Below are 72,089 nucleotides of genomic sequence, written 5' to 3'. Positions count from 1 at the left end.
GTGTTGAAAATAGCATGAGGAGGTGTGAGGATAAAGCATCAAATTTTTACCCCTAAAAATCGTCGTTTGATTCCTCAAAATTCTCCTAGAATGTTTCAAATATCATTTTGCCAAACTAGGTCCCACCGACAAAAATAGTCCTATGAGGTGATTCTTCCACTTTTTTGACTCTAAATACATCAAGATGGATGAAAAACAATATAATGACCCAATATGAATCACACCTCCCAATTTTGGGAGGATTTTGGTCCTCAAAAGTGTTTACTGAATGAGGTGAGGAAGTTTTTTCTCCACCTCTATGGTGTACTATTTAGCTTTGCCTGGAAGCTGTCCTTTCAGCTGAATCTACCAAAGTCATGTTTCCCTTATCTTGTAGTTATAGACCTGTTCTGCAAAATTGTATCTTCTACCAACTCTTCCTCGGGATTTTTTGCCAAATCCTTCACATAAAGTAGGGCTTGTTCCTCCTCCTGATCTAGCATGGAAGGCTCATAGAGCTTTAAGTTCTCTAAATTCACAACCGAATAAATGCACATATATGGTGGTAATCTAAGTCAATGGACATTGTCACCCATATTTTCCAGTATCTGGAAGGGACCATACCTTAAAGCCTTGATCTTCTTACCAAACTCCTACAACCTCTCCTTGTTCAACTGTAGCCATATTTTGTCTCACATCTTGAACTATTTCTCTATTTTGTGTTGACCATGCCCCACCTTATACTTCTCCTGTAACTTCTGTAGTGTTTCATGTACCTATAGATGGATCTTCCTGATATTGTCTATAAATTTTTCAACCCTCAAAGAATCTCCTATAAGATCTCCCTTAACTCCTCCTTATTTCTCATATGTGATATCCAAAGGTGAAGGTAGAAAACATCCAAAACAAGTTTCAAATTGGGACTTTCCTCTAGAAGTGTCGACTGCTCTATTGTAAGAATGTTGTATATATACCATATTTCCTTCCTAGGTCATCGAGTGCTTCTAGTTGCATCCCCTCAAAAGTTGCACTAAAGTCCAGTTGAATACATATGTCTACTCATTTGTCTGTGTATGGAATGTTGTAGATCTCTTCAAATTTGTGTCCATCTTCTCCCATAATGTAGTCGAGAATGCACTAAGAAATATTGTGTCCCTATCTGAAATGATGCTCCTTGGTATCCCAAAATGCACCCAAACCTATCCAAAGAACAAGGTCATTGCTTCTTTTCCACTGATGGTCTTTTTACAAGGAATAAAAACACATGGCTTGCTAATCCTGTCAACTACCATAAACAGGTAGTCATTTCCTTTCTTTGTTTTTGGTAAACATTCCACAAAGTGCATGGAAATTCTTTCCCAAGGACGAATAGGTATAGGTAAGGGATGATATAGACCTTGTTTCTTGTTGTTAGGCTTGTTGGTAGAACAAATAATGCATCCTCTTATGAACCTAGCTACATGATCTTGCATCTTGGGCCAATACACATACCTATGCAAGTTAGCAACGATCTTCCCTAGACCAAAGTGCCCTGCAACCTTGGAGTTGTGAGCCTCTCTAATCAACTACAATTTCTCACCTTTAGGAACACATATCTTATCCAGCCTATAGAGTAACCCATCTTGGAGATGGTAGTCAATGGTTCTATCACCATCATGCACATGACTGTGACTCTGCAACTAATGATACACTTCCTTGATTTCCTCATCCTTGAATATGCCTCTCTGTATGCATCAAGGGTGAATGGCTCCATGTGCATAAGAGTCCCCAAACCTAAAATCTTTGATATGGGTGGCCTTGAAATCATGTCAGCGAACTTTCTTCTATTTCCCTTCTTATACTTAATCACCAAATTAAATTGTTATAAGAACCCCATCCACTTGTAATGTCTAGTCTGTTGTAGCTTACTTTGGGCCTGAAAGTACTGTAATGGATGTTCATTTGTGTGGATTACTCTCTCCTTTCCCATCAAATAGTGCTTCCACTTCTTCACATCTTGTACCATGGCATAAAGCTCGTTATCGTAGGCAGGGTGGTTGAGAACTTCCCCATGAAATACTTCAGAATGGTAGCAAATGAGCCTTCCTCCCTACATTAAGACAACTCGCATAGCATACCCACTTGATTGATCTTCTTCTTTAGGTCCTCGAAATCCTTTTGCTGACCTTTCCCCCACTAGAAACTCTTGCCACTTTTTGTTATGGCGTCGAGCGGTGTTGCTACCGCTAAAAATGAGGCTATGAATTTCCGTAGGTACTGTGTTGCCCCATGAAAATATTGACCTCAAAAATATTAGTAGGCACCGACCATTTCATGATGGCCTCCATCTTGGAAGGGTCTATCTTCAGTTCTCCTCCATTGCCTTGATTAGCAATATTAGTTTTTTTGTGCTAAGATCCTTCTCAGATTACAAACAAGATGTTATTCATGTGCTTAAGGATTCATGAGTTTATTGCAAGTGAAAATGAGTTTTTATGTTAATTTTATGAGAAATTTAACATAAATAAAAAATTGAACATCAACATATAAATACAGAACTTCACCAACAACACATCACAACAGGAACATGATGAAGGAGTTCAACCCTCCTAGGCTACATCTCCTTGGTCCAACTTCCAATGGTTTGGGCCTCTCTATTATGTTGAAATGTGTAAACATATGTGTTTACAATGCTTAAATGCTTCTGAGACCTTCTCCATTGAGTCCAGAATGTCCAAAAATGACCATCTAGCCTATTTTTGGTCCCAATTTAGTCAAAATCTGAAGAAGGTATGACCTCTCCTAGTTTCTCCACTATTCGCTCCACAAATTGCCCAGAATCCAGCACCCAACCCTCATTTTCACCCGAATTCCTGCTAACTGGCCACCAAATCTGCTGATGACTGGGCGGATTGGTTGGGTTGATAAATTGGCCATTGAGGCTAAAAATTTAGAGATTTAGGCTATATGGCGGGTCATGCGCCCAGGGGCTAGCTCTCGGTGCTAGCCCCTTTCCTCCAGCGGTCGCATAAATATTGGCGACTATACAATGATGTTGACATGGACGGCTACCGTGGCGGGCTTCCCCAAACTGTGTCACAACAAACCTTCAAATATAAACTAAGGTCTATGTATGTTAAGAAATACCGCCGCGGTTCAATGGTCAAGACCATGTATTAACATTGTGAGGTCATGGGTTGGACCCTTGTTGCCTCTGCCCAAACTATATCAAAACTTTTGGTGGCCTCACGGGCTGCCACGTGGCAGCCTCTGGCTTGGCCACGTCTCAGCCCATGGTTGGCCACTCCTTCAACCAATCAGAACCACAAAAATCCAACCAATGAAACGAAGCCACTTGTCACCTAGTGATTCACTGAGGAATTCGTTGACCAAGTCAACATCCACATACCCTACCCAGTCAGTGCCACGTAGTAGTACGGATTGTTGATTGGGCTATCCTTTTTTTGAAAATTCACCTGTTTGGGAAAGTGAACAGAACTCGTTATTGGAGTCATACGGAGCTTGTTTCATGCGAAATGAGTTGCGTCAGATTCAAGATGACAAGCACTATGAGATTGTCCAAGTTCCACACTATTTTGACAACTTTGAATTTTGTGCTATTCTTTTAGCACCTGATCATTCCTCCCCACTGAAAGCCTTTTGGACCCCAAAAGATCACTTTCAGTTGTCCAATAGGTGAGGTTATAGTTCCGTCACCTTTGCAATCTTGAGCCCCACTCGAAGGTAATCCACATTCCCTCATTTTGAAGACCTTTTTCTTCTATCAAGAATGGTGTCTTGATATAGTTCATCAATGAATTCAAGAGAAAAATACTCTATGGAATTAATTTGGACATTTTCTCCTTGATCTTCAATCAACACAGACTCATACATCCTTAAGTTCTCAACATTAACAACATCATAAATTTGCATATATGAAGGCAAATCCAACCTGAAGGCATTGTTACCAATCTTTTCCAAAATTTTGAATGGACCATATCTAATTGGTTTTAGTTTTTTTTCCTTCTCCTTGGAGCCTCTCTTTGCTAATGTGAAGCCAAAATTCATCACTTACTTGGAACTTGTGATCTACACGATGCTTGACATCACTTGATTTGTACTTTCCTTGGCTCTTTTCAAGTTGTTCTTGAACTCTTTGGTGTACCAATTGGATTTTTTCAATGAACCTTCTTTCTTTGTCTATGTCACCATGGCCATCAATACCAACATCTTTCCCCAAAATGAAATGAAAATGAGACTTAGGCAAGTATCCCAAACATGCCTCAAATGATAATGTTTGATTTAAAGAGTGGTTGGCCCAGTTGTAAGCATCCTGAATATAATGAAAATTTTCATCTGACAAGTTAGGATGCTTGCTGCAATACCCACGAAGAAGATGTATTATTGTCATGTTCACCACCTCTATTTCTGTTTGCGGATGAAACGTTGTACTCTTTTCCAATTTGGTGTCCATGAATCCCCACAAGCTTGACCAAAAATTCCCAACAAAGCAAGAATTTCGATCACTAACAATGGATGTGGGCAATCGAAACTACACCGATACATTTTGAAAGAATAACTAAGTATTTTGTTCAGTTGTAACTTTCTTTTGACATGTCATCAAAATACACATGTTGTTGAACCTATCCACAACTACATAAGAATAATCATACCTCTTTTTGACAGTGGAAGACCTCCTACAAAATCCATAGAAACACTCTCCCATGATCGTGAAGGAACCAAAAGTGGTCTGTAAAATCCTAGCTTCCTATTGCTAGGCTTACTGACTGCACATAATGAACATCCTTTAATAAAATGTGACACAATCTCAAGCATACAAGGCCAATAACAATACCTTTGTAGATATTCCATCATCTTACTTTAATTGAAATGACCAACAATAAGAGAAGTATGTGCCTCTCTTATGATGTTGACTCTTTCTCCCTGTCAAATACAAACCTTGCCAAGATGGTACAACAAGTTATCGTGCAAATGATAATCCAATTCCTCTACTTGGTTACCTTGACTCAAGCTTGCATAAACATCCTGAAAGACATTATCTAATGCTTATTTCTCGAAATAATTTTCATGCAAAACATAATTATGCTTGATTAAAGTAGTTGCAATAATAATAGGCCTAGAAAGCATATCATCAACTTTATTGTAGATACCTTTCTTATACCAGATTACCAAGTGGAATTTTTGAAGAAAACCCATCCATCGGAAGTTCCTTGATTGATGCAACTTTGACTGAGATTGCAAGTATTGCAATGGTTGATGATCAGTGTGAATGATTGTTTCCTTACCCATTAAGTAGTGTTTCCATTTTTTCACATTTTGCACCAACGCATACAATTCCTTGTCACATGTAGTATAATTAACCATTACACCATTGAAAATGTTCAAATGAAAACAGATAGACTTACCATGTTGCATGAGGATTGCACCCATGGCATAGTCCCTAGCATTAGTCTGAATCTCAAATGACCATCTCAAGTCTAGAAGTGCAAGTACTGGAGTTGAACTAATCTTTTCCTTCAATGCATCAAAGGCATTTTGTTGTTTTCCTCCCCACTGAAAAACCTTTTTCACACTTGTCAATGCATGCAAAGGAGCTTCTATAGAAGAAAAGTTAGCAATGAATTTCCTCCAATATTGGGTTTCTCCCAAGAAACTTCTTACCTCAGTAACTATCTTGTAACTTGGCCAATTAAAAATGACATCAACCTTTGAGGGATCTATTTTCAACTCACCTCCTCCAACAATATGACCCAAGTACACTAAAGAATTTTTTCCAAACTCACACTTTGACATCTTTACATACAATTGTTCTTTCTTTAAGACATCAAGTACTTTTCTCACATGTATGACATGTTCATCATAATATTTACTAAAAATTAATGTGTCATCTAAGTATACTATAACAAACTCATCAAGAAATTGCCTCAACACATCATCCATCACACACATGAATGTAGCAGGAGCATTACATAAACCAAAAGGCATAACTAGCCATTCAAACAAATCTTGTTCTGTTTTGAATGTTGTCTTCCAAATGTCTCCTTTGGCTATTTTAATTTGATGGTAGCCACTCAAGTCTAACTTAGTAAAATACTTTGCATCTTTCAATTGATCAATTAAATAATCTATTTTGGCTAGTGGGTAACAGTTTTTTACTGTAATCTTGTTCAATACACGGAAGTCCACACACATGCACCATGTTACATCCTTCTTTGGCACCAGAATAATAGGTGAACCACATGGAGAAGAATCTGGCATGATGATCCATTTATCCAACAACTCTTTGAATTTTCTTTTTATTTTCTACACTTTCCATCACTCACATCCTATACATGCCAATGTGAGGAAGAGGACAATGTTGCTACAATTGTATCTCATGTTGGATTCTCTTGGGAGGAAATCATTTTGGTTCCTAAAACATATCATCATATTGGTTGACTACATCAACCAATTCATATTTAAATTTTGAATCACAACCTTTAAAATCTTCATTATGAACATCATTCTTGGGTTTGATCGTTAGAAGCACAAAATTCTTGCTTGAATTCACTAGTCTTTTCATCTGCCCTGCATTAACAAGTAAAATATTTAGTTTCTTGTTATGATCTTTCACAATATATTCTACTCCATCTTTGAACAAATGGTATTTGTTTTCATGTCTATGGAAGATAGCTTTTCTGTCATAGAGGTATGGGCTACCCAAAACTATACCACATATGTTTAATGGCACAACATCAAGCTCCACTTCATCTATGAAATTTGCAGTAATAGAAAATTTCAGTTTACACTTTCTAATAACCTGCAATTGTGCATTTTCACACACCCATCCAAGTGGATATGGTTTATGATGTGGAATGGTTTACAAGTTTAAAATTTTGACAATGTTTTCATAGATACTGTTATGTGAAAAATATATCTCCTCTTCTTTTCATTTGGAGTTTCATTGTGTGAATTTGAATTACTAGTGCTAGCAATGGATTATTTTCCTTTCATACCCATGGCTGTAATTTTAGTTTCATCACCCGAATTGGATCCCAAATCTAGTTGAGTGGTTGTAGTTTTCTTTTGTTTTCCCTTGTTGTTGAATTTCTTTGGTTTCATTTCGGGGTGAAGCTTCCAACAATGAGCTTCATCATGACCCTCTTTGGAATAATTTTTGCATGTTAATTTCTCTCCTTCCTTCTTGATAGATGCATTTTTCTTTCCCTTCCCTTTGAAACCCTTTTCTTTTCCTTTACTTTTAAATGGCTTTTTACTACCCTCTTCTCGAGTGTTTTCCCTCTTGCCTCAAGATGAGTGGGTTGCACACACACATCATTTATATTATTGGGATTAAACATTAAGATAGTATGCCTAAGGTAATTGTGTAAACCCCCTATGTAATTCAACAACGTGTATTGTGATTGCAAATATACACCTAACATTAGAGACCATTTTATGAATTCTTGGGTGTAATCTTGCACATTTTGATCTTTAAGTTGTCTAAAGTTCTCCCAATTCATGATGGCTTTCTACATATAAGCTAGAGGGTATAATTGTATTTTAATTGCAGTAATGAAATCAGACCAAGAAATGCAGATCTTATAGTGTTTTTTTATCTCCTCTTGTGTCTTTGATTCCCACCATACTAGTGTTTCACCCTCCATTATTAAGGAAGCCAATTGAATCTTTATGTCATCCTCTTGAAGATTTTGAATTTTGCAATAGACCTCCAACTGACGAATCCAATTATCAAGATTCTCTGCATTCACTTCACCATTATACATGGGCAATTCAAATTTAACATCAAGTTTTAATAATGGTGATTTACCAATTCCTTTTGAGGTATGTTGATGAGTATGAGTAAGGGTTGTGTTAGTGGAAGAGGGTGAAGATGCTTGTGAAGAAAAAGATGAAGAATATGGTGGAGAGGGTGGACGTTTACCTCCTCCTGAAGAACCTTCTCCTTTGGGAGGTTTGTAGCTTTCACCGGGCAGTCTGGTATTCCTCTCTTCATAGAGGACTTTCACCATCTTTGTCATATCAAAGAAAGCCTTCCTGAAGTCCTTCTCATCCTCTATCATTGCAGGCTCTCCTTCATGAGGCATGCTCACTAGTGCCTCAACTGCAACTTGAGGAAGAACTCGTGGTGGAGATTGTGGCAACCTTGCCCTTATTCCCTTTGACCCAAATTTAGGGCTTTCAACTAGTTTCCCTTCTCCTCATTTGAGTTTTAACCTTGTAAGCATGGCATAAACTTGAAAACAATTAAATCCTTCTTGCACAAATAAAACCAAGAGCTTTGATACCAAAATGATATGATTAGGAATATTAGTTTTTTTGTGCTAAGATCCTCCTTCGATTATAAACAAGATGTTATTCATGTGCTTAAGGATTCATGAGTTTATTTCCAGTGAAAATGAGTTTTTATATTAATTTTATGAGAAATTTAACATAAATAAGAAACTAAACAACAACATATGAATGTACAGAACATCACGAAGAACACAACACAACAGGAACATGATGAAGGAGTTCACCCCTCTTGGGCGATGTGTCCTTGATCCAACTTCCAATGGCTTGGGCCTCTCTACTATGCTCAACTGTGTAAAAATATGTGTTTACGATGCTCAAATGCTTCTGAAACCTACTCCAATGAGTCGAGAATGTCCAAAAATGGCCATCTAGCCTCTTTTTGCTCCCAATTTGGTCAAAAACTAAAGAAGTTATGACCTCTGTTAGTTTCTCCACTATTCGCTCCACAAATTGCCCAAAATATGACATTGAACCCTCATTTTCACCCAAATTACTGCTAACTGGCCACCAAATCCACCAGAATCTAAGAATATTTGTCAAGCGAATAAATTGGTTGTCGAAACCTAAAAATTCAGAGATTAAGGCCATATGGAAGGTCATGCGCCCAGGGGCTAGCCCCTAGCACTGGCCCCTTTCCTTCGGTGGTCGCATAAATGTTGGCAGCTAGACAACGATGTTCACATGGGTGGCTACCATAGCAGTTTTCCCCGAACTGTGCACCAACAAACCTTTAAATATAAACGGACATTCATGTATGTTAAGAAATACCATCATTATGCAACTTTAAAGACTATGTATTAGCATTGGGAGGTTGTGGCTTCGACGGGCATTGGCTCTGCCTAGACTATAGTGAAACTTTTGGTGGTCTTCTGGGTTGCCATGTGGTAGCCTCTGATTGGGCCATGTCTCAACCAATGGTTGGCCACTCCTTCAACCAATCAAAACCACAAAAATTCAACCAATGAAATGAAGCCACTTGTCACTTGGCAATTCGCCAAGGAGCCCATTAACCAAGTCAACTTCCACATACCCTACCCAGTCGGTGCCATGTCAGTAATATGGACTACAAAATGAGTTGTCCTTTTTTTTTTGAGAATTCGCTTGTTTGGGAAAGTAAACAGAAGTCGTTTCTAGAGTTATACGGAGTTCGTGTCGTGCAAAACAAGTAGTGCCAGATTCAAGATGACAAGCACTACGCAGTCGTCCAGGTTCCACACCAATCTCACAACTTTGAATTTTGAACTATTTTTTTAGCACTTGATCATCCATGGATCACATACCCCAAATACACCAAGGAATGCTACGTAAACTCGCACTTCTTGAGATTTTCTAGAAAAAGATGCTTCTTCAATGGTTCCAACACTAGGTCAAATGTGAAATATGCTCCTCCTAATTATCACTATATACCAACATATCATCAAAATAGAAAATAAAAAATGAATCTATAAAAGGGCACAATACATCATTCATTAATCTCATAAATGTAGTTGGTGCATTACATAGGCCAAATGGAATAGCTAAGAACTCATACAAGCCTTTCTTGGTTTTGAAGGTAGTCTTCTATGTATCTTCTTCTTTGACTCGAACCTATTGATATCCAGACTTCCATTCTATCCTGGTGAAGTATTTTTCTTGCTACAATTGATCTAGCAGATCATCTATCCTAAGTAGGGGTATCTATTCTTGAGAGTGAATGTACTCAACACTCTATAATCTATACACATCTGCCAAGTCCCATCCTTCTTTCGCATAATGATGATGGGTGACACACATGGTAATGTACTCAGTCGAATTATACCCTATTACAGTATTTGTTGCAACTTTCTATTCACCTCACTTGCTTCTATAATAAATTGTCTGTACATCCCAATATTTGGAAATGGGGAGTCTAGCAATATCTAGATCTCGTGCTCCACTTCTCTCTTAGGTGGTAACCCTTTAGGCTCTTGAAACACATCCCTGTATGTCTGTAACAACTCCTCCAATTATTTTTTATGTTACTTAGTAGACCCTTCATGGATGCCTTGCCTCTTATTGAATCCTCTTCAAACTGGCTTTCTCTTAAAAACAATAAAACATACTTCTTACCGAAACTGATCAATTTCTCGGCTTGGTTGGCATTTACCAGTGAAATTGTTTACTTTCCCTTGTGCACATTTATGATGAACGATTTTCCATCCTTGATGATCTAGTACTGGTTAGATCTCCTCATGAATATTGCATCACACATGTACATGTATGGACTCCCGAAGATGACTCCATATACATCAAGGGGAACCACATCTAGATCACTTCATCTATAAAATCAACACTGATAGAAAATCTAATTTTACACTATTTTATTACCTTTAACTTCACATACTTATTTACCCATCCCAGTGGATATGGGTTTGAATGATCTCAAACATCTAGCCCCAATTTCTTGATCATCTCTGTTGCAATGAGATTCACATGCAATCTTGAGTCAAACATAGCATCGATCTTTCTCTTCTTGTTGTTGAAGGCTACTTAGATTCACCTCCTTTTGCACTAACGTACATACGATCTTCTCATCGATGTTTGACATGATTTCAACTTGGTTGTTTGAATACATGGCCATGAGATTCTTCTTCCTATTATATTTCTTCTTGTTCTTTAGGTTTAGCTCTAGATGCAACTTCCAACAATTCTCTTTTGTATGGCTATCAAGGTTGCACTAGTTGCAGTGGTTGCTAGGATATTTTCCCTTTTTTGTTGTGGTTGTCATATTTTTATATTTCCCCCCTTTTTGGTTCATCTTCCCCTTCTTAGAAAATTCTTGTTACTCCTGCATTGATCCACTTGACTTTTCTCTTTTTAGTTCTATGATCTGCATATATTATACCAATACACAAGCCTTGTCCACCAATTTTTGCTTGGAAAACATCACTTGCTCATGTAGATGGAAGTGAAGAGCCCCCAAATACTTGAGGAGTACATTTGGGTTCTTTGGAGAGATACCCAACATTATAGTCATCTTCCTGAATTTTGTGGTGTACTCCTACACGCTTTGGGCCAACCTTTTCCTGAAGTAATTCCCTTAGATCCACTAGTCCTCCAAAACTATGACTTAATGAGGGTATTAAAATATTCCCACTTAGTTACTATAGGTTCTCCATCCAACATCAGGGTTTCCATCTGTCTCTTCCACCATGTCATTGCATGGCCCTTTAATTTCAACCGTGTGAATGAGATCTTTTGTCGTTCCTTGATCTAATGGACATTGAAATAAACTTCCAATTGTTGAAACTAGCGGCTTAACTTTAGAGCGTCGATCTCATTGTGGTATGACTTGATATCGAATTTTTCTTCAATTTTAAATAGGGATTGATTCACGCCACTTGAATTGGGTTGATCTTTTCTAGATTCGTTCTTCAACTGGTTCTCTATTTCACCCTGATCTTCTAATCCTCGTTTAGATTTGTCCTTTTCATTTGAACCCTCGTCTTCTCCAAATATCGCTAGCTTGATATTCAAGGTTGCCATGAGGAGGTCTACATTTCGTTTGATATTTGCGACTTGTTGTTCCATCTTTGTAAACCTCACCTCTACAGGATCATGAGGTTCATTTACATATTCGTCGGCCATGATTAAGGTTTTAGGGTTTTTGGACCCGCCGATCTAGATCCCTACAATCTCACAAAATACCCAAAGAAACCCTCTCTCATACAAAATGATATGTCAAATCCCATGGATATTCCACTAGATGTTTTGGATTTGATAATAATATATTAAAATTCTAAATTTTCACACTATTATAGTTTTATTAAACTTCTACTTCTATAAATTTAACTGTAGTTAGTGCATGAAAGCAAATGGAAATTATGCATAAAAGTAGAGAATGAAAAAATAAGCTTATACACACACATAAGACACAAGATATTCTCTGAGAAACCCTTTCAAGAGAAAACCCAGTTGGAAGGTGAGGTCACTTCACTCTTTCTTTGTCTGGAAATATGGCTGCAGGTACAAAGAAGTAATTTTTGTGGCATGTGGGCTACTACAATGCAAAGATCCTATCTATGTGATCTACGTCATATATTTCATGTCCATCTTCGCTCAAATATGGAACAAAATTCACTTGAAAGCATGGAATGCCTCTTCCTCCTAGTGGCTCGATTATAACACAGCCCGATAACTTACTAGTGGTTATATTTGACTACATGAACTCTTAACTATAGTTCAATATAGAATCTTATAGAGTTTTTTATATCACAAACACATGGCTAGCCCTTTTCCATGAATAATGGGAGTTGATGCGATATCCTATCGAGCTATAGATGTGAAAACAGGAAGGTTAATTTATGATTGACATAAATTTTACATACATACTCCAATTGACACGCTTCTTGCACCTTTGGAAATATTTTGTGTTTATAATAGCATAATAAGGTGTGGTGCTAAATTTTTACCCCCAAAAAATATCGTTTAGTGCTTCAAAATGATCTGTGAAGGTTTCAAACCCCGTTTTGCAAAACTAGGCCCTGCTGGTAAAAGGCCCCATGAGTTGATTCCTCCACTCCTTTCCACTCCAAATGCATAGGGATGGATGAAAAAAAATATAATGATCCAATTTAGATCATTGGATCTTTGTATGCCTTCAAATTCTCTAGACCTTCCAATTGTCCCGCACCATATCTTTTTGGTTTTCAATACACCCTCAGGTTTGATGATGGGCTAGATCCAATGGTGTAGATCCCTAGGTTTGAGATCCATGGTGGATACAACACCTTACATTATGGAAGTAACTAACTCCCTATTGTTTTGTGTCATTCCACATCATTTTCCTTTCCGCTTGGCAAGATGGTTTGCTCTGCAATGCAAGAACCCATACCACTTCTAGGCTTACTCAGTTGGCGTTTTTTGACCGATAGAAGGTAAATTCTAGGTTCATGACCTCCTTGTTCTCAAGTTTCAGTGTTAGTTTACAATCCCATCTCTCATTTTCTCCTCCTCCATGTATAATGGAGAATTTTTTATAGATCATTACACTGAATGGTTTATGGCACTACATTTCGACTCTTGTTATCTGAAAAGAGATTACCATTGTGAGAGGAAGAAGTTTTCTTCTATGCATAGGAGAATGGATTCCCAAGTCCAAAGAGTGACAAGTAATTTGCTTCGTTAACTTCTATTTTAAGGGTTAATAACCTCAGTTGATAATGTAAATTTTCCATAAGAAATATTCTGAGTTTTGTGGCTGCATGTAGGATTAAAAAGGCAATGACCTCCTTTCTTAATCCTTACAGGTAATTAATGATAACCCCTGTCTCAATCATTTTTTCTTAAGAGTTATAGTCACGACCACAAGTCTTATAATGGAAATGTATAAGTGTGACCTTCCCCATTACTATGTACAAAGTTGGTTACGATGATGATGAATTCACCTGGTTTCCAAGTTTTATAAGACTTCCCTTGTATTATTGCTTTTCTACAGGTTCGCAAAGTTGCCACCAATGTAAGGATATGATTTACTTTCGGAAATTTGTATTTCTTTTCCAAAGATGGGTTAATTATAGTTTTATTTTGTTAATTAATATAAATTGTGGGTATCAGCCATGAGGACTTATAACCCTTGTTTGGGTGTTTAACTTAGTTAAATTTTTCTTACTCTTATCGAGTAGCCTTTTAATTATCACTATGTAATGTATAGACTAATTCTAGTTCTCTTTTTAACATTTGGTATTTATGACCTTCGACCTTTGGTTAATTCAAATGTAAGGACTTATCTCAGTTTCACACTGTGGTTATTATAATATTTATTTTCTCCCTTCTTTGTTTTCATAATAGTTACACCTGTTATGATATTGTTTGATGGTTCTTCCAAATCACTACTCTCTTAGATCTCTTTCTCTTGTTAACCCTAATTGCTTACGAAATATGAATTCAGTGTTTTCTATAATTTAGGTGTTCCTTGCGGCGAGGTATCAATTCAACACATATGGAAATTTTCTCTTTATTCATCGGGATGTTCTATTTTATTATTATTTTCCAGATCAAGGTCGTATGCAGCCATCCACTTGGCTACATTCTACTGTATCACACTTACCGATTCTTAATATCTACGTCTTTTGTTCTTGGTTAACCCTAATAGTTTTTAATTCTTAATTGAGACATATGACTGGATATGTTTCCCCCTAATTAATAATTAGTTATATTGTTTCTCTCTGTAACACTAGATAAATTATTTCTCATTGTCCTCATAAAAACGCTAAGTTTCCAATAGACATTGTTTGATTTATTTATAGAGAAACAAAATTATTTTATTAAATATGGAAATCCAATGGGAACTTCTCCTAGTACCTGTCATTTTCTTTCCAGATTAAATAACAATATTTAGGACTATTTTGGCCTAATGGGCCAATGTATTTTCAAGCCTGGAACTAGCCTAATTCAGTAGTCTTATATTTAATACACATTATCAAAAATTTAAACCCAAAACATATGAATATTGCACAACATCTTAGTAAAGAAATATATGTAAAAAGAAATACAAACATCCAAAAACATTTTTTCACTTATTTTCTTCTCAAGTAATCTATTTTTCCACAAAATTACAGTAGATAGAATGCTCCATCGAAACAATGAGAATCAAGATGCTCTCCTGGAACCCCCTCCCCCCCACCCCCCCGAGCGAGCTAGCTTCATATCCAGAACAATTTCCATGACATGACCATACCAGGTCCAACACTGAATAATTCTGATCCCAATAGGTCTAGTCTAGGGTTCTAATTGAGCACAAAGGTTCTAGATGGAATTCCACTAGCCAACCAGCTCAAGAAGCTTTTACTTGGCAGTGTCATGCCTCCTTCAAGAATGTCATATTTGAAGGTATCCAACGTCCAACTTCACGTCTCATCTCTTGGGCCCCTCCAACCAAATTCCAAAATCACAAGGTTACCTCTAAATCCCAATGATCTAAAGGTTTCCTCCAAGATAACTATTATTTCCAAGAGTTCAAATAAATCATACATATATAACACTTTTATTGTTCTTTTGCTCAAAATTTTTCAGACTAATCTCGTCAGCAATAAAGTAAGAATACAGGGGGATCTCTTTGATTAAAACTTATAAACCACTTCATTCTGGTAGTATTGCCATTTTTTAATCAATGGTGGTGATTATTTAATTTGACAATATATTAGTCATTTGAGAACTATCGTCAGTTCTATTTAGTGACCATCAACGTTGGAATTTGGATTCCCTTTTACTTGTCAAATATTTTTTTTTGACATTTTCCATCATAATACTTCCCATCAAGAAATGTTGTGTTCAAATTTTTTCCCTTCAAGAATGATGTTTTGATAAAGTTTTTCCCTGAGGAAGTGAGATTTAAAACTTAGATAAGAGTGAGGGGAGGTGACCTAGGATTTGGTTAAAAATGATATAGTTGTCCACTCATAAAAGCCTTTCAAAGAAAAGATCAGATAAAGTAAGTTTGTTGGATTTTAGTTTCTTCATTTAGGTTTCCATAATTATTCTACCTTTTAATAGAACACAATACAACTTATTTCGACACTTGAACTTGAGGACTCTAGATTAAGCTAAGTGTGAAGCATAGGAAAAGTACTTTTAATGACTCAACTATTTATTTTTCCCTAACAGAATGACGAGTTGTTGTTGGCATTATGATTCAAGTTTGGCGCTATGGCACAGGTGTTGTACTTGATGCCAACTCACTCAAGTGGCAAATCTCTGTTCAAGCTCTCAAAATGATAGAAAATAAGGGGTTCGCAGGTACTCCGTTCAAAAGGTGCGGACCCACAGGCACGCCATTCACAAAGTGCGGCCATGTCCGCAGGTTATCCGAACAGAAGGTGCGGACCCCAGTACACTCACTTTCATGCAGAGAAAAGCACTCGCACGTGGGAAATCCTATGGTGGTCCATGGTATTTAGTTCGACGTATATGATCATATGGTTTTGGTCCGTGGTATAGGATCTAAATTATTGAACCCCGGTTTTGGATCCCTTGTATTGGTTTTCGATGGTTTTGTTCCATGGTTTGAGTAAGGGCTTGCCCATAAAAAGGAAAGGAGATCATTTGGCTAGTCACTTGTGAAATTTGAATATCTTAAGATCTGAAATGTTGGGTGATCGGTTTGAACAGCTAGATCTAAATCAAGGTAAAATCTATAAATTGTAAGGCGGATCTATTAACAGGTCGTGATCTCTCTGGCGCATGATCAGATCTATGGATCTAACTGTCTGTGGCACATTGGAGGACTGTTAATTTGGCTGTACTTGGAGGTCTGCAGGCAATCCACAGCGTAGGTGCGGGGGTACGCAGCGCAGTAGAAGGTGCAGGTGCGGTGGTCCGCAGCCCAGCAAAAGGCGCAGTTGCGGGGGTCCGTAGTGCAGCAGAAGGCTCAGGTGCGGTGGTCCGCAGCCCAATAGAAGGCGTAGTTGCGGGGGTCAGCAGCGCAGTAGAAGGCGCAGGTGCGGAGGTACGCAGAGTAGCAGAAGGCACAGGTGCGGAGGTACGCTGTCGGGTAGACAGTGCAGGTGTGGAGCTGCGTAGTCCAGACACATAAAAGCTGTGGATATTCGCAAGTTTCTATTGGTGAAGTTGCAGACTTTTCTTAAAAGTTTTGTTGGCTGCTTTTTATCTATTGCTGCAGAGTTCTGGGTTTAGATTACTGGTATTACTTTTTTGCTTACTGCATTCTGAGAAGTTATTGGTTGATTCATTGGGTGATTGTAAAATGAGATTGCTTGATTCACATGCACTTGATGATTATTTGATGTTTATGGATCCAGTTTGAAAATTTATGAAAAGTGGTCCTTGGAAGAAAAGAAGTAGGTCAGCACCTACGTACTATTAGATCAGCCAGTACAAGAGCTAAGGGGGTTGTAGCTCCCTTCTAGGAGAGACTGGAAAATGAGAAAGGGTTGTAGCTCTCAGTAGGTTGCAGCCTGCGTACTGATAAAGGACTGCACCAGTACAAAATCATTGTAAAAGAAGTTTCTAATTGAAAGAAGATATAGACATATTGCGGCAGGTGGTTTTCACCCACATTGGGTTTCCACCTTATATCTGGTGTTCTTTGGTGTGACTATCTATTTTTCTTGTTCTTGCTCATTATTATATGGTACTGACATACAAATTAATGATCAATATTTGAAGAATAAATTAAAGTATAAATCTGGAAGATATATTGAAAAGAATTTGATAATACCAATTCACCCCCCCTCTTAGTATTATTTCCAACAATTGGTATTAGAGCAGGTCCTTCTGAAGAAGCTTGATCGCTTGAAGGAAGATCCATCATCATGAGCAACTACGAGAGAGAAGCATATATCAGGCCACCAATTTTTGATGGTACAAACTTTGTATATTGGAAGGTAAGAGTTACTGCATATCTTCAATCTCTTGGTACAGAAGTTTGGGATATCATAGATACAGGGTACACTTTTCCATCAGCAACTCCTACAAATCCAGCTGAGAAGAAGAAATATGAAACAAATGCAAAGGCTGTCAATACTCTATTAGGATGTCTATCTCAATCAGAATTCGTCAAGGTTATGCAGTATAAATCCGCGAAAGAAATATGGGACAAGATTGTTCTGAGCTATGAAGGAGATGACCAGGTAAAAATAGCAAAACTTCAAACCCTCAGAATTCAGTATGAAAATCTCAGAATGCACAATGATGAAAGTGTGGCTAACTATTTCCTTTGTGTAGATGAGATTGTTAATTGTATGAAAAATTTGGGTGAAGAAATAAAAGAGGCTATTTTGGTTGAAAAGGTTCTAAGATCTTTGTCCCCTAGGTTTGAATCTAAAGTTTCTGCAATAGAAGAGAAAGAGAATCTACGAAACCTTACCATGTCACAACTGCACAAAATTCTCACTGCTTATGAAATGAGGAAAGGAGGACCATCAAACAGGAGAGAAGCTGCCTTCAAGGCTTCAGGCAAAGGAGATTACTATGAGTCAGGACACGTGTCAGAAGAAGAAGAAGAATCGAATTTTGTCAAAAACCTTCAACGGGGTGCTGGATGATTCCGAGGTAAGTTACCTTTCAAATGCTTTGCTTGTGGAAGAGTCGGTCACTATGCTGCCAAATGTCCTCATAAGGATAAGATTGACAAGGGGAAGGAACCTAGTAGATGGAACAAGAAACAGAATGCAAATAAGAAAAGCTATTACACTCATGAAGATAGTGATGGACTTTCAAATAGTGACGAAGATGAACGAGGTAATAATTATAAACTTTTAATGGCTTTTGAAGATGATGATTACATGGATGCTATGGATGAAGAAGCTCTTTATGAAGAGATTTCTAAACTCAAAATTTGTTTAGAAGAGAAAAATGTGATTATTGATTCTTTGCAATATCAACTGGCTGAAAGGGAAAAACATCATGAAAAATTGGAATGTGAAATTGTTGGTCTTAGAAAAGAGATTGAGAAAACAAAAGCTCTTAATCTTAAATTTGTTAAAGGATCTAAAACTCTGGATGAGATTATCAATGTGCAGCGTTCTCCACTAATCAAGATAGGTCTAGGATATAGTGGAAAAGAATCTCAAGCATCCACCTCCAAAAGTTATCTTGATGCAGCAAGGAGGAGCGAGAAAAGGCCTAATAGAAATAATCAGGTAAATCAAGGACAGGTTACCTCAAGAATGAACAAAGACTATCAAGAAAATCGGGGGCAATCTACCTTAAGGACAAATAGAAGCCTCAACCAGCCACAAGTAAAATCTTCCCAATTTACCTCAAGAATGGGTCTCAGTAGAAACTACAATCGGTTGGTTGATAGATTTGATAATCGCAGGAGTTTCTTCAAAGGCCAATGTTTCACTTTCCATGACTTTGGTCACAAAGCAGCTCAATGTGTTGCCTATAAGACAATCATGACTAGAGAAGCTCAAAAACAAAGAAGTATGATTGGAATCACGAAAAGGACCTATAACAATTTTTCCGCCCTTGAAAGTGAAATTGAATGTTCTATTTGTAATAAATTTGGTCATGAAGATTCTGAATGTAGGAGCAAGTTTCGGAAGACAACTCAGAAGGAACAAACCTCAAATGCCAGAACATGGAGAATGAAGGAACCGCAACCAGAAAGATGTGGGATAGCTTTATATGCTGAAGGACAGGAAAATCAATGGTACATCGACAGTGGATGTTCGAAACATATGATAGGTGATAAAGAAAAACTTCAATCATATAGTGCTTTAGAAAAAGCAAAGAAAGTTTCTTTTGGAAATGATACCCCTGTAGTCATAAAAGGAAAAGGCATTGTTCAGTTGAAAGAAAAAGTCAAGGCTGGAAATGTTTTGTATGTTGATGGCTTGAAGCATAATCTACTAAGTGTCAGTTAGATGTGCGATCAAGGAACTGAGGTAATATTTCGATCAAATGGATGTAGTGTTCGTGATCTTGATATAGGAAAAACAGTGATCAAAGGCATAAGAACTCCAAATAACTTATACATATTTGAAGAAGGACAACAACAATGTTATTTGAGCAAGAATGATGAAAATTGGTTATGGCACCAAAGGTTGGGGCATCTAAGCTTTTCACAGATAAGGAAAGCATGCAAATACCAGGCAGTTCGTGGTCTTCTAGACATCAGAATTCCAGACAATACAAAATGCAAATCATGTCAGTTTGGTAAGCAAACCAGAACTAACTTCCCTGCGAAGGAAGGATCAGCTAGTAGGCCTCTTGAACTAGTCCATACTGATGTATGTGGCCCATATAGGAAAAGGTCACCTCGAGGAGAAGAATACTTTATATTATTCATTGACAACTTCTCCAGGATGGTTTGGATAGGACTTATGAAGCACAAAGACGAAGCCTTCGAAAAATTCAAATCTTTCAAGGCCTTGGTTGAAAATGAATCAGATCACAAAATTAAGTGCCTCAGGTCTGATAGAGGTGGGGAGTTTACCTCAAATGAATTTTTCGATTTTAGTGAAGAACATGGAATAAGAAGGGAATTCTCTACAGCTAGGACTCCTTAGCAAAATGGAGTAGTGGAAAGGATGAACAAAATGGTTCAACAAACGGCTCGTGCTATGCTTGATGAGTCTGGAACTCCCGCAACCTTCTGGGGTGAAGCTACATTTGCTGCAGTTGTTATTCTCAACAAAACAAATGTCCGGGTGAACAGCACTCAAACTCCTCATGAGCTCTAGTATGGTGAGACTCCTTCGGTAAAACATTTCAAAATCTTTGGAAGCAAATGCTATATTAAGAATAATCATGAACATCTTGGCAAGTTTGAACCTAGAGCAGATGAAGGCATTCTCCTTGGTTATTCTCCTCGGAGAAAAGCATGTAAGTGTTACAACAAAATACTTGGAAGAATAGTTGACAGCATTAATGTAGTGGTTGATGAAGAAGGAAACATTCCTAGGCAAGTAAATTATGAAAATATTGAAGAGAATGAATACCATCCTTCAAATCAGAGTGATGATGAAGAAGAACCTCAAGAGGCACCAGAGGAACAGATAAGGATAGAAGAGAAGACTCCATCTAGGTATGTTCAAAAGAATCATCCAGAATCTCAAATTTTGGGGCAAAAGGAGGCAGGCGTACAAACAAGAAGAACAATTGTAGAAGCTTCAAGCTATTTGGCATTACTCTCCTCCATTGAACCACAAAATGTAAGAGAGGCATGCAAAGATGAATGCTGGGTCAAGGCAATGGATGAAGAACTTGAGCAGATCGAAAAGAACAACACTTGGGAGTTGGTTCCTAGACCAAAAGATAAGAATGTCATAGGGACAAAATGGATCTTCAAAAATAAGTTGAATGAAAATGGGGAAGTGATTAGAAACAAGGCCAGACTTGTTTGTAAAGGGTATGCTCAACAAGAAGGAATAGACCTTGAAGAAACCTTTGTTGCAGTTGCTAGACTTGAGGCCATCCAAATGTTCCTTGCTCTCTCAAGCTGTCAGAAGTTCAAATTATTTCAAATGGATGTAAAATCAGCCTTTCTGAATGGAGACTTAGAAGAAGAAGTGTACATTGAGCAACCAGATGGTTTCATTCTTGGGAATGATCCAAATCTTGTATGCAGACTAAAGAAGGCTCTCTATGGTCTTAAACAAGCTCCAAGGGCTTGGTACTACCGTTTGGACAAATATCTTCATCAACAAGGTTTTTCAAAAGGATCAGAAGATAGCAATCTTTATATAAAAATTGAAAATGACAAATTGCTAATACTTGTTGTGTATGTAGATGATATTATCTTTAGCAGCAATGAAGAAGCTATGAGTCAAAGCTTTGTCTTGGTGATGCAGAAAGAATTTGAAATGTCTTTGCTTGGAGAACTAAAATATTTTCTTGGATTGCAAATCCAACAGAATGAAGGGGGTATCTTTTTGTCTCAAACCAAGTACCTCAAGCAGATTTTGAAGAAGTATGGCATGGAAGATTCAAAACCAGTATGTACCCCTATGGTTACAGGATGCAGCCTCAGTGCAAATGATGAATCAGCAGCAGTGCATCAACCAACCTATAGATCCATGATTGGAAGTCTTCTTTATTTGACAGGTACCCGACCAAAAATCATGCATGCAGTGGAAATAGTTGGAAGATTTCAAGCAAATCCTAAGGAAACTCATCTTCAGGTAGTTTAAGAGAATCTTCAAGTACCTTCAAGGAACTCAAATCTATGGCTTGTGGTATCCTAGAGATACAGATCTCACACTTCATGCTTATACAGATGCAGATTGGGCCGGAAGCATGGATGACAGGAAAAGCACTAGTGGGGGTGCATTCTTCATGGGTTGCAGATTGGTATCTTGGTTCAGCAAGAAACAGAGTTCAATTGCTTTATCTATAGCTGAAGCAGAGTATGTGGCTGTTGCATCTTGTTGCACACAACTTCTTTGGATGATGCAAACCTTGAAAGACTTTCAAATCACTTGTACTCCACCTATCTCCATCCTATGTGATAATACAAGTGCTATCATCATTTCAAAGAACCCAGTCATGCATTCAAAGACCAAGCATATACCTATCAGATATCATTTTCTTTGGGAGCAAGTGCTTGAACAAAAAGTCAAGTTGGAGTATGTTCCTTCTAAGGAACAAGTTGCTGATATACTCAACAAACCACTGCCCAGGGAGACCTTTCAATACCTCAGGCAAAAGCTGGGGGTAGTTGATGCATCATCTTGTTGTTGAATCTTATCTGTTTCAGAGATTATTGGTTGTACGCGCGTTTCATATAGGGTATACACGTACATTCGCTAGTTTATGGATTGGTCAAAGACCATCTGGAATAGGTTCAGGGGGAGCATTTATTCTTCTAAAAATACATTGTTGGCATTATTATAGAAGATCTTGGAGGAGAAGGTTCAGAAGGATGCTGATCTGAATATTGCTGCTAATGTTTTGTCTCTATGTCTTATATCTCTTTTGTCAAGGTCATTTATGGTGTATGGTGGATTGTGGTTCTTCTTGAAGAAATTTTCTTTTACAGATCTAGCCTATAGTCAAGGGGAGCATGATCAGCTCAGCAGAGTAGAGTTTTCAGCATATTCTCAGGGGGGAGCATAACCCTTTGCCCTTAATGACAAAGGGGGAGAATGACTTTGAGGATCTTGGGGTTGCCATCAAGTCCAAAGGGGGAGATTGTTGGAATTATGATTCATGTTTGGCGCTATGGCACAGGTGTTGTACTTGATGGCAATTCACTCAAGTGGCACATCTCTGTTCAGGCTCTCAAAATGATAGAAAATAAGGGGTTCGCAGGTACTCCGTTCAAAAGGTGCGGACCCGCAGGCACGCCATTCACAAAGTGCAGCCATGTCCGCAGGTTATCCGAACAGAAGGTGCGGACCCCAGTACACGCACTTTCATGTAGAGAAAAGCGCTCGCACGTGGGAAATCCTATGGTGGTCCATGGTATTTAGTCCGACGTATATGATCATATGCTTTTGGTTCGTGGTATAGGATCTAAATTATTGAACCCTGGTTTTGGATCCCTTGTATTGGTTTTCGATGGTTTTGTTCGATGGTTTGAGTAAGGGCTTGCCTATAAAAAGGAAAGCAGATCATTTGGCTAGTCACTTGTGAAATTTGAATATCTTAAGATCTGAAATGTTGGGTGATCGGTTTGAAAAGCTAGATCTAAATCAAGGTAAAATCTATAAATTGTAAGGCGGATCTATTGACAAGTCGTGATCTCTCTGGCGCATGATCAGATCTGTGGATCTGACTCTCTGTGGCACATTGGAGGACTGTTAATTTGGCTCTATTTGGGGGTCTGCAGGTGATCCACGGCGTAGGTGCAGGGGTGCACAACACAGCAGAAGGCGCAGGTGCGGGGGTCCACAGCCCAGCAGAAGGCATAGTTGCGGGGCTCCGCAGCGCAGTAGAAGGCGCAGGTGCAGAGGTGCGCAGAGCAGCAGAAGGCGCAGGTGTGGAGGTACTCTGTCGGGTAGACAGTGCAGGTGTGGAGCTGTGTAGTCCAGCCACAGAAAAGCTGCGGATATTCGCAGGTTTCTATTAGTGAAGTTGCGGACTTTTCTTAAAAGTTTTTTTGGCTGCCTTTTATCTATTCTGTAGAGTTCTGGGTTTAGATTACTGGTATTGCTTTTCTGGTTACTGCTTTCTGAGAAGTTATTGGTTGATTCATTGGGTGATTGTAAAAGGAGATTGCTTGATTCACATGTACTTGATGATTATCTGATGTTTATGGATCCAGTTTGAAAATTTATGAAATGTGGTCCTTGGAAGAAAAGAAGTAGGTCAGCACCTACGTACTAGTAGATCAGCTAGTACAAGAGCTAAGGGGGTTGTAGCTCTCTTCCAGGAGAGACTGGAAAACAAGAGAGGGTTGTAGCTCTCAGCAGGTTGCAGCCTGCGTACTGGTAAAGGACTGCACCAGTACAAAATCATTGTAAAAGAAGTTTCTAATTGAAAGAAGATAGATACATATTGCAGCAGGTGGTTTTCACCCACATTGGGTTTCCACCTTATATCTGGTGTTCTTTGGTGTGACTATCTGTTTTTCTTGTTCTTGCTCATTATTATATGGTACTGACATACAAATTAATGATCAATATCTGAAGAATAAATTAAAGTATAAATCTGGAAGATATATTGAAAAGAATTTGATAATACCGATTCACCCCCCTCTCAGTATTATTTCCAATAGTTTTTGCACAATCTTTCTATACCTACATATGCATAAGAAATTATTAAACAAATGAACTGAAATAAACATTTAAATGTAATTATTTATTAAAACAAAACCCAAAAGCAACAATGCATACCTCTTTTACCCACTGCACATAATGTGGAATGTACATCAACCATCACTATAGGGTTTAATCAATGAAACTATCACATCCTCTCCCATAGGATACCAAATGTAAACAACAAAAAATCTTAAAAAAAACACCAATCTCAAAGCCAAACTAAAAACCGAAATTCCACAAAAATATACAAGCAAGAACAAAAATGGAGAAATAACCATTGGCATAGAAAAAACATCAATAGAAGAAAGAATCATAATAAGAAAAGGAAAGACAAATCAATAGTGTACAATGGAATTGAACTCAACTCAACAATCAATGACCCTCTACACCTTACTTTGTAGTAACATTCCTTTCTTCTCTACTCAGTTTGAATGGAGAAGGGATTAGTGGTATACAAAATGGAAGAAGATAACAAAATGTGAATTTTCATAAACGAATATAATCATTACATATAACGAACAGAGGTAATCAATATATATACCTATGATTAAAAAAGGGTATTTACAGAAATGAAATCCAATAGCCTCTTCTCTAGAACTCCCATCTTGTGTCCCCCATCTCTTGAGGAATTGAACCACTATGTCCTCCTCTCTTGCTATCACCAAACTTCTTCTCTAACATTTATTGAAAAACACATGTCGTTGCTTGCTCTAGATAAGAAGGTCAATGATGGTTCCTCTGGCTACTCTTCAAATGATTGTTTCTCTCTCTACAGTTCTCCCCACACATATTCAAAGTTTTTCAATCCCATTTCACATTTGGTGGCACCCATGAGGGTCATAAGATTAATGGGTCAAATTACCTAGTGCCTTTTTAATGTCAAGGGTTCAAATTTCCCTTGCACTGTGCACACACCTTCTATTAGTTGAGGCATTGAGGACTCCTACACAATGTTTATTCAGTTGTTCTTGAAAAATATTATTGTCCTATTGCACTTCATGGTTGGGACCACCAGGTTTAGCTCTACAATAACAAATGGAGAATTACCATCATGTCTTCAATATCCTAGAGGAAATTAATTAGCATCCCCATGCTCCCACTCCCACAGAACAAGTGATGGTGTCCCATAACATAGGGTTTACAAAAATTTCCATGGGCTTGTACTTCACCTCTTGGAAAACATCTTCATCAACATTTTGTACCTTCATAATCAACAACTCCAGGATCTTCACTTTTGGAAACTATGGTGCGCATGGGTTAAGCCCCATCTCTTAGTCTATTGTGCACCAATAAGCCATTCTCCGGCTCAACTTAGTTTTTGTGCATCACAAAGGTATAAATTAGGAAGTAATTTCAAAATAAATCTAGAAATTTTAACGTTTGGCTATTAATATCTACATCATATTGCTAATTTGATCCTAACTTTTGTTTTAGTAATCTGCATTTTTTTTTGATATGATGATAGTCACTTTGAATTAACACTATGATACATACATCCATTTTAACTTAAAGTTGATGTAATAATAGATCTGCATTGGTTATAAACCAATTTTGAACAATTAATAAACCCTGAAAAAATAACATATATCTAAAATTATTATGGGCCAGATTGGATAACAATAAAACATGGAATAATAAAATTAGATTTTTTAAATTATAAACCAACTTTGAAATTTTTAATCATAAAATAAACTTTAAAAAGAAATATATGTCACGAGTTAATTATTAACCAAATTGGATAAAGCATAAACTTTGGTTATTAACAAAATTGGATAAAGGACAAACTTTGAATTTTCTGTAAGTAAACTCTAAAGAATATCATATATTTCAGGTTGATTATTAGTAAAAATAAATAAAGCCCGATCATAAGATATTTTAAAGTTTTTTTTTCCAAAATTGAAAATAAACCCTTACATCACATGGCACAACATGTTAATATAAGATATTAATAAAGTTTTATTAAAAAACAAACCTTCAAAATATTGTTTTGTAAATTTTAACGTCCATCACAAAAAATGGTAGAGGTAAATTTTGAAACGTTAAATACAGGCAAAATGGCCCGTGACGGCCATTTTTCCCGTCAAATTCCACCACTGACCACTATTATGTGTTTTTTATTGAATTTGTTGAGAACTTTAATAATACTTTTTGGAAAAAGTCGGGAAAAGATGAATTTATAACATAAATGAGTTAAAATTAATAACTATCCTCGGTTCTGACTAGTGACTACTATTATGTGCTATGTATTGAATTTGTTGAGAATTTTAATAATTCGTTGATGAGAAACGTGAAAAAACAAATTATAATATAAATGCGTTTAAAATTTATTTTGATCTAGGATTTATAATTTTTATATAAAAAACTAAAGAATGTATTCTTTTTTAAGAAGATAACGTTGTGAAAATAAAAAAGAAGATAACGTTGTGAAAATAAAAAATGGTCGCTTGGTTAATTTTTTTTTTAAATAGAATAAAAGAATTTGCTAACTTTGTAATATTGAGAAGAAAAACATTTTATTTTAAATTGTTTTTGGTTTCCTCTATTTTAATTAATTTAATTATAAAGAAATTATATGTATATAAATATATATAAATATATATATATATATATTAATTAGAAATAATAATAAATGTAATTAAAAAATAATATTAGGAAAAAATATAAAATAAAGTTTAAAATAATAAAAAATAAAACGAGATTAAAATGGTGTATTTGTGAATCAGGGGCATAGAGTATATAATGATAAGGTGTTTTGTTAAGACACTTGGTGAAATGGTCACCAATTTAAAAGTCCGTGGGAAAAAATTCAACCATGTTACTTATGTTAGTAATTTCTATATACACATAATTAGCACTCACATAACTAGCATAGAAAAAAAAGAAGGAGAAATTGGACACTAGACCTGAGGATGAACCACATTAGTTGGTTCGAAACGTCGATCAAATCCTAACAATGTGATTAATCCAAATTTCTTCTACATTATGGATCACAAAAGTCTTAGATCTAACAATGCAAAATAACTCAAAAACATTATTATACTTTCCAAGGCACAATATATTGTAATCAGTTTGGGTCAAAATGTTTTTACACTTAATTAATTTTCAAACTTTTAAAAACTATTTGAAAATTTAACTAAAGTTTTGATAAGATTAAATATTAAATTTATCTTTTAGAAATCGAAAATTATGTTTTGAATTTTTTAGTTTTGATTAGTAGATGACTAATTTTATGTGGTTTAAAATCAATTTGTTAGAATTAAAAATTGTTAAAAAAAAATAATCTAATCTCCAAGTGTCCTCCAAAATTAATTATCTTCAAAATCTTCAAAAATTTAAAGATAAGGATTTCATTATTAATATTTTATTTCCATTCGCTATCATACTTATTTTTAAGAACAAATATTTATTAGCCTATAATCATTCCTTACTTGCTTTCTATTAGCTGTTGTATTCTTTCCATTAACAATGTTTTTTTCAAATAACAATCTAATCACCCTACTAAATCAATTATCCAAAAAACATTTAATATATGCATTTTTCTATTATTAATATTTTCTTTCTATTCGTTAAAATACTTATTTTTAAGAATAAATATTTATTAACCTATAATCATTTCTTGGTTTCTTTCTATTAATTGTTGTATTCTTTCTAACAAGAACATTTTTTCACCTTTTTCTATTAATATATTTTATTAATCATAATATTCTTTTGATGTTTTAATTGTTGTTGATCTTTTTTCATAAAACTATGTTATCATGTATCAATAGATTATTAGCAATTTCATTCCCTGTTGCCCCAAGGTTGTGTTCTTAAATCATGCACTTAATATATGTTATATGATCACATTCACCCCACAATGATTCTCTACTTTTTGCATAATAAGCAACTAGAAAGCAACAACACTCCATCTTACAGTTAAATATTAATATAGATAAATGAGGTATCAAAAATTAATGTAAAATATATAAATTAAAAATAAATAAAAGGACTAAATTCAACACATAGTTTGATAGTTTGTTACAAAATGTAACAAAAATCTTTAATTGCATCGAAATACATTCCCTTTTAGAAGAACTTCCCTCCCATACCACTGTGTACCATTGTGCATCATTGGATTAACTGTTAGACGATGGAATAACGTTCAGTCGTTGGATCATCTGTAATATATCACTAGAAGGTAGTTATTGTTTGAACCTCTTTCAACGTTATCTTCTTCATCTCAAATCTACAAACCCTCGAAACCTGACTGAGCTACCTCCTCCTTGAATGGATGAAAGCTTCTTGGATACTTGTGGCTACCATGGCATGTGTTTCAAAATATCGTCGTCCTATGTCTTTGCTTGACGAAAACCTGAGGAAGCATTAGAAGCTAACATCGTCGTGGGACATACCCCTTCTTAGATTCAAGTTGGTTTTTATTCTCAGAATTCATCACAACCCTTTTTCTCATAGATGTAAGTTATAGCAGGGATTCCTTCTGTGCTGTAGATTGTTGTGAGATTTTTTCATTTTTCTTGTACATATAGATTTATGGGTTCATAAAAGTAAACATAGCTAGAGGGTTTTGTATAAATGAATGATTGTGTGTAGTCTCAATATTTGCAAGTATTGGTAATGGGAATAAAAATGGAGAAGTGGAAGTCAAATTTGCTTTGTCAGCAAGGGAAGAAACTTCCATTTCATCCTCAAATCATGGCCGACCTTCATCTTCAACTATGAAATTTAAAGTAGGGAGCTTCCACAATACCTCCCCACCATGGCATAGAGATGACAATGATGGCCATTACATGTTTGAACTTGGAGAGAATTTGATGCCAAAATTTAATAACATATATTTCACCTCAGTGTTATTTATTTAATTTCCGATGGGTTTTTCCTATATGTTATTCTAGGATCTCAACAATCATTTTTAGGTGTATTGTTTGATACCACAACCTAGTTTACAAATAATCCTTTTCCTCGTGTATTTTGCTCATATGTCTTATGCTCTACGCTATGTAGATAAAATACTCAACAAAATGGGGCACGGTAAAGATTTAGGAGAACTTCTTCGTTTTCTTCCTGCACAGCATTTCAGTTGTTTGGAGATAGTTTGACTAAATTTCACCAAGTATTTTATGTCATTCAATGGTTTTTGGAACCAATCAAGACTTTTACACTAACAGAGAAAAGCTGAACAAGGTAAAGAAAGATTCACATAGCTCTAAGATTTAGAGTCCTTGAAATACCTTTTTCTCTCATTAACTTGAAGCCATAGGGTTTTTGTAAGATCCCAAACAACAAAAGTATTAACTGATCTAGCATACTTTTGTGTTCTAGTTAAAATTGCTTGCAATCAAAACACTGAACACAATGAGATTTGGAAATGCATTCTTATTTTTATTATTAACTAAATAAAATAGTACATGTCCATACCATAATATCGGAGCCCTTGCAATGGCATGCACGACTACCCATCAAAAGAGAAAGCAAAAGAAATTGAAGCACAATCGTGGACCATGGGAAGATTTGCTGTATAGATTACACTCATGGTGTTTTCGTCCCTAGGAGCAAGCTAGACCTGACCACGGTAAGTTCTCATGAAAAATGAAATAAGATAGATAAAATTAGAATGATCCAAATGCCTAGCGCATATCCCCTTAAATAGGCTTGATGAAATTTCGATAAACCTTATTTTATTATTTTTCCCTAGAAAAACAAAGGCAAATACTATGGGCAGATCCCATGGGAAAATACCATGGGTAGATTCCGTCTATTTTAACCACATCAAGAAAAGGGAATATTACAAATCCTCTTGCCCAAAGGTTACTTTCCCTCAAACAATCCACTTCTATACACAACAAAAGCATTTGTCTATTGATACCTAGATCCTATATAAACCAATGTGTTATTCCATGCCTCCATGCTAGATGATCATGGATGGATCCTTCGATACCTGGATCCTAAACAATCCTTCGGCCAATCCTACCCTCAATAGATTCACCTAGATCCTAATGCTACCTAAGTCATGGGACCTTTAGGTTATGATACCATTCCAGCCCTCCATCATTGCCCGTACCGAAGGGCCTAAGCTGTAGTACGTCCTTGGCTAAGGGTATCCTCCAAGGAATCATCCCATCGATAGAGTTCCATCTCATAATCTCTCGCCAATCCATCCCGTGGGAAGTGTCTGATGTAGGAATGCCTAAACATGGAATAAGTTTACTATGTTGATGTTGCCTTGTGCTCAACTCATGCTGATCCACTTGGTCACCTACCATGATCCATTTGGAGAACTTTGCCCTACTCTCCCCAATGTATAAATGTGGGTTGGTAGTGCGGCAAGCATTATCTATGTACTCCTAGAGAGGGCTGCTCTAGAACTCCCAACTATACTCCTCTCCCTGCTTTGCGAGGGAATTGAGTCATTCCTCAAGACTATACAACTTGCCCATTGATTTGACACTTTCCCCCATGAGCTCCTCAATTTTCCTATTCTTTTGTAAGAAAGTCTCAGACTTTCCAAACTCTCTGCTTCAACATCATAAGATTTGTCTTGAAATGCATGATCTTTTCACGAAAGTCCTCTACTAGAAATTCTGGTGCTCTTCTAAATTTCTTTGTATTTGTCTGCATCAGATGCTCATCTATCATAGCTCCATCTTGAAACCTTGACTAACTCTCCAAAAATCGCTGATCCAGCATGCTATATTTGTCATGTTGCCCTCATGATCATGATGATCATGTCAGTTTATTACTATTGGCTCCTCACTTGATTCTCCTTAAACGCCTTCTTCCTGACCTTTTCCATGTGTGGGGACAATCTGTTGTTCACCTTCTCTTTTTGTCAAACATTAATGTACTGGTGGACTTTTAATTACACCTGATTTATCATACTCTTCATGGATGCCCCCCTCGATATGTATGGACTCAACTGTATGAGAGTCTACCACATAGTTAGGAGGAATTACCTCCTTCCTTGCCCCATGTACTTTGTCAAGCTGACTGATTATCATTAGCTTGTCTTTCAAGTCCCTCTAAAAAACATTGTGATATTGCTCACCATGTGTACTTAACTACTCAGATCCTTATGGATGCTTTCTTGAAAATCGGTGAACCCAACTATGGATGAATCCCCATGATTTGAAAGATTATTTAACTGTTCTTCCCTTGTTTCCTCCTCATCACTTGGACATGAATGGTCAAGTGCCCAAGGTCCCTTGTAGATAAAACATAGTCCTCTCCTTCTTAGTTCATTCTTGTTGCAGGTTTTACTACCTTTGTTCTTGCTTCCTCCATCAATCATTTTAAGCTCATTCTTAGTCAACACTCTTCTTAGAAAATATATGTTTTGCATGACCAACTTCTCCACTAGATCATAGGAAGTTGGTGATACAATTATTCACTTTCTCCACATGGTCAACCACTTGATTCTTATTATCTTGCAGATGTCAACATCTCCTTCTAAAAATAAGGACACAATATTTTTCATGCTTATTTTGATAATGCATGTATGAGATGATGTAATGTTGGTGTAAAATTTATGGAACACATGAAAGATCAATTCCTCACATTCCAGATTCAACATGAATGTGCCAAAGTTAAACTCTGTCATGAGTTCTAAGATTCTGCGTTGCTTTTGAAAGGTAGGAAGCATGATGTTGTTCAACCCCTGAAGGGCTTCTACTACCAGCTATAATATCTCTCTCATGATATAATTATTATAAGGAAGTAGTGGCGATGTTAAAGCTATGATCATGCTGAGACAAGAAGCAACTATGAGCCTGACCTCTTCATAAGTATGCTCCCATAGTTTGGGTTGTATTAATGCAAGCATGGATGGCTTGAGAGCTGAACTGAGTTTCTTCCATTCTGGTTGTCCCACCTTGGATAGACATGTGTCTAATTCCTCCAACTTAAGAAGTGCATCTCTTGACCTCATACGCTGCAACTCGAATCCAAGTGAAAAGAGACACTTTCTTTTGACATCTTCCTTGAAGATATCCTTTGACTATGGAGGGATAACATGGATCTTCTCAGAGAAAATCCTGTCATTCTGCTCTTGCTTCTAATCTGTAATTTGCTTCCATTTTTGATCCACTGAAGTATTGTAGCTGAGAAGACTCCCTGATGTATTACTATTACTATGTTGATTCCTAAAGTGTTTCCAAAAATAAAATGATGACATTATGGCTTAGTCTTCCATCTCTCCCTAAATTTTTCTTCTTCCTCTTTTTTTTTATTATTCTCTTTATTATTATTATTAGTTGTTGTTCTAATGCAAAAAAATTGGAATTTAATTAAGAAAAATCTTGTCAAAGGTATTTTTTCCACTAAAATACAATAAATATCAATCACAGTCACTCAATAACCATAAATGATTCATAAGCCTTTGTTGATAACTGTCAAAATTGATGGTGTAATATTTTCAACGGCTAACAATGTATAGGCTGGAATTCTGAAAGCTCAACCTCACCCTCTTCTAGCACTTTGCTTGCCTTTCTGCGCATCCTTTCGCCCCAGAGCAAGCTTGACAGGAAAAATATAGAGGATGAATTGACTGACAAACCATTGAATATCCAGCGATGGCAGCAGCAGTACCTTCATCCCAATATCCCCCTTCCAACTATCCAGGCAAAAGAAATGGTGTAGTTTCGCAGAGTGTGTTTCACGTGAGGTCATGGAGGAAATAGAGTTATCAATACAGTTTGCAACAATCACCAATGCTATCCCTTCTTTTTGTGTATACCCCTTTGCAACCAACCTAGCTTTCAGTTTTTCTATAGTTCCATCTGCATTAATTTTCGGTTTATATAACCATTTGCAACCTCTGACCTGTTTTCCTCTAGGAAGTTCTACCAATTCCAAAGTGTTGTTTCTGATTATTAAATCATATTCTTGTTCCATGGCTATTTTCCATTCATTAATTTCATTTGTTTCTTTATAACTAGACGGTTCAACAACATTCATCATACTAGTTAGAAATGCATTTTCCCTATATCTTGCAGGCATTTGAGCTTTTCTACCTGATCTCCTGAGTGGTGGGGTGGTGGTTTAAAACCTTATTTCTTCCTGCTGCCGTTGCTGTTGCTGTTGTTGTTGCTATTGTTGTTGTTCATCCTCTGCCTTTGTTTGTTGCTGACCTTGATTGTTCTCTGCTTCTTCTTCCTCAAAGTGCAGGATGTCCCATCCATAAAAGTGCTCATCAGTTTCTTCACTATCCTGCTCATGGAATTTAACATCTCTACTAACAAGATCTTGTGAGTATAGGGATTAAATAATCTATATGCTTTATATGATGAGCAATACCCTATAAAAGTGCATTTGATGGATTTTGAGTCTAATTTCTTTCTATCTTCCTTGGGTATGTGGGAAAATGTTTTACATCCAAATATTCTTAAGTGTTTTACTGCAAGCTTATATCCATACAAAGCTTCAAAAGGAGTTTTAAACTCAAGACTTCTTGTAGGACTCCTATTTTTTAAATAAACCGTAGTACTCACTGCTTCAGCCCAAAAACCATTTGAAAGATTCTTACCTTTCAGCATACTTCTCGCACATTCCACCAGAGTTCTGTTCTTCCTTTTTGTTACTCCATTCTGCTGTGGAGTATGGGGTACTATAAACTGCTGCAAAATTCCATGATCTTTACAATATCTGATCAGCTCATCTTTCCTGTATTCTCCCCCTTGATCAGAACGAAGAATTTTTATTTGTTTCCCTATTTGTCTTTCAATCATATTTTTAAACTACTTAAAGTATTCGAATGTATGACTCTTCTTACTTAAGAAATACAACCAATAAAACTTCGTATAGTCATCAATAAACAGTAGGAAATACACTGCACCTCCTAATGATTTTGTCTGCATGGGACCACAAAGGTCTGTGTGCACTAACTCCAGTATATCCCTCTATTTCTTTTCTACTCTAATAGGAAATTCTTCTCTATGCATTTTGCCTAAAGTACAAGCATCGCAATCATTATGTACTTGCATTAGCATAGGAAGATCTCTTACCATTTCTTTCCTCTGTAGTAACAACAAGTCATTGTAATTGATGTGGCCGAATCTCTTGTGCCAAAGCTCTTCTGTAGTCAGGCTCACTGCTTTCAATGCTCGAACCGGTACAAGTCTCACATCCAACTTGTACAGTCCTCTTGTTTAGATTCTTGTAGCAATTGTCTTCATTTCATCTAGCAGATCCTTAATGTAACAGTTAAATTTAAAGAATTCAACTTTCAAATCTTGATCTGTAATCATTGATACAGAAATCAAGTTCTTTGTTATGCCAGGCACATACATTACATTATAAATTTGTTTGATATTACCATCAAGTAGAATAACATAAACTTTCCCACATCCTTTGATTTGACGGCTTCTGTCATCTCCTAGGTAAATCTATGCGCCTTCATTGATCTATTTAAAATCCTCTAGCCAATGCTCGTTCCCTATCATGTGTGTTGACGCTCCTGAATCTACATACCAAATGTCTACATCAACATTCTCTTCACGATCTGCCATGAACAATCTCAAATTCTGCACCTGATCACTGTTCGCGAGATGACCTGCATGTCTCTTTGACTTTTGTTGTTCTTCATGATACTTCTTTTTCCTACATTCCCTGGCAATATGACCCAATTTTCTGCAATAAAAACATTTTGTTTCAGAGTAGTTTTTATTCGGGTGCATACCTTGAGTCAGATTTGGCCGTTTATGTGAACTTGCTCTGTTTTGCTGTTGTGGACCTCCTTTCCCTTTGTAGAAGTTCTTCCTCGCCACCAATGCAAGATCGGCACTCTGGGGCTTCAGAGTCGATCTCCTCTCTTCTTCCTACATCAGTATACCTGTCAGCTCTTCAAAATGCAGGACCTTTTCTCTGGCATTGATCCCAGTGATGAACATCTGATAATCATCAATGACACCATTCATTGTAATGGTCACAAGATCTGTATCGTCCATTGTATGACCAATATCTGATAATTTGGTTTTCAGATCCTTGATCCTTGCTACAAATGAAGCAATCATTTCATTCTCCTCCATCTTCATGGACAAAATCTTACTCTTGAGGAACAAAAGACGATTTGAATTTCTGATCTCGTACAATTCCTTCAGAATTCCCTAGATCTCGTTAGCTGACTTACCTTCTCTGATGTGCAGTATAATACAATCTTTCACTGACATCTTTAACATTGTCCTTTCTCTGCTTTCTCATTTCTCCCAATTTGGGACCGATGTTGATCCAGCCGCGGGCCTCGGCTCATTCCCATTCACAATCGTCTAAGCACTCTGCACTTCTAGCAGAGTCTGCATCTTAAACTTCCTATTTGCATAATTGGAACCATCGAGCTTGTTGTGTTCGTTCATGCATGTTTCAAATATGTTGTCCTTCATCTTGGCGATTTAGAAAAAAAATTTCGACACGTAAAAGATGTTAAATTTACCCCAGATCTATGACAGAGACAGATCACTATTGTTCGATCTCGCAACACACGTGCAGATCACTGTGGCTTTCTTCTCAGCCTCTAAACAACCTCCTGTTGTCAGCTACAGCCTTGTTTTTGGCTTCCCCACTCAGCTTCTCCAACAGTTGCAACCTTGTTCTTGGCTCCCTTTGCACTTTCTTTGATTTACATGATTGTTGTTGATATTTGCCCAATATCTGAGACTAGTCGCTGAAATACACCAATTTTCCGAGACTAGGCACAACTGTCGCTGATATTTTGCCCAATATTCGAGACTAGTCGCTGAAATACGCCCAATTTAAGAGTGATTGTCGCGGGTATACACTCAAAACCTATGACAATTTAATAGTGATCGTCACAGCTGTCCACTCAAAACCTGCGATGATTTGGTTCAAAGAACCACCCTCCAGCCAGCGTACAAGTTCCTCAGCCTTGATAAAAATGGCAATGTTTGTATTAAAAAATAAAACCCATTGGTTAACTTTATGAAAGAGACTCTGAACCAGAAGAGTTTGGCTCTGCAGAACGCTCTACATTGTTCATCAACATTACACATTAAATAGAATACATGGTTTTAGGGAAGTTAGAACAACATCCTAAGAAATAGAAACTAATTCCTATCGTGAGGCTAAGTGAACCAACTCTACCTATTCTAAGATATTTTCTATTATCTTCAACAGAGATCTATTCCGAGTTTGATCTTGGCCCCAAATATTATATATGAAACGACCCTCGATTGATGCCTGGTTTTCCAAGACGTAGAAACTTGGGATGATGCGGTCCTCAAGGATGGCTCATAGCTTCTCCATATGGCTCCCTTGTCGACGCAATTGTTATATGACCACCGGACTGATGGAATGAACCTTTACAAATACTCTAGGTCTATGACTTTGGTCTACAGATCAGTATGAATATTATAGATCTATGAATTCACTGTTATTTGAAACATGGAAAATTATCATAAGACGAGGGTGGTGGGTTTAAATCAGAAATGATCGGATTCTGACCAATCTTTATCACTGAGCAAGATATATGTAGCCAAAATATTTGGGATTGACTTCTTTACTCCGGAATGTAATGGGTCAATGCACTGCCTAAAATGAGATATTTCCTCGGTCCTGTCCTGACCCAGATAGAATCGCTCTACAGTACGAGGATCTTTGTACTGTAGATCTTCTGAAAGGGGCAATACATATCAACCCTTCACTTGATAGATCTACCCCGTAAACCAGCAGAAATGTTAACTTGTTTGATAGATATCGCAATCTTTCTGTAAATATCAACTAGGGTGGATGTGAATAAGCCACCAAAATTGATAGATAGATAACCAGCTAGGTTGATTATTGCAGATCACACTTTAATGTTTTAGTTAAAATTGCTTGCAATCAAAACATTGAATACAATGAGATTTCGAAATGCGCCTTTACTTATATTATTAACTGAACAAAATAGAGCATTCTCATACAATAATATCAGAGCCATTGCCATGACATGCACTGCTTCTGACCAAAAGAGAAAGCAAAAGAAACTAAAGCACAATCCTAGACTCTCGGTGGACCCATCACACAAATTACAGCCACGCTATTAAACTATTAGAACTGGCCATGTCAAGTTCTCAAGAAAAACACAATAAGATAGATAAACTCAGGATAATCCAAATGCTTAACTACTATCCCCTTAAATAAGGTTGACGGACTTTCTAGAACCCTTATTTTATTCCTTATTTTATTATTTTTCCTTAAAAAAATACTAGGTCCCAATAAAAAATATCATGGATAGATTCAATCCATTTTCACCCCGTCAAAAGCGAATATTACAATTTTGTACTTTGTTCGGCTAATTTGTTCGAATATTACATAAGTATCACTCCATTAATTGAGAAAAGTGTTCGAAATCATGCATCATATGCCATTGTTTAATTTCAAATTTTGCATTATTGTGGCTGTAAACATCGGTGATATTTGTTTGATTCAATGATTTTTTTTAATTGCAAACATTGATATTTCTATAAGTTTAACTGCAAGATAACTTTGTTGCCAAGGTTTTTCTATTATTAGTCAATAGATTAATATATGGTAGAATGCTTGAAACACATTTTTTATATTATTTTGAAGCCAGCGATGTGGTATGGTTGTTTTCCTAATGTCTTCATCCTTTTTGAATGGACAAGAGTATTGATCATTCTGGACATGAAGAGAGAGTTTTATATGTTGTAAAAATAATGTGTTAAACTTAATTTAATTTTGTCATGGATTAAGTGGTGCAATGTGCTACAGTTCGCCTGAGTTTATCTCGATTGTTGATTCTCTGAATTTTTGGCAATGGGAGGGACATAGGCTTGGTCAAAAATTTCACCTCGCCCATGTCCGTCTGGTTGCCACATATGGGGAGAATCGAGATAAAGATGTCGTCCAATTCTGCTAAAAACTGTGTTAAAACATATTTAATTTGATCTAGATTAGTTATAAGTGGTATATTCTGGTAATGGTGTTTGGGATGTACGGTTGCCATCTGTGATTTCCTTTGTCTTGCTAAGGTGTAATTCTTCCTAACGAATTTCAATGTATGTAAGATAAAAGAATCTTTTGCTTAATTTAATTTGTGTCTGAGTCATGACATGGGACTCCTGAAAGGTGTCTTTGTGGGGCTAATGGGAAAATTTTCTTTTTAAATTTATGAGAAATGCTCTTCACTTGCATGTAATCACTTATAGCAACAAAAAATGCATGGCAATACCTTAACTCCATTTCGATTAAAAGATGGGTTGTTTGGTAAACCAAGGTTGGAGAGGCTTGTCTCTAGATTGCAGTTTTGATGCTTTTGGGTTTTTTCTGGGATTTAATTTTGTTAACACAACAGTGGAAACACACCATCAGTAACAACATTATGAATTGAAAACATAATTTTTTTTTAATTTTTTTTTATTTTTTTTGGGGCAAATAAGACATCCTTTGTGGTTGTCGTGATGGATTCTGTTTAAATTTATGTCATAAATTTTATCATGCAAGTTGCCTGAAATTTTGCTCTTTCATGTATTACTGGGACTAGATTCCACTGGATTGAATGTTTAAGGTGCATTTGATGGCTTCAGTTGTCATTGAAGCATTATGTTTGAGGTTTTCCATGAAATCTCAGCGCGCCTGCAAATTGAATGGATTGATGAATTCTTCTTTTATATTCTCCAGGGACTGTTTTCCTAAATTGAAAACCTTAATCACCATAAAACTCATGTTAAATTCTTTTAAGCATAATCGGATTTGTGATTATATGGTATAATTTGTGCTAATGGTATGAGCCTTTTGAATCTTGTGATGGTTTTTGGTATGCACAGAAGATAATAAAATGGTGTCGTCTATGTTTTCTGCCAAGGTTTCATTTCATCATTTCATTACATATTCAATAATTTTTCTGCAAATGCTGCAAAATTAAATTAGTTGTGTTTTTTGCGTTAATTGTCACAAATGATTTGTTTCCATGTTGCCTTTTGGTGGTGATGCTTTTGTTATAATAATTGACTAAAAAACCACACAGATATGCCATCTTGAATGTTGTATATTTTCCATGTCTGATGCTCAGACATGTTTGAATTGGTGACTGATACTTCTGACATACATGTGATGTTGTCGCGGGCAAGACCGAGAAAAAGTAGTGGACATTCTAGTGAAATATCTGAAGGTATTTTCATATTTCAATGAATATCTATTCAAATAAATTACGCAACGTCTTACTTTAGACAATTGAGGCTTGTGTGTGAAATTATCAGTCAAGCTTGGTACTGCTGCAAGTAAGCTCATCAATTGTGGTTTGTGTGTGAAATTATCAATTAATCTTGGCACTGCTACAAGTAAGCTCGTGTTTCATATATATATACTCCTTTTTTTTCTTTTTTTCTCAAGGAATCTAAGGCTATAACATTATTAGTAATGTTACACATATTTTCATGGTACATTTTTGTTCCTGTCAGAACTCGGGGGATTTCCCTAATTGGTGACATCCTTGCCATCTGGTTGTGGTCTCTTTCATAGAAATGTTATTTTTTTCCTTTTATTTTTTATTTATTTATTAGTTTGTCTTTCTCTTATGTTTGGTTGAACACGGGGAAAATGAGTATCTTTCCAAATATGGATATATCAAGCAGTGATCAAATTTGAAGGGCAGGTCTTAATTTCATTTAGAAGGGCACACATCTAGGTCGCACTTCTATAATGAAAAGCATAAAAAAAAAAGCAATTCAATTGACAATAGTAAATTATTTTCAAATTTCTTTTTATTTTTTCACAAACAAAAAGATACCACTACGTCAAAGGTTGCATTAGTAAATGAATTACTCTTACACATGTGATTGAGAAATGTAACCACATAAGATCATATTGCGCAGGCCTTGAACTCAGCCACAATTGAACCAACTATAGGGACAAAATCATAGTTGGGAAACTGCATATGAGTACAAAAAATAAACATATAGGCATAATTATATCTTAATGAAATTGAAATAAAAATAAAAATACGAAGAAACAAAAATACTTATATTAAAAGTATATGGAAGGTCTCATTTATAAAATTAAAAATAAATTCTAGCTTATAGAGGAAGTATCAGTGTAATTCTAGCTTATAAACTTCAAATTTGACCAACTCACTATTCTATTGTCTATTAAAACTCTTTTGGAAAGCTGAGACTTCCAATATTTGCACATCTCAAATTATTGGAACTACAGTCCCTATACTTGGTTGCAAAATTGATACTCCTCATTATTCTCCCTTCTACATGCAGCAAAAGGAGACCTGTCTACGTAGCAAGAAGAGGATCATTATACGCTGGGAAGAGGAGGCCTTAACCAGCCCTAGACACAGTCAAAGAGGAGTCTATATAAGCTGCCCTAGCCGCAGTCCTCAAGGTTGATGTAATCCGCAATTAAGGGTGACACTTACACTCTATCAAAGGAGCCCTATCGAAGCCTACTAATCTATTGTTTGATGATGCCCTAATCCGCAGTTATGATGAAGCCCTATTCGCAACGAAGGAGAGTTGATCAGTAGTGAACCCATACACTGTAATAAGGACCCTAAATATGCAGTTTAGAAGGGCTTCTATTTGTTGTCATCTAGCCACAGCAAAGTAGCCATCATACAGAATGAAACTGGAATAAGTTAAGGGACGGTTTGAGCCTCCCTCTTGCAACTTTGTGAGGATGGTTCCTTCTTGTAAGGACGCCGAGTTAAAAGAAGCAGTGGATCAACCTGTTGGGATATCATTGGAAGATCAAGAGTAATGTTTATGCTGCTATAGGAAAACTACGTGTTAGGCTATAGGCCATAACACCACACTCAAATATTTCTTATGGGTATTTGAGGGTTCAGATCATTAGCTTAATCTAACAAGGTGTTGTGTATAATGCTGTTGAGATCTAAGGCTAATTTTGATGACTATATGATGTTGCCTAGAGAAAATGGACTAATTGCTAGATGCGGGGTAATAAAAACCACTGGTATTTCACATCTCATGTTTGTGGATGACTCGTTGTTTTCTAGAAAAATAAGTTAAGCAAACTACAAGCATTCTGTAACATACTTTCCAGATTTGGGGTGGCATCTAGAATTATTATGGACAATGATAACTCTGTTCTCTGATTACTAGTATCTTGCCTCCAAGTCACTAGCACATTTACTAACACTGATACAAGTAACTCATTCAGAAATTGGGAATATGAAAACATACCAGGAATTGGGAATCCACAAACAAATAAAATCCAGTAAGTTAGGAAGCCTGTGGAATGCGCTCCTCTCCAAGCATAAATTGTGCTTAAACCTTGCTTGATAGGTGTTTGCTGAATCATGAATCTATGCTTCTCTCCAGCTTAAATCGTTGTCAAACCTTGCTTTGGGTAGCCTTCAGGCACAACCCAATAAAATTACAGACCCAATACATGACCCATATTGACATCTAGTGGCTCTCAATTGAAACTACCAAATGAAATGGTATCAAAGGGTAATTGTGAAATAATAATTAATAAAAACTTGGATCATATGCACAATTAGAAAAAACAACTCAAAAAGAAACTGTTGTTTTTTAAATGAGAGCAACTTAGAAACTGCCAAATGTAATGGTATAAAAATGTAGTTTTGACATAATAAGTAATAAGAACTTGCATCATATGCACAAATAGAAAAAACAACGCAAAAAGAAATTGTTGTTTTTGAAATGGGAGTTTCTCAAATGGAATTTAAGTTTTAACATGAAAGGAAATTCACAAATTCAACATTCTTAAAATTTTAATTTCAGAAAAAATGAAATTTAAAAAAATGTTGAAAATTTAACAGCCCTTCTTACAAAATTTTAAGATATTATTCCAATTTTTTTTTTAAATGACAAAAATCATATTTTAAATTTCTTTTGACGTGTAAAAAATTCTCCTTACTTCTCTGACGTGCCAGAGGCCCTTTGAAGGGCTCTGACGTGTTCAATTTTGAACGCTAATACCAAGTAGCAAGGAATATCATGTTAGTTGAGCTTAAAAAGCTTATTGAGGCCAATCCTCCGTTTTGAGACCAGCTGTAGTTTCATTCTCTGAAAACTTTTCGCTCGTGAACACTTATCAATCAAAGGTTTATATACATTTGCTTTTGATTTTACTTGTTAGAAAATTGTTCAAATTTGAGTATTTTATGCCTGCTATCTCGCTTGTGAACACTTATCAATCGAAGGTCTATATACATTTGCTTTTGATTTTACTTGTTAGAAAATTGTTCAAATTTGAGTATTTTATGCCTGCGATAGTTCTCGTTATTAGTTTAGATGACCAATACCAATAGTAGAGTATTCTATGGTCTCTGCACTAGGTGCAAATTACTTAATTCATATTCCCAGTATTCGTGTTTGAAATTTATGCAATTTGATTCGGTAGCATCAACTTTGTAAAAATCGAAGGCCCTACTTAGACATAAAAAAATTGATTGTTTTGTTTAGATTAATTCATTTGTTTAGGAATGCATATTTTATCTTTAGAAGGCATGAATTCTATTATTTTTTTTCATATTTCTCGAAGTAAAAAAATTATGGTGCTAATAGGTATTCATTGTTATTGTGGTTCAGTCGATATACATGTGGGTGAAATTGGTGTATGCGAAGTAGGATCACACGAAAGATTAGCTCACAAAATTTTTAATGTTTGGGATCTTGGATCTTGGAATATTTGAAATTCATTTCGGAAGAAATCACATTAGTAGATTAAGGTCGACGTGTTTCAAACCAACCAGTGTGGTTCATCATCATCACGAAAGATTAGCTCACAAAATTTTCAATGTTTGGGATCTTGGATCTTGGAATATTTGAAATTCATTTCGGAAGAAATCACATTAGTAGATTAAGGTCGACGTGTTTCAAACCAACCAGTGTGGTTCATCATGATGATGAACCACACTGGTTCGCTCGAAACACGTCGACCTTAATCCACCAATTTGATTTCTTCCGAAATGAGTTTCAAATATGGATCACAGAAGCTTGAATTTGAATATCTTGGATCTTGTTCAAATTCCATGTAGGTAAAATATATGAGCTTTATACTTTTATAGTAGTCACAAAAGAAAATTTTATTTGTTTTTGGACTTAAACTATTGTACATTATAAACCTTTATTTTCTTTCCCTTTATGTATACTATGTGGATTTAAGTTGTGGACTTAACTAGTCTTTAGTTGTACAATTGGCTATTGTTGGTCATTTTTGGAAATATTTCATTAGTATAACTTGTATATTTCTTATCTATTCTTTGTAATGAGTTTTCTGAGTAATATGATTGCCCCATTTGTACATTATAAACCTTTATTTTCTTTCCCTTTATGTATACTATGTGGATTTAAGTTGTGGACTTAACTAGTCTTTAGTTGTACAATTGGCTATTGTTGGTCATTTTTGGAAATATTTCATTAGTATAACTTGTATATTTCTTATCTATTCTTTGTAATGAGTTTTCTGAGTAATATGATTGCCCCATTTTCTAGACAACAGGTAATAATTCTTAAGGATCCTCTTGTATCGGTCAATCGTGTTGTGTGAAGTCCATATAGTTCTTTATGTTTGTTGATTTGTTGTTTATTTAAGTAAATATGTGTTTTTTTTTTGTGCATGTTGCATCAATTTAATGATCATAATGGATAAGATGAACTAAGAAATGGGTTTATAACTTGTCCCTCTATTCCTGTTCTTGAAATTTTGAGCACATACTGAAAACTGTATTTTCTGGAGAGACAAAAGATACCAAGTAATTAACAATACATTGTAGTTGTGTAAGGTCTTCTTCATTTTGTACACAATTTCCAACCAACCAATGTCCAAATCTCTTATTATTTCAATTTTTTATTAGCTATTGCGATGGTTCATGTTTATCAATTTGGAGATTTATCTCACTAAATTATGGAAATTTTCGAAATTTGTTGCTTAGGTAACATATTCTCGGTATCCACCATAGTGATTGTGAACTCATGTGGATTGTATTTCATTAAATGATGAATGGTTGATGTGGCTTAATTATTTTCATATATTTCGTATATTTTGACTTATTATGTCTTTTTCATATTAGTATATTTTGCCCAGCTAACCTTTTCTAACTAGGTGTCACCATGCAGACTTGTAATATATGGCTGGCTGGAATTGTCTAGGGAAAGTTGGAATCATTCATGGTTTATAGCTCCAACCTTCCTGGGGATATTTTTTTCCATTTCTGATTGAGCAAGCATTCTCCACTAATTTGCATGGTCCTTATTGTTGTAGTTGACTAAACCTAATATTTATATATTTAACTGGGATCATTTAATCTTATAGCAAATTGTTCTCTTGAAATAGCCATATAGAAAGTCAGAATTATTATTTATTTAAAACTTGATTGAATTTTCTATAATCTTATTAGATTTTTGCTTGAAAAGAGGATTATTTCTCAACAAAATTAATTTACACCTATTTGAATCCTTGTATAGCATTTCATCAAAAGATCCATGATTGATGTCTCTTAATTTTTTTAGTATATATCATATATTTTCATCTCTTGTTAATTTACACCTATTTGAATCCTTGTATAACATTTCATCAAAATATCCATGATTGATGTCTCTTAATTCTTTTTAATATATATCATATATTTTCATCTCTTGTTAGTCCCTGCCATCTGGCAACCGGCAGGGACTATAGTAATCGATCAGTTTTGAGTTAGCATTAGTTCGCTGTTTTAGTCGGGTGTTATTCGGTGCTTATTATAAAGTTTTCCAAAAGCGCTATGCGGGGATGTCCCAAGATAACCAAACTCTTCAGCTTTGCCATCTTATTTGGCCTCTTCCCGAGGCGGGAGAGGCCGGAGCATAGACTATCTTCCTTTGCCGTCTTTATTATTCTGACCGTCAGGCGATTTCATAGATTAATGTTAACATTACTTAACATTAGTTTGGCAGTGTACTTAACATTAGTTTGGCAGTGTGAATTATTTGCAGTTTCAGTTTTGGCATATTGGCAGGTGTTCTGCTGTCCGTGCTCTTCGTGCATGGCAGGTGTTCTGCTGTCCGTGCTCTTCGTGCATGGCAGAGTGCCAGGAGGCGCCTTCAATTGAATTTGCTTTGTCGATGTCTGCACGCTGCTGTAACTGCCTGTAATCCATTTGCTTTGTCGATGTCTGCACGCTGCACGCTGCTGTAACTGCCTGTAATCCATTCTATTTTTTCCATTGGGTAAGTCTATTATACACCGCTTTGCATTCTTGTTCGTAGGGTTGCACGCTGCTGTAACTGCCTCTAAGTCTATTATACACTGCTTTGCATTCTTGTTCGTAGGGTTTAACATTCTTTGGTTGCAGGGTGTAAGCTTTAATGGCAGCTATGGCAGCTAGGTAGATTGAGATTTGAGCGATGAAGAGTTACCTGGATCATGCTCTGGCCATGAGCCCTCTGTTGCACTTCCCGGAAGAGCTGGAGCGGATCAAAATTCCGTCCGAGTGGTTATATGACCATCACCATGAGGAGAACAAGGGCGTGGAACCTGCAGCGGTGGACATCAAAGAAACGCCCAAGGAGTATGTGTTCTACGCCGACGTTCCGGGCCTTACCAAGTCCGACATTCAGGTAAGTGGCGAAAATTAAATCCAGTGAACAGGATGATTCAGGGCATTTCGCTGGCCTCGCTTCGTTCAGGAGCCGAATTAACTGAGACCGGAGCCGAATTAAGAGATGCTGGTCTCAAGCAGGGTTGGGCTGGCTCCTCATCACGCTAGTGTTGGGCTTGCTCCTCGTAAGGCTGGTGAAGCGCTTGAAATCCGACTATCTGTTGATGCGAGCTAAATTAATGCTTTGTTCAAGTAACAGATCTGGTTGCCCTGGTCCCATAGCCCGCTACTTCCCTTTGTACGGCTCCAGATTCACCACCATCACTTACAGCATATCCAGGCGCAGATAGAGATCACAGATTGACCCTTTATCGATTGATTCGGGATATGGGAGAGATCACATCCAGCGTTCTAACTGCAGTTCTTGCCTCTTGAGGTACGTTCATCTCAGTTTTCAAACTGTTTATAAATAGCTATCAAATGTCAATACAATCGATTTATCGCAGCACAGACCTAAGCTTATAACTCCCTCCTGCAGCGCAGGGTTTACTGGGCTGGTGAGACGTGGTGAGACATGAGACACGGTCAGGGCTACTCCCAGTCCATCCTTTGTGAAAAGCTGTGTGTTTGGCAGCTGAGTTTCTGTGAAGGCACTTGTTCTTTCGTTACACCTCTGGTGGTGAAGCAGTAGGACACGCGTAGCACATGCAAATTCTATATATTACTGTTAACCATCATTTTATTTGTATGTAACCATTGTCGACATAACATAGAAATCATCCTACACAAAAAGCTATGTGGGACCTACCATGAGCGCCATGTCTCTCATCATTCCATTTATCAAAACTTTGCCCTCCTTAACCTCCGCTTGGTTCATACCTACTTTTGCCCTCCTTAACCTCGGCTTGGTTCATTCCGACATTTGGCAGTGGATTCCATGTCTCTGCAACTTATTCATATATTGTAGACCTGCCAGGTAATTTACTCTGTAATAATGTAGAAAATATTTTTAGTTTCTTATTTATTAGTTTCTGGACGGTTTGAACTCAAGGCACTGAATGTCGGGCCTACCAACCTTGATGAGCAGAATGATGAGCAGAATGGCCAGTGCTGGGGAGGGTAGCTCATAGCTGCGTTTACAGAGGCAGTCTGAGGTTTGGGAAACTGATTGCTGTGAAAAAGATGACCTTTTCCAGTTGTGGCTCTAAGGGATTGTTCTTCGGAGTGGTTCTTTCTATTAACCTTTTCACATAATCATTAATTTGTTGAATTGGCAACTGTCTTCAATAGTCTTCATTCTTTCGTGTCTTTTTGGCTGTGTATTCTTTTCACCTCTAGTTGTCGCTGTGCATTGAACACACATCTATGGAATTTAAAGAATTTAGATCTCTAGATTGGCTCTGAGCTACATGGTATGGTTGCATCTTCCAGCATTCTTTTTGCAAGATGAGGATACGGATGGGCTGGACTGCTCCGTAAGTATGTTGTAGAACCTGCACACATGTGGTGGCCAAGCACACTGGTCCAGGTGACCCTGTTCCGGTATAATAAAAATGTCAATATTTCTTGGGAATGTTTTAAGTAAATCATAGTGGTGTTAATGGATCTACTACTTGATAAGTGGTTAAATTTAATAATTTTTCGTTGTGAAATTCAGAAAAATAGTTCTTACGAAATTCTGAAAACAAATTTAGCCAGTCCACTTATTGAGTTACTTTTCATTTAATTATACTGTGAGAATTGGTAATGGAGAAGGTTCTGTGTTTGACATGCAGGGTACTGCATGAGAAAGACCATGGAAAGGGGATGTCTCGTAACACCTTCTTCTTCATTGCCATGACCTGCAGCTTTTGCTACTATGTATTCCCTGGTTATCTATTCTCAACCCTGACCAGTGTATCGTGGGTGTGCTGGATTTGGCCTCACTCTGTCACAGCACAGCAGATTGGCTCCGGCATGAATGGCCTCGGACTAGGTGCCTTTGGTTTCGATTGGAGCACCATCGCAGCCTTCTTGTTCAGTCCTCTTATTTCTCCATTCTTTGCCATTATGAATGTCATGGTTGGTTATGTCTTCGTAGTATACTTTGCAGTCCCTCTTGCTTATTGGGGCACTAACATGTACAATGCAAAGGCTTTTCCTATTTTCAGCTCCGATTTGTTCACAGCCCAAGGTCAAAACTATAATATTTCACAGATTGTGAACAATAAATTTGAGCTGGATCTCGCTGCTTACAATCAGAATGGTCAAATACATATGAGCTTGTTTTTTGCTCTGACTTATGGGTTTGGATTTGCAACCATTGCTTCTACAATTACCCATGTCGCTCTATTCTATGGGAAGTAAGTTCTGATTTTTGTATTGACTTGACTTCCATTACTGCTTTCTTGCAAGATCATCAATTATGGATGTTAGTTTAAATGACATGCGTTGTTATGGTGCAGGGAAATATGGCAGCGTGCTGTAGCAGCATCCAAAAACAATCGGCCTGATATCCATACTAAATTGATGCGCAAATACCCTGACATCCCACAATGGTGGTTCTACACTCTCTTGTTTGGGACTCTTGCTGTTGCCTTTGCACTCTGCGAGGTTTACAAGAAAGAGGTACAATTACCATGGTGGGGGTTACTTTTTGCCTGTGCTCTCGCTTCATTTTTCACTCTTCCCATAAGTATCATCACCGCTACTACTAATCAGGTAAGCACATTGATTTTATTGATTATTTTGTAGAAGGAATTATATATATATATATATATATATATATATATATATATATATATATATATATATATATATATATATATATATTCATATGTTCTGGTTATACTTCATCTTCTTATTTTGTTTTGGCACAGACACTAGGCCTGAACATTATCACCGAATACCTAATGGGATATATCCTTCCTGGGAAGCCTATTGCCAATGTTTGCTTCAAGGTCTATGGTTATATGAGCATGAGCCAGGCAGTTTCTTTCTTGTCAGACTTCAAGCTCGGCCATTAAGATAACTGGAAGAAAAGTTAGATTTTTATTTATCAGATAACTGGAAGAAAAGTTTAATTTTTTTGAGGAGCTGATTCTTCCTGTGTCAAAAGAACTGGTGTTAGGTTTTGGCTTTTTTTGAGGAGTTTATTCTTTTTGTGTCAAAAGAACTGATGTTAGGTTTTAGCACTGTAGTTTATACTGGTCTAAACTACAGGTTTAAACAAGTATAAACTACAGTGCTAAAACCTATACTTGTTTAGGTTTTAGTTCTTGAGCAATTTGGTGAACTGATAAAAGCATTGTTTTTGCTTAGCTTCAAATCTCTCTCTGTGAATTATGAAACTTCCCAGACATATTATAGATACATATTACAATTCTTAGTTTAGTACCAGGTATTCAAATTTTTGAGAAAATCAGAATGAATTTGCTATATTTATATTATTTGCAGAATGTTTTTAGCATGATACGGCAGTGCACATTTGTTTTGTTCTGTTTATTGATATTGTGTGTGCAATGCAGTTTATTGGCACAGTAGTGGCTGGAACAGTCAACCTGGGAGTTGCATGGTGGATGTTGGGATCGGTGAAAAATATATGCCAAACAGATCTTTTGTCTGCAAGTAGCCCATGGACATGTCCCAATGATCATGTGTTCTTCGATGCATCAGTTATATGGGGTAAAAGTTTAATTTTTTTGAGGAGCTGATTCTTCCTGTGTCAAAAGAACTGGTGTTAGGTTTTGGCTTTTTTTGAGGAGTTTATTCTTTTTGTGTCAAAAGAACTGATGTTAGGTTTTAGCCCTGTAGTTTATACTGGTCTAAACTACAGGTTTAAACAAGTATAAACTACAGTGCTAAAACCTATACTTGTTTAGGTTTTAGTTCTTGAGCAATTTGGTGAACTGATAAAAGCATTGTTTTTGCTTAGCTTCAAATCTCTCTCTGTGAATTATGAAACTTCCCAGACATATTATAGATACATATTACAATTCTTAGTTTAGTACCAGGTATTCAAATTTTTGAGAAAATCAGAATGAATTTGCTATATTTAAATTATTTGCAGAATGTTTTTAGCATGATACGGCGGTGCACATTTGTTTTGTTCTGTTTATTGATATTTTGTGTGCAATGCAGTTTATTGGCACAGTAGTGGCTGCTTATTATAAAATTCACGAAAGGATCTTCCTACTTTTGTTCTGTTTGGTTCGCCTTTTTCTTTCATAATCTCACCCCATTCTCACATACTATGTCATCGAGAATGGGATGTTGGTACCAGGCCAGAGCTGGTGTAGCTCTTCCCATTCTTTCTTGGAATTTCTGTTTGTGTTTGGTTCACTTTTTTCTTTCATAATCTTACCCCACCCTCGCACACTTAAGTCAAGAATGGGATGCTAGTACCAGGCCAGCGCTGCTGTAGCTCTTCCCCTTCTTCCTTGGAATTTCCAGATGGAAGGTGGAGTGGCTGTCAACCCCAAAGGAGCCTATGAGATTGGATCCAAAGGCCTCTATGGACTTCGCAGAAGAGCACTACCAATGGAGCTAACCCTTGGACTCTATGTGGTTCACTAAAGGAGACTTTACCTGTCTGCATTTATTTGTTGATTGAACTTGCATTTATTCACAAATTTAGTTATTGTTTGCTTTATGTAACTCTGGATCATGTTAGGGCACGATTTTCACATTTGTTGATTCCTTTGAGATAATGAGCATTTGCTGAGGCCGGATTGGTCCACTTTTGATGAACTTGGGAATATATAGTGATGACATGAAAATTTTATTGGTATTAAGGTCATTTTTCACTGACTGTTAGAGCCAGAGGGTCACTTTATAAAGACCGATATAAAAAATTAATATCGATTTAATGCTGGTCAGCAATTAAACAAGAAAATCATGACCCGACATTGCGTTTAGGCTTATGTTTCTGAATTTTCTTAGGCATATTGCATTTGTACAAAAGCTGATCAAGAAGCAACTTTATTATGATGCACTTGGCTATTTTAAAGATTAATTGGGGCTTCTTCGATCACAGGCCCCTTTTGCAAAATTGCTCATGGATCATTGCTTGAGAATTATTGTTTAGAATATCGGCTGGTGAATCAGTTCCACTGCAATGTGCAATAGTTTTGTCATTAAGGCTTTGCCTACCTTTTGCTCTTAGCTGTTGTGGTGAGATCTATGTTCCGTTTATCTATTTTTATTAAGCCTTGTTGTGATGCTCCATTTTGGTGTGTTTTCAGCTTTCAATTTGATGGAGGAAGGCTGTATTTGTTTCCTGTCCGTCTTAGCTGCCATTCTAGGATCAATGCCTTAGCTGAAGGCACAATTTTTTCTTAATGAGCCAATGCTTATGGGTATCGTCTTTTTTCCCTTTGTTGAGGCCATACATAGTTGGACGGATAGGCCTTTACTGTTTACTCCTTACTTCTTATTGGATCCTGTTGAGGAGAGGTGAGTTGGAGAGTGTCCCGGGTCATGGTGGTTGCTATGAGTGAAATTATAAGCAGATAGACCATGGTGGTCAAAAGTATGTGAGCCGCTGGTGCGCACATTCCAAGCCACATTAAGAACATAGGTGCCAAATAAACACTGTGTCACATCTGAGACCTGAGTTTTGTTGATGCCAAATCGAGAGATAAAAGACAAAATTCCCTTTGCTAGACCTGTTATGCTAAGATCAATGTCTTGTTGGAAATATGGACCACTTTTCTCCATTGTTAAGGTCTAAACCCATCTATTTCATCATGCTTGCCTATAATGTCATCATGGCGATCCTACTGACCTGATGGGTCCTTGGCAAAGTTAAAATACTCATTTTTGAAAAAGAACTTGATGAGTTTAGAGAGTGATGGGTCCGATTGAATTCTCAAAGATTTGGGCAAAAATGCCATTGCACTTGCGGGTCAAACTTGCTGACGCGTGTAAAAATTTGCGACTACTCACATGTCATAGCTTGACATAGCAGTACTTGCGAGTTAACTTGCTGCTCCCAAGTTCAACTTACTGGAAGCTAGTTTTAAATTTTTAATTGCCAATGAGTAGTGGAAAGTCAAACTTGTTGGGTATTAATCTCAGCATTTCCAGTCACATCCAGGGTCCGGTTTCCTTCCCTTCAACTTGTCATTGGAGTTCAATGCCCTCTCCTTCAGAAATCTTCTTTTAACACTTTATCATAGAATTTTTGTAAGCTCTGTTGTACAGGGATTGTTGTAATCCTTTGAAATTGAAATCAAAACTCTATTATTCTCCTCACATGAACAAAAACAGTCAATTGGACCAAGAGACAAATTAGGATGCAAGTACAACAATATGGGAGTTCTTGATTCATTGTTCATGATAAGGAGAAATGGTTGCACCATTCTATCTGTACTGAATGAGGATTTTCTCCATGTTGCTGTTGTGATGATGAATTTCAGAGGCAAAAACATACTTGCATTTCCAGTCACATCCAGGGTCCGGTTTCCTTCCCTTCAACTTGTCATTGGAGTTCAATGCCCTCTCCTTCAGAAATCTTCTTTTAACACTTTATCATAGAATTTTTGTAAGCTCTGTTGTACAGGGATTGTTGTAATCCTTTGAAATTGAAATCAAAACTTTATTAATCTCCTCACATGAACAAAAACAGTCAATTGGACCAAGAGACGAATTAGGATGCAAGTACAACAATATGGGAGTTCTTGATTCATTGTTCATGATAAGGAGAAATGGCTGCACCATTCTATCTGTACTGAATGAGGATTTTCTCCATGTTGCTGTTGTGATGATGAATTTCAGAGGCAACAACATACTTGCATTTTTTGCTTGAGAATGATCCTTCAACAAGTTAGATTGTGGAAGAGTTTCCATGGCCTTACATGCATGGGGGTTGACACAAAGCACATGCCTGTAGGCAGATTGGATCCATGGTGGGAAGCTTGAGAAGGCACACCTCCCACCATATTGAACCACTACCCCACTGGTTATATAATTAAATTTTCATTTAATTCTCAATATAAACTGATTTTAAGTCACCCTATAAAATCGTTTAGGCCGTTGAACTGTAAACATTAACATTATCCTTTATCCATATTGTGAATCTCTATTACATGTGTTGTACTGCCAATGAGTAGTGGAAAGTCAAACTTGCTGGGTATTCAAACTCACTGACTGGTAGGAGTTTCACGTGTGAATGAATCAGTTCAGGTTGCTTTCTGTGTTGAGTTGAATTTGACACAGTGGCTTGACAAACTTTTGTAAGAAGGGTCATTAGATTGATGCCTCTTCTCATGACACACTTCTTTTCCCAATTGTAAGGCCCATCTCCATCTTCAGGTGCTCTTGCAATGTGTAGTTGCAGCTTTCCCAATCCTGTTAAGGGCATGCCATACTCATACTTTCAACTTGCATGATCAAAACCTGATCTGAAGGTGCTCTCTGTATTGCTACAAGATCTGCTCTATTTGTTTGGCTTTAATGTTTAATCTCAGCATTTCCAGTCACATCCAGGGTCCGGTTTCATCTTAGTAGTACCATTGCTTATCCCTTATTGTATCGTAGCTTGTCTTATGCTATCTCTTATTCGCTATGTCTAGCTCAATGATCCATCATATACAGCTCCTCGGGATTGGTATATATTAGTAATGCCTTTTATTACCCTTGCACAGGAATAGTAGTGCACATACTAGTCTAATCATCAGTAAGCTCCAGCTTATACCTCATTTCATCCTGCTTAACTATCCCTGGTATCACGTATATGTATATTATGTAAATACAATACATCTTATATCACTACTATCCCAGTAACTAGACTAAGCATAGTAGAAGCTTAGTCGTCCATGGAGTAACAACCATGATACTTATGGAAATACAAGAAATTGGAACGTAATATGATAGTACTGCTCTTTATAGTATTACAGCTTATTTGGTTAACTAGCATGATATCCATATGTAACTGGTGTCAATACTATATGGTTTAAGCAAGGTATATAGCTTAGTTTCATCAAGTAATCATCACATATCTTTTATAAGCTTGATAACGCGTAAGCCTAATTACTGATATAGGATATACAAAGCAGGTACGTATGAAAGGTGAAACACAGATACCAGCATATATATAATATTCAATCCTTAGTAATAGTCTCAATACCCTCGATTGCCTTATATGGAACCAATAGTCAAAAGAGGTGGTATATCTAGTCCAGCTATCATGATCAAGCTAGTTACTGCATGTACTATGATTGCACTTGTTATGGGGTTTGGTCAGTCCCAAAAGGATATTTGGCAAGCTTGGAGTGTATCCCCAGTTAAATTGGTTCTTCTTGGGTGGAGCAGCTGCTCCAGTTTTAGTTTGGTTGGCACACAAGGCCTTTCCAAAGGTCAAGTGGATTCCTCTAATCAACCTGCCAGTTATGCTGCGATCTACAGCCTATATGCCTCCAGCCACTGCAGTCAACTACACATCCTGGATCACCGTTGGCACCATTTTCAACTATTTTATCTTTAAATATCGGAAGGCTTGTTGGCAGCGTTACAACTATGTGCTCTCTGCAGGCCTTGATGCTGGTTTGGCTTTTATGGCTATACTGCTATACTTTGCTTTGGGTCTGAACAACACATCCATAAACTGGTGGGGAGCAAGTGGGGAACATTGCCCTTTGGCCACCTGCCCCACTGCTAAGGGTGTCAAAGTGGATGGTTGCCCTGTTTATTAATTCTGATCTGGATGGTTGCCCTGTTTATTAATTCTGATCTGATGTAAAGTGGATGATTGCCGTGTTTATTAATTTTGATTTGATCTTTACTGTCTTTGCATTCTGATTTTTATGTTCACAAAAGATTTCATTAGACTATCATAGCTCCTGGGGTGCATGCTACTTGGCCTTTGGCTTCGATCATGACCATTAGGAGTGGCTACATTATGCGCGTGTTATTACTAAGAACCCACTAAAGGACTAACACGAAGCCAACTAACAAGAACATGGGCTATATTCTCGGAAGCTTGCCAGGCTATAGGGAATAGTGGAACCAATAGAACTCACTATGTGAACTAAGCAAACTATGCCCACTCAACTAACGAAGCTAACAACTGGATCAATAAGCTAAATTGAGGCCAATGCCACTACGAAATAGGCTATATTCTCGGAAGCTAAATGGGCTAGATGAAAAAGTATGCGAACTATGTGCAGGGACTAGCTGCGATGTAGCCTATCTTGTTAACTTAGTTATCAAACCATGTTCTATGGGTACGTGTAAATTTTATTTTGGATAAGGGAGGAAAACCAGACTTTGGAAGTCAATATTCTTAACCCACATTCAAATGCTCAACATCTAAAATGGTTCGATTTTGAGAGTTTAACCTTAAGTTTGGAGAGTTACATACTATACCAGTCACAAAAATATTGATTAAATTAAAAAAATAGTAAACACCATCAAAATTCTTAATAAATACCTATTCTAATGTTGACTAGAACCATCATTGAACACAAGTTGTGTTGGATTTTTTTTAAAGACATATATGAGAAGTTGATCAACGATTATGTTCAAAGTTTTATTTGCAAGAATGAGGATTCTTTGTTGATATTTCAAATGATGATACAATACACGTCGTTAGGCATGAGAGTTTTTTATGACCATTGTTATGACCTGAACACTTCAATATGAATTCAAAAATGAATTTTAATGCTTTGGATTTTTTTTAAAGACATATATGAGAAGTTGATCAACGATTATGTTCAAAGTTTTATTTGCAAGAATGAGGATTCTTTGTTGATATTTCAAATGATGATACAATACACGTCGTTAGGCATGAGAGTTTTTTATGACCATTGTTATGACCTGAACACTTCAATATAAATTCAAAAATGAATTTTAATGCTTGGATTAATCAAAAAGTTGAATGGATGTTTGTATGGAAGTTATCAATATAATAATTTATTCAATGGATTACATCTTTGGGATTTATGTAAAAAAGATTAATTTAGTGCCGTGAAGTTTGGAAAATTTGCCCCTGAAGTTAGTCAACAAACTATTCTAGTGTCATTTTCCTAAAAGTTTTTAATAGGTCAATCCGCGTGTGATAAATCACATGCCACACTTTTGTATCTTCTTCCATTGGTAGTTGCAATGGTGGGTTCTTCCTAGCTAGTAGTTTCATGAAGTTCCACTTAAATGGGGTAGAATTGTGACTCCAATGAAAGTTCCAATAGATTTGAGACAATTTTCACAAGGGTGTGGGTTTCTCCATAGGTTAAGTTACTCATTTCTTACATAAATTGACATCATGACAAAAGGATAACAATACGTCAATAAAGTTATGACCATTATAAATATGTACTTTACCAACTGATAGCTTACGGGATAGATTTATTATTGTTTTAAAATTTATAGTCCTTGTATGAATTAAACCATTCAAGTCATTGAAGATACTACATTTTCCAAGTATTTATTTTTCCAAATTTAATTCAGTACTCAGAAATTTGGAAAATGTGTACTTGAACTTAGTCAACAAACTATTCAAGGGTCCTTTTTCTACAAGTTTTCAACAGGTCAAGCTACATGTGACAAATCACAGGCCACAATTTTGTATCTTCTTAGACTGGTAGTTGCAATGGTGGGTTCTTCCTATGTCGCAGTTCCATGAAGTTCCACTCAAGTGGGATAGAATTGTGACTCTAATGAAAGTTTTGATGGATTTGAGACACTTTTCACAAGGGGGTGGGTTTCTCCATGGATTAAGTTATTCGTTTATTACGTAAATTTACATTATGATAGAAGGATAACAAGATGTCAATAAAGTTATGACCATTATAAACATGTACTTTAGCAACTGATATCTTATAGGATAGATTTATTATTGTTTTAAAATTTATAGTCCTTGTATGAATTAAACCATTCAAGCCATTGAACATACTACATTTTCCAAGTATTTGTTTTGTCAAATGTCTGCTATCAATGTGGTGTTTTTTGTGGACAAGATTTTTTTTCTTAAAAATTACCAAATGTACCAGTCAAGTTTGGGATATAAAGACACCAATCCAATCTAAGGCCTTTTAAAAACTGAGTATAAGACCCAAATTTAGACCTTACAAACAAAGCCTGACATTGTCTTTTATAGGCACAATGAATTGATGAATGACCTGTAATGCTCAAAATGATAAAAATATTAACTATGAAATTTTGCTAAACTAACCAAATAAAGAATTTGAAGCTACACTCTAAAACTCATACATTTCACAATCCAATTTAGTTTCTTTTACGGTGACATCTCACCAGTTTTTTCTTGTTGAAAAATTGCTCATTATATAAGATGTTGCAAAATCTTCTATTAGGCTTCTTATGCCACAACTTCATTAATACTAACATTTATTTTCTATAGTTTCATCTAAGCATCCATGACTTCTTCGGTTTCATTTATAGTTTGGTACCAAGCCCCTAAAGTTCCTAGATTCTTGTGGGATCCTCATGAAAATGAAGTTGGAAAAATTCTCTACAAAATTTTAGTAACATTTGGTTTAATGGAGCACTTTAATGGTCAACAGCTTAAAATAACTTGTAGCGTTCACTTCATGGGGTTTATGGATATCTTTAACTTTTCGATGAATGGGACAACACCCAATTCCAGTAATTGTCTTAAGGCTCATTTAACTAAGGAAACTTGACATATTTAAACCTCAGCAAGCATAGAATGGGCATATTGTTATGGATTTGTGGGCTTGCTTATTATCATACATTGTCTCTCTCCTTTCAAGGTATGTGGTGGATACTATATTTCAAAATAGTTCTTTGTTGATTTAAATTGTTCAGGTAATTCCATTCTCCTCAATATGATATCACAAGCAAGTGAAATCAATTTTGGAAAAAAAAATCTTGATTTGGACTCTTGGATCTCAAATTTGTTGCAGAGAATGTGATTAGACAAGCTGATACTCAATCTGGATCTGGTACTAATTTTTCCGAAACCAAACCTAAGGATTCCCAATACATATGTCTATCTTCGTCTATGCTCATCTTCCATATGCTATCCACTTACAGTGTTTCGTTTGACACAAGGCACAAGGAGGCTTTTAGTACTACTACAAAAATGTGATCTTTATAAAAACTTACCTAGTGGAAAAAGCATTAAGATTTCTCTTTTACTCAAATTTCCATATGCTATCCACTTACGGTGTTTCCTTTGATACAAGGCACAACGAGGCTTTTAGTACTGCTACAAAAAATGTGATGTTTATAAAAACTTTCCCAATGAAAAAAATATTAAAATTTCTCTTTTACTCAAATTAAGTTACATTTAGATCACATAACATATCACATCACTCTTCATTTACACTCTTTTCTCATATGCTAATGACTTAATATATTTGAAGATTAGTACCATAGCGACAAGTGGATTTTGAAGTATACTCTCTCAATATTACGAATTAAATAGGATTATATGCAAAACAATTTAGAGAAGGGTTTTAAATTCAAGTTTGTAAGCCTCTCGATAATTTCTATTTTGTAATAGTGACTATATGAAAGCAATCTACGGTTGTTTTGTCTTTCTATTTTACCTTCTAATTTGAATTGGATTTTTTTGGTTGTTTAGTTTTTCTATTTTTATTTAATTTGAATTGGATTTTTTTTTTTATTTTTTTTCTAATTTTGTTCTATAAAGTGAATCTATTGGATTTATATTTAAAATTAATGTAATGTAATAGTATAAATTTAAATATGGTAAATTTTCAATTATAGGAAATAGACTTTAAATTTGATTTAAATTTTGTTTTAATTTTTTTATTGGTAATTTTTATTTAAATTTTTTTACTTCTTTTAAAATAACTTCTTAATATGTTTTTTTTTAAAACCGGTTTGATTTTTTCTTGAAACATTCCTTTGTTAATGTCGGTGTCTCTTTTTTCCTTTAAAAGGTAATGGTCGTCGTTCACTCCGCATACCTTCTAATTTATCTATTTTTTATTTAGGAATTTTATTAAATTGTTTTTTTTAATGTTTATTAACCATGAGTCCAAATGGGTAATGTTGTTTCCAATTAGTGGCATGGATGGGGCATGGATTCTTTTTAGGGTGAGGTGATTTATATTGTTTTTTGTGAATTTTTAGCAAAATGTTCATACACGAAATATGAGTTGCAATTTAGGAAAATGTACTCGTAATATAATTCTTGTAAGTGGCTTTTTCCATCCATATTTACATGTAAATCTTCTTGAAATCCCTTCTCTAGCTTCAGTTATGCATATATTCTAATACAATTAAAAGGACCAACTCTTAAATCATCTTAGTAAAGCCTGTTTCTAACTGCTTTCAAGATCATTTCAACCCAACATTTAACCCATAGAGAACTTCTTGTGATCTTCTCTTCAAGGTTAAAGTATAATTCCCAACCTGATAAGAACATACCCCAAATTCCTATGAAGTATGAGATAAAAAGAAAATCAAGCTTATGTTGTCCATATTTTTATGTTTAGAAAAAGGACCTTTATAATGTACAAACATATTTAATTGGACAGTGACCATGGGAAGCCAATTATATATTATTGTAATAACCCTAAAACCTCAATACAGCGTTTACCATTTATCAAATTATTATTTTTCTAAATTGATTGACGTTCGTTTAATATATTGGAATGTTACGGTTAATTCAAGAAGCAGTTAGGGTTATTACTACTTGGTAAGGACCTTTTCATTCATTAATCATATATATTTTTTTTTAATTTTTTTTTTATTTTTTAAAATAAATATATCACATGAAATTTAATCATATAATTTTTTTTATTAATTTTTTTAATTAAATATAAAATTATAATAGGTTAATTATATTATTTTTTATTCAATTATAAAATTAAAATATAATATTTTGAAAAGTTTGAATATTTTTGATCAATTTTGAAGTATTTAATTTAATGTATATTTATTTGAAAATTATATTAAGAACTACATAAAAGTGATAAATTAAAGATAATTTGATTTCAAAACAATTACAAATATATAGTACACTCTAAAAATATAATAAATAAATAAATAGAAATTATTATTTTTGAGTTGGCCTAACTCACAAGAATTTGAACTTTGAATCTTGTATTTTTGCATAATACTTCATAACAAAATGATTTCCAATTGAATTACACCTTATGAGCTAATTTTATTTTTTTTAAATATGTGAGAAAAATTAAATTACTTCCACTAGAACTTTAATATAAATTTGCAAGAAATTAGATACAATATAACGATAAAAATGATTAAATATTTTCTTAGTTGTTATATATATATATCTATATATATATATATATATATATATATATATATATATATAAAGAAATAAAAAAATTAAAATACAAATTCATCAATATATGCATTTTAAACCTTATTTTTTTCTTTGTAAATGAAAAGTCAGAAATTTGATTCTTGCATATGTTTTATACTCACATCTCAATTTTCTTTTCACTATTAAACAAATATTTCAAAGAGTTAAATAACAATAATTTAATGAGTTATATGATAATATTTTAGTATTTAAATTTTTTTCTTATTGTAAAAAAAATTCTACTAATATTGTAAAAAAAAATATATACAAAATGCAGTTTAATATATTTTGATATTAATTTATTGTTATGTATTAAGGTTTTGGTAAAGATTTTCATCCACCAATTATAAAACCATGAATGCATTATTAAGAAACCAAGTAATATTAGTAATTGATATCATTTCAAACTAGGAAAGAATGACTATGTGATTTATCTTCCTCAGTTAATAAAGATATATACAAAAAGCCATTTCATGTCCCTATAGTCACCCACATTAGAGATTTAATTAGTGCACCAAGATGGCCCATCACTATAGGTTTGTGGTGCATCATGACTCATTTCATCTTATCGATTTTCTCAATCTGAAACTATGTGATTCCATACTACACCTCACTTTTTATATTTCACAATTATTGAAATTCATAAGTTTAACACTTATTGAAGTATGTAGATAATAATTCCATACAAATATGCCTTAACATAACCAATAGGCAAATGATATGAATGAAAGTAATCTTATAGAATCAACAACCCAACTGGCATAATAGTTGTCCAATATTCGAATGTGTTACAATCAAGTGAACTCTAGTCTCGTATAGAAATTTAAAACTATAAGATCACACAATTCCAGACAAACCTATTCCCAAATTTCCTATTTGATTTACTATCATCCATCGCAACTTTGTCATAGATCAAAATTGTTTCACTTGATAGAAATAGTAAGTACTCTTGTATGCATGCAATGTATGAAGAGTTAAGTTAAGTGAAGGAAAACAAGTTAAGTCTAATATTAGAAGTCAAGTGAGTAAGAGTTAAAAAGTTAATGCCTTCTCAAGAAAAGCTAAGGAAAAGAAAAAATGTTAATTTATGTTAATGTGAGGTTAGAAAAGTTTAGTTAAAGCGTCAAGTAAGAGTTTACATGAGGAAAAGAAAGTTAGAGTTTGCATGATTCCATATTGAGAGAGTTTAGTTCTTATATATTCATGGTTGGATCATTGTAATGTGATGTTACAAGAGAGAATAGTATCAACTCGATGGATATATATATATATATATATATATATATATATATATATATATATATATATATATATATATGAGAGAATAATTAATGAATAGAACTTATTTATTCAAGCAAAAGCTTGTGTACTTATTTGTCTTGTGTTTTCATGTTTATCTCTGCCTCTAAATAACAAGTGGTATCAGAGCAAGGTTTAGCAAGGTTTCAAAGAACCAAAGGAGTTAAGAAGGTCATGAGCTACTTCCACTAAGCACCTTGGCTATTGTGAGTAGCCCGCAAATCATTCATTGGTCCATAAGTAGAAACTAGAGCTCGTTGAGAGTTTTTAAACACAGCCACTAAAATATTAGGGTGAGTAGCCTACAAAGCCACCACCATATCAAGAGGAAAGAGCCACTGCCACTGATCAAAGAAAGAGTCTCCACAGTAAGTTGTAGTCGTGATCCTCCATAAGAATCTATGTAGAAGTGCTTAGCAAAGTTGCTAGTAGTTTTTGGGAGCCACTATTAAAGTGAAGGTTAAAATGTTTAGCTTTCAAGATAATAAATTGTATGTGACATTCATTTCTAGAAGGCTGATAGAATAAGGAAAGAAGACAAAAGAAAAAAGAAAGATGACATTCATGGATCACAAAGCAAGACTGAATCAAACCGAGAAAAGAAATTGAAACAAAGAGCTAAAGTATTTCGAAGAGCTCATAGAGGTTCTTGCCAAAATTGAAGCATCTGAAATAAGTAGATGAAGTAGAACAATTCGAGGATGAATGGATCAAGATAGATTTGGTAACACTTTCAAAATTTACTGGTAAAAAATTTAATTCTTGTGAATTATCAAAATGAAAACTTTTCTTCAATATAGAGAGTTGATTGAGTATCTGTCTAATAACCCATATGGTGAAGTATGTGATGCCTTATTATTAGATCTTATAAAACATGCATTGGATGAGAAATCCTTGTGCAAGGTAGAAAAAGCTAGATCTTCCTACGAAGCATGAAAGACCCTGGAAGTAGAATTTGGTATAAATGAAAGTGACATAAAGCAACAAATTATGTTACAGTCTGTTGAAGAATCAATAGAAATTCAACTACAGGTTTGAGAGTAAATGAGCAAGACTCTAGGAAGAAAAGAAAGCTTGGAGAATTGTACACAAATGTTGATGATGGTCATAAAGAGTATAAAATTGAAACCCATCATGCAAACAGGGATATGGATGAGGAAGACACAAAAGATATTACAGAGTGAGAAGTTGAAGGATCTACATGTGAAATAGAGAAATATCATATAGATGCTCAAGAACCCCATTGTAACAAGGATGGTGAAAATGATGGTGATTCTCATTGTGGCCAAACACATGTGGATGGTGACTACAAAGTGATTTGTGAATTGGTGAATCCAATAATCGAACTTGTTGATGATGGTGAAACTTCCAATAAATAAGTGAATAACATGTGTTATCTAGTTGGTATGATTGTATTTGACGATGACCTATTTGCGTCAGAGTTTAAGGCATTTAAGTTTGATAATAACAAAGACAATTTTTCATATGAAGTAATGGTTTGTATAGCTAAAAGTGAATCTCTCATTAATCCAACAACAAATGATGAATTTGGTGAAGTTGAAATTGTTAATGAGCACATGCATGCTGAGATATCTCACCACAGATTGGATGAAAATTATGCTAATGAAGTTTTTGGTCTCTTTTTTGAAAAATGTATTGATTGTGGAAATATGGAAAGTGTCATGTTTGATGAAGAATTGAAGGTTGAAGCTACCGCTATAACAACAACTTATGAAGCAATAGTTAGAATTTCTCATGAAAGAGTGCATGATCTAGTAACAATTGATGATTAAGAAGAGGAAAAAGTGATTCATGAGTTTTTGATGAGAATATCCACTAACAACATAATAGTGGAAGATAGCCTCAAAGTAATTGAAGAGGCATAGAAGAAATAAGAACCAGAAAAATCTCTCACTGCAGAGCATAATGAAGATGTTTTTAACATTGATTTTGAGTGTGCAAGTAGATAGGATAGAAATCTAGTTATAGTTATAGCTGAAAGAGAAGACAACGATAAATATGTAGGAAAAGGCATGGAAGTTTATGAAGATGAAGAAGTAAGCATTGAAACAACATTTCAACAATGGATTCAAGAGGAGATGAAATTCTACTATCAAGAAATATGGCACAAATAAAATGAGGAATATGAAGCGGAAGAAGCATGGCAAAATTCATAGTTTGAAGATGAAGAGTTGTGGTAGTAGTCCATGAGTGAATGCAGAAATATGGAGCTTACATCAAGAAAGTGAAACTAAAAATGAAGCAGTTTTAAGGGTATATAATATGGAAGAAATGAAAAATAAAAAACTGCATTGTAAACAGTTTTATGAATCAATTTTTTATTGCAAGTGTAGCATGCATAGTTGAATCACGATTAAGTTAAGGTTGAGTCATATGGTGATAATTAAGGGGGAGTTTTAGAAATTGTAATTACTCTCATATGCATGAAATGCATGAAGAGTAGACTTAAGTTAAGAAAATAAATTCAAGTCTAACATTAGAAGTCAAGTGAGCCAAAGTTAGAAATTTAATGCTTTTTCTAGAAAAGTTGAGTCAAGAAAAAGAAAAATGTTGATATAAGTTAAAGGAAAGTTAGAAAATTTTAGTTAAATTGTGAAGTCTTAGTTTGCATAAGGAAAGGAAAGTTAGAGTTTGCATGATTCCATATTTAAATTTTATTTTTTTTATATACCTGTGGTTGGGTCATTGTAATGTGAAGCAAGAAGAGATAATATTCATAGCTCAGTGGAATGTATATGAGAGAATAACTAATGAATAGAATATTTTTATTCAAGTATAAGCTTTTGTATTTATTTGTCTTGTGTTTGCATGCTTATCTTTTCCTCTGACTAACAAGAACTTATCTCCCTACACTTTGTCATGTAAGAAAATTGTGTCATGACTTGTGCAATGACCCACCCAATCATGCTAGACATTGGGTGATTTCACACTATCCAAACACATATAAACTTATGCATTTCTCCTCCAACTCCTTCCCCAACTCTTTATCTCACATTAGCACTTAATCCAAATTTTACTTGGTCAAATGCTTATTGCCTTAGCCAACTCTCTTGTCACATTTACAAGTAATCATTCCAAATTGAATAAGGTTGCATCCTTCCATTTTGAATGGGTCAATGTTTCGTATTACATACTTTTCCCAAATGATACATTGGCCCAACCTATCACAATAGTCATATGTACTCCTTTGTGCTCACTTGACTCATGCATTATCCCACCATGTCCACTCTAGCTAATTTAATTCATTATAATGGGTGCCTCTTTATGTCCTTGCATGCTACCCTCATCCGTTCATCCCATGTGCTACCCATTACCCTTGTATTTAGAATAAATGTGTTCAATCATCTTGTCTGAACCCCTTGATGCTTCGCATACTATAAAAGGAAAAAAAATGTCTAAGTATTGTGCTTGCTATCATTCCATCATAAGTTTACTACTCTCATTTACCTTATATGATTATTCTAAGTGTATTTCCTATCAAACCAGGCTTGTAAATATGAATCAAATTGTGTTTTGCATTAAGAGAGAATATGAATATATAGAAGGAGAGGGAGACTATTGGATTTCATCTTCCAGTGTCTCTTCGTCTTCTAACTTCTTTTATTATTTTTATTTACAATATTTAACTAAGTTTTCCTAATCCCAAAGGTTAGGTGTCAACATTCCCCCCCTTAATTTGAAGGGATGTTGGTGAGTCCAAGCATCATTCTGAATATTTCAAACTTTTCCCTTCCAAGCACTTTGGTGAAGATGTCTCCAATCTTCTCATTTGTGGAACAACGTTGTAGGTGAATTGTTTTGTCCTAAACATGATGTCGAATCAGATGATATTTTTTTTTATGTGCTCCATTCAATCATGGAACTTTTGATTATTGGCCAGCTTTATTGCATTAATGTTTTTGAATCGAAAAGGGAGTTGAATGTACTTGCTTCTCCTGTAAATCTTCCAGAATTTTCCTGAGCCATAAAATTTCCTTTGTTGCTTCAGTTGTTGCCAGATATTTTTTCTCAATTGTTGAATTTGTTGGAACTAACTATTTGTGTAACCTCAAGGAGATAACCCCTTATCCAAAACTCATAACATAACCTGAAGTAGATACTCTGGTTTCTTTATCTCCATCAAAGTCTGAATCGAAGTATCTAATCAAGGTGAAGTCACCCACCTGTGTATACTTGTGTCCAAATTCTTGAGTTCCCTCCAAGTACTTTAGAATTCTTTTTGTAGCAGACTAGTGACCCTCATAAGGATTTGGTCATTATTTCTATTTTTCATTGGTGTTAAGATATGATGGTCAGGATCAGGTTCATATAAACTACTATTATCTTATCCCATTTGATCATTCGAAGTAGAAAACCATTAAATGATGCCAAAATAATTACACATAGTAGAAAAACTACTTATATATCCATCAAAAGTATAATATGTTATATGATGAACTTGATTTTTATTGTATTGTGTCTTTGATTTAGCTAAGTTCACTTAATTTTTAGGTGGATGACATGTAGTTTAATGTTTGACTACAGATAATTTTGAGAGTCGAAAGGACGTCATTGAATTTAATTTTCAAATAGCTTCTTAGTGTGACTATTAACATATCTTTATATTTTTTCTATTTCATCCTATAATGTCTTCCAAGTTTTTCCACAAAATATAATGTCTTACAAGTTACAAGCTATGTTCTTTTCTTAATTTCAATCTCACTTTTATATCTTGTTTATAATTCATGTCTGCACAGTGGTATGGAGAATTAGAATGCTATCCATATTCATCTTTATCATTCCTTTCTTGCCACTGGTTTTCCCTGTGTAGTCCTATGAAGAGATCCTGCATCCCTCTCCTTCAGCTCTTATGTGTTTCCATGGTAGAGTTGTATCTTGTCATCCCCAAACCTCAGAGACCCTTGATGCTCATGACCCAACACCCAATGAAAAAATGGGCGACCTCTTTCCTCTTTAGCCCAACCTTGACTCACTTTTATCCCCTTAGCTTCAGTGATCCCCACTTCCAAGTAACCTCCCCACCCGGTTTCTCCTACACATCTGATGGAACTTTTCTCACCTACTTGCCCTCCTCTTTTTAACTCCTTCTCTTTCTCTCCATACATTACCCCTTTCTTTACATTCCTTCACTTCCTATTTATCTTTTCATTCATTGTTGACCATTGAGGGTCAGTTTTCATATATTTACTAGTTCTTCGTATCCCATATTCCTTTAGCAGACAAAACCCTTCTCTCATTTTCTCACTATGTCAATCTAACCTCCATCCCATATTTTCTCACGAGCCCCATGTAAGCCACCATTTCATTCAAGGATGGAAATTTTGATGTGTACTCTAACCATATTTGTTAGATACTTGCCTCGTTTTCTTGCTTCTGGTCTCTTGAGTTGACCTCCCCTAAATATGCCCTACTCTCCTTAAATTATTTGGAAGGAAGCTTGTGGCTGCTAACCCCAATTTACCGTAGATCCTTGACATTTCCCTTGAAATTTTGATTCAGCCCCATGGTCTAATTTTAGGCCAGTAAGTGGAAATATTTAGATTACTTTTCCATAGCTTCCTTCATTACGAAACATTGGACCACTGGTTCTAAGAATATTGTGGTTACTATCACCACAAAAATTGTATATTGTAGTTTAGAGGAGACAATAATTGTATATTTCCCTTTGGGACACTGAAAATTATTTTGACACACCTTATTTCTATGAAACTATAGTCTAATTTATGACCTTAATTCCCTTTCCATTTTCATCTTGTGGACACCCTTTATGATGTTCTACTAAAACCTAATGCCCTTTCCAACTCCCTCTCATTTTCCTTGTCATGTTTTCTAGGATGTGTATCCAACAAGAAATTTGGGAGATGAATACCAACAAGGTAGCAAATCAATGGGTTTTCAAGTCATTTATTTAGGATTCCTACTAGCATAATCCCACCATATGATCCACTCAATCCCTAATTTAGGGTCTAGTACTATTTGAATTAAATATAAGATGATCATGGTGCGTCATACTTTCTAAGCTAAATGCTATGAATATTCATAGGATACTATTAGAGAGACCACTTTAGCTCAATGGTTAAGGAAGGATTTTGACTTCAATATCCAACCATCAACCATATCCTCAACCTTTGTGTCATCATGGAGGAGGGGATACATTGATCTTCAAAAGCCTTCTTCTACGTTATAATTTTTTCAAAGTTGTTTGATGTTATCTTGAGGAAGGCATTGTTCCATGGATGGCATTGGCATTTCAAAGATTTTTTTTACTACCATTATATGTCTATTAATTTATTCTTGGTTTCCTCCAAATAATGAATGATTGTCTAGTTTGATCAAGAAGACCATTGGGGTGAACATGAGCATCCTCTCTTGCAAATTTGTAGATACATGGTATGAAAGTGAGTAGGAAATTCTACATGGTATGAAAGTGAGTACAAAATTAATCTGTCATAGATTGACACATCCATCTCAAGGGATTTCATCATAGGCTAAGGAACAACCAGATCTGGATGCAACTTCTAAGGAGTTGATCTAACATGAAGAGAGGATGAGTTATGTTCTAATCTCTTGTGATCTGATAAGGTAGAGATAGGGAGAGATGTTGGACGAGTATTTTATGAAGTTTTGTGGATGTCAGATACTTATGTGATCTAACCTCAGGAAAGATATGATCCCTAAGATAAGGTTTGTGACTTTTAGAGTAGTTTTTTGGAGGGTCACATGCCTAGTCTACTATAGGAAAGAATATTGCATATAGTTGTGGATCAATGTATGAAAAGAGATATGGAAGAAGTGTATAATGTAGAGCCGACGGAGTATTGGAGGTTGAGTTTAGGGCACCTATGAGAAAATTGCAGGAGCCCTAAAGAGGGCCAAAAATATCTCATGTCATATGCAGAGAACAATGACCTTATAAGATGAACGTAACATGAGGCTAAGGTACATGGATTTTCTACTTCATGTTGGTTGTTGCAAGGAGATCGGGAGATGGTATTAAAATATTCAGAATAACATATCTTGAAGCCCTAGTTAAGGTCTTCTCAATGAATGTATAATCACCTTGGATTAGCCCTTACATTTGTTCCAATAGTGCATGCTAGTGTATAGAAGTGGGGTGCATCACGAATGGTAGTAGTCTTTTCATGAAGTGTTGAGAAGAGAGAAAATTCAAGAGTTTTTAAAGGATTTGTTAAACGCGTGAAAAACGAATATTTGTATACCCTAGTTAGGTCTTCTCTCTAAGGTATGCTCCCACTAAAATATTGTTCATAAGGTTGATAAATGTGCTCATATTTTCTGTAGATAATAGAGAGGAGAGAGACCCTAAGAAGGAGATATATAGATAGGAAATAGTGGTTGTATTGTAGAAAGATTCGATTTATATGCCAACCCTAAAGTAGGCCATTTCCAACCTCTAGTAACTATACAAAAGTGCAAATTTATGGGCATAGTATATGGTTGATATAGTGAAGTGAAAGAGATAGACTATAATCCTCGACAAAAATGAAGATCCCTCTCCCCAAAAATCTATTAAACCAGCAAAAATGGGAAAGAAGCCTTTATACACAGTCTTACCCAAAACGAAGGAGTCCTTATATCTAATCTATCATAAGCCAAAATCTTATAAAGCAGAAAAATCACCCTCACCTCCCAAACCAATATGTGATAAGGAAAAATAACTTGCTAAGGTTGTCATAGCTGAAAAGAGTCATGCCTCCTTTAATCTCCAAAAAGATCTTGAAAAGGTCAAAATCCCTATCCTACTGACTGAATTGTTAAAAAAAAAAACCCACTTATAAAGATCAAGTTTCTCAATTTATGTGTCCATTCACCACAACCCCCATGCATGATAGTTTGAACCTCTAGGAAGAAAGGACTATGGTTGTATTCAGACCTCACGTTTAAGAACAAGACCCTTCCACTGCCCATTTTTATGTTACCTTAGTGGTACATGATCTTCTGCTACACAAGTGCATGCTAGACTCAGGTGCTTCCAATAACTTAATTCCTTTGTATGTCATGGAGAAAATGAGGCTACAAAAAAGAATATCATATAAAGACCTATATTAATTTAACTCCAAAAGGGTAAAGTGTCTAGGTATGATTAAAGATTTAGTTGTTAATTTGGCTCAAACTCCCATAAAAATTGTAGTGATCAGTATTGTAGTGGTTGAAATCCCTACAAGGTTTGGTATGCTCTTGCCTAGGTCATGGGGGTCCAAGATTGGAGGTTCCATCAAATTGGATTTGAGCTAGGCTACCATCTCTATATTTGCTGGAGAAGGAAGACGACTATATACAGAGTCAAGGTTTGTTAAGATTGTTATGATAGCTAACTAGTCGAATAATTCTCCTGTGTGTGATAAAGAAAAAGAGTTCTCTTGCTTGTTATTAGAGGAAGATGATGTGATCTTGGAAGAGACACCAGTGCAACCTTCTATCCAACTAAGCCAATAGTTACTAGATTGTGGGAAGGCGTGAAAGATATATTTTCATGGTGCTTATTCTAAGGAAGGAAATGCGACAATTGTGTTGTTGATATCCCTAGAAGGAATTTTGATCCCTCTCTCCTTTAAATTTGAATTTGAGACCACTAATAATGTTATTGAGTACAAAGCTTTGCTTTTGGGCCTGCAAGTTGCAAAAAATTTGAACATTAAGTGCTTAGTTTCTTTTGGACATTCAGAGTTGGTAGTGAAACAAATCATAAATCAGTGCCAACCCATGCATCCGATATTGAAGGCTTACCGGAATGAGGTCTTGGATTTGATTGATAACTTTTTCTTAGCCCTCAACATTGAATTCTTACCCAAAGAAATAAATTGAATGGTTAACTCCTTGGCCATAGCTGCCAGCAATTTTAAACCACCTCAAAATCCACTTCTTAGGTACGTGGTTGAATTAAGATATAGGCCCTCAGTATGAGATAATGTCATACATTGGAAGGTGTTTGAGGATTAGGAGAAGATCAAACACTTCATGGAAGTCATTAGGGAATTCTCAAATTCAGTAATTCACTAAGGGGATGAGAAGATGATTGATGAGTAGCAGGTCAGTTGAGAAGAAACCATTATGGGGCATACGATTTTATAGTTGAAGTGTAATACTATTCCCCAGGGTTTGGTTCCCCTAGAGAGACATTTTCACTCAAATGATGAAACTACCAAACCAATTGAACAATAAATTGAAGAACAGGTGGAGGATTGCAACATTGGTTGAGAAAAAAGGAGCTCCGAATAATCAAGTTGGAGAAAGGAACTCCCCACAAGTACAAGTAAAGGTATCTTAACCTTTTTAGAGATTATAGGGATGTGTTTGCTTGGTCATATGATGATTTAAAAATATTTTATACTAATATTATTCAACATAAGATTCCTTTGAAGAATGGGGTGAAACTATATAAGAAAAACCTCAGACAGACCAATCCTCTTCTACTCCCATCCATTGAGAAGGAGGTAAGGAAATTACTCCAGGCCAAAATCATTGTACCCATGAGATATTCATATTCGGTGGAGAATCTGGTTCCTATTAGAAAAAAGAATGGAGAGATAAGGTTGTGTGTGGACTTCAGGAATCTCAACAAAGCCTCATTAAAACACAATTACCCATTGCCCAAAATGGATTATATCTTACAAAAGGTAGTAGTGTCAACTTGGATGTCTATGATGGATGGTTTTTTGGGATATAATGAGGTGGTACTGCATCTTGAAGATCAAAATAAAACTTCATTCACTACACCCTGGGGGGCCATCATGTATGCCATAATTCCTTTTGGTCTCATCAATTCAGAAGCCACTTTTCATAGAGAAATGGATATAGAATTTATGGCAGAAAAGGATAATTTTGTAGTAATTTACCAGGATGACATTACTGTCTTCTCTAAATGAGATGAGGAACAAATTCAACACTTACGACTCACCTTTGAGAACTGTAGAAAGTATGGCTTGTCCCTAAATCCTAAAATATCTCAGTTTTCTCTAAGCGAAGGAAAGCTATTGGGGCACATAGTAGCAAAAGAAGCGGTGAAGATTGATCCCAGGAGGGTGGAAGCCATAAAAAAACATTCCCCTGTAAAGGAATAAGAAATAAGTTCATGTTTTTTTAGGCTGTTGTCTTATTACAGAATAATAGTAGAGGACACGAGCAGCCAATAGCCTTCTTTAGTCAAGTGTTGTAGGAAGTTGAACTAAAGTATAACATCCTAGAGAAGCAGGCATATGCCTTGGTCAAAGCCCTAAAGGCTTTCTGAATTTATGTTCTGCAATCCAACATCGTTGCTTATGTTCCTACAACATCCATGAAAGACATTCTGGTACAAGGAGATAGTGGGGGAAAAAGAGGAAAGTGGATTGATAAAATCTAGGAGTACGACACGGATATTGAGCCCACTAAGCTCATCAAAGGGCAGGGGCTAGCTAAAATACTAGTAGAAACAAATTTCCGAGCATTGGACATAAACTTATTAACTGAAAGAGATGGAGAAGATGGAAAATAGGGGTAACAACAGGTGATCGAAACAACAGTCCAG

At 35.7% G+C, this 72,089-nt stretch overlaps 1 protein-coding gene across 2 annotated transcripts; it reads left to right on the top strand.

The window, feature by feature from the left end:
- The first annotated feature begins 45,561 nt into the window (after positions 1-45,561).
- Positions 45,562-49,058, top strand: LOC149237354 (oligopeptide transporter 4-like). 2 transcript variants are annotated; one of them, XM_089366804.1, is made up of 8 exons: positions 45,562-45,610; positions 45,773-46,417; positions 46,525-46,957; positions 47,069-47,208; positions 47,413-47,523; positions 47,757-48,323; positions 48,426-48,681; positions 48,840-49,058. In XM_089366804.1, the coding sequence occupies exons 5-8, from the start codon at positions 47,483-47,485 to the stop codon at positions 48,984-48,986; spliced, it is 1,011 nt and encodes a 336-aa protein (XP_089222930.1). In that variant the 5' UTR covers positions 45,562-45,610; positions 45,773-46,417; positions 46,525-46,957; positions 47,069-47,208; positions 47,413-47,482; the 3' UTR covers positions 48,987-49,058. The 2 variants fall into 2 exon arrangements, with proteins under 2 accessions (XP_089222930.1, XP_089222929.1); XM_089366803.1 differs by having other exon boundaries at positions 46,520-46,957.
- Positions 49,059-72,089: the final 23,031 nt, after the last annotated feature.

This window comes from Pinus tabuliformis, chromosome 8 (assembly GCF_031772625.1).
Source record: "Pinus tabuliformis cultivar Carrire ecotype Pingquan chromosome 8, CPIR1, whole genome shotgun sequence".
NCBI classification, from domain to species: Eukaryota; Viridiplantae; Streptophyta; class Pinopsida; order Pinales; family Pinaceae; genus Pinus; species Pinus tabuliformis.
This window is presented reverse-complemented; position numbering and strand designations above follow the sequence as displayed.

Excerpts from the sequence above, each read along its gene's own strand:
- LOC149237354 (XM_089366804.1), top strand. The coding sequence starts at position 47,483 with ATGTGGTGGCCAAGCACACTGGTCCAGGTGACCCTGTTCCG. Across the intron at positions 48,324-48,425 it reads GTCGCTCTATTCTATGGGAA|GGAAATATGGCAGCGTGCTG; the intron begins GTAAGTTCTGAT and ends GTTATGGTGCAG. Across the intron at positions 48,682-48,839 it reads TCACCGCTACTACTAATCAG|ACACTAGGCCTGAACATTAT; the intron begins GTAAGCACATTG and ends GTTTTGGCACAG.